This window comes from Cryptomeria japonica, chromosome 3 (genome assembly GCF_030272615.1).
Source record: "Cryptomeria japonica chromosome 3, Sugi_1.0, whole genome shotgun sequence".
In the NCBI taxonomy this organism is placed as follows: Eukaryota; Viridiplantae; Streptophyta; class Pinopsida; order Cupressales; family Cupressaceae; genus Cryptomeria; species Cryptomeria japonica.
Window position 1 is genome coordinate 175,192,285 of NC_081407.1, and position 72,089 is coordinate 175,264,373.

Consider the following 72,089-nt stretch of genomic DNA (forward strand, 5'->3'; position numbering starts at 1 on the left):
GAACTTGTTGCATGTATGGATGATACTGATCGTAGACATGTCCATATGGAGGTCTATATTGATGTGGCATATATGGAGCACTTGGCATAACTTCTTGTTGAGGGACCCCATATCTGTTTTGTGTATATAAACCATATTCAATAGGCCTTTCATTTTCCATTGTGTTGCCCCCAATTTTGACATGAGGTCTCCTTGTGTCAAAATTTTGAGGATGTCCTTGAGTATCCACTTGTCTTGATTGATCCATACCTTGAGCATGTGTTTGAGCATAAGGCCTCCATGATGGTCTTTGAATGTAAGTATCATATGTTTGAGCTTGTGTATGTGGGATTGCTGGTTTTTGAAGCAAAACTGATGGTGACTCAGGCATCATATTCAGTCCTCTATTTCCTCCACTATTTGGTCTCCTTTGATCCATGTTGGATTGAGTTTGTTGTGAGGGTCGACTTTCCATAAGTTGAGATAAGTCAAAATCATGTGGTATTTTAGCTCCACTTTGTGCCATCATGTTTAAAAAGTATTGATGATCTCTCCTCATTATCTCTTCAACCAATCTATTGAATTGAGGATCCATTATGGATTCTTGTATGTCTGCTGATAGTATTGAAGAGTTGTCAACATTGTCATTGTGCGTAGCATTGTTGTTTATAGCGTTTGCGCTTTCCACATTTGGATTGTTTCTATAAACATTCATGTCTGGTAATGTAGTGTGCTCAGGATTGTAGAATAGATCATTGTCATGCTCATAAGAACTCATGTTTGCGGATTCTTGAGCTTCTTTAGCTATTCTCCTAGATTTTTGAAGGCGGGTTTCAACCATGAACTAGGTGTGTGACCAATATGTGAGAGACTAGATGAAAAATATGAAAAGAGTATGGAAGACCAAGAGTTGTATGAAGTGTAAATGAATCTTGAGGTGAACTTGCAATGTCCAAAGTGTAAGACCAAGAATGTAAGTAGTAGAGTAGGTGTGACTTCCAAAGAGAGGATAGTTTCTCTTGATGAGGTAAGTTGACCTTGACTCTAAGTAAGACCAAATGAGACCCAAAGGTAAGAAACCTTGATGAGGGACCACTTAGCAAAGTGTAGTAGTATGTAGTGTGTTGACAAAGTATGATGAGGACAAGCAAGTGACCTTTTGACTCAAGTTTAGACAAGTATGAATGTAAAATGAGATGTGAAGCAATGATGGACTATGTGAGACCTTAGAACAGGCTGAATGCTAGATGAAATCTGAAGAGACAACCTAGGAAGCTCAAGTATGCCGAAACTGATTTCTTTTGTTTGTTGGACTGTGAAATTTTTCCAATTTGTGAAGTTTTTGGTGGTGACCAAATCTGAATGTTTGACTATTTTTCGTGACAAGAGGACACAATGTTGATGAGGACTCAATGTTTGCAAGTGTTTAGACTGACAATGACTCCAAGAAAAGTGTGTTGTTTGATGTAAAATTGTTTTGCATACACTTGAAGACACAAAAGACACAATGTTTTGCTGTTTGGTCTTGATTGTTTGAATGTTTAGCATAAGTCAAGCACAATTCTTATGGCTGGCCAAGACAATAGTTGTTGATCCCACATGGGGTTTTACCCCTGAGGCTACGCTATTCAGAGCGGATACTTAGATGCTTGACCTCACTGGCTCCACCCTCGGCACTCACTTCTCAGGTCAGCCAAGCATCAGTCCCCATGAAAACTCCCCATGGCGAACTTTGTATCTCTACTAAGAACCGTATGTGTGTTGGCCGCTACTAGAGGTCCGACCTCTTGCCCCAACAACTAGAAGGATTTGGGCTTCTAAAACAAAAAGGTGCTAGTAAGGGCATCCGCTCGTGTGGCCATACATGCAGCACTTTCAGCTCTGTAAATACAGAAGGCTCCCAGTCGGTAGGGGTTACGCCCTACAAATGATCAAATAAATTTGATCAAACGGGTTTATGGGGAGACATAGTGTCGGTATGAACTAATCAACACACGTTATTCATAGTTTTCACCATGAATACATTTGATTATAGTGGTTTGGATGAGGTGGGTTTTCCTCGCTACCACTTGGGTCGTTCTCTTCTCACTAGTAGTCCTAATGACCACACGGGAAGACAGACCCTCTAAAGATTAAACAAAAAGAGCCTATTGCTCAAGACACAAAAGACAATGATTCAATTTTATTGCACCAATGGAAGTGTTTGCTAGTCTATGAAAACAAGGCACACAACAAAAATTCGAAAACCCTTGCCAAGACCCTGGAACAAAATTTGTTAGTAGTTTGGATTGTTTCAAATGATCACCCCTTCCTGCAAGCACACAAGTTAGGTAAATTTTAGATCCAAAAGACTTTATGAAATAGGGGCCTTCAATAATGCGTTTTGTTGACCAATTCAAAGACCTGATTCATCATAAAAAAAGAACACCTGTAAAATTTCAAGATATTTCCAGAAATGTAAGAAAATCCAAAAAATTTGTTAATTTGCTCCAAAAATTAATTTTTTATGAAAAATCATAAAAAATTCATATAAAATGCAAAATAGATCCAAAAAATCTAAAATTTTTATTGGAGAGTTTTTATGGTCTTCCAAACCTGCACAAAAAATTTCCTGCAACAAATCCAAGCAGTTTGTGAGATATGAGTAAAATAATGCAAAACCCTAATTTTCAAAGATCTGATTTTTGAAGAATGATTTTGCATAAAATTTAAAATCACAAAGAACAGATCCTGTGTATAATTCTGAGAGATTTCCAAAAATGTAAGAAAATCCAAAAAATTCGCTAATTTTCTCTCAAAATTAATTTTTTATGAAAAATCATAAAACATTTATATAAAATGCAAAATTGATCCAAAAAATCTGAAATTTTTACTGAATCTTTTTGATACTGTTACCGACCTGCACAAAATATTTTATGGCAAAATTGTGAGCCGTTTGTGAGATCTGATCAAAATAAATAAAAACCCTAATTTTTAAAGATCTGATTTTTAGGGAAATATTTTGCATCAAAATTAAATTCACAAAGAACAGATCCTGTGTATAATTATGAGAGATTTCCAAAAATGTAAGAAAATCTGAAAAATTCTCTCATTTGCTCTCAAAATAAATTTTTTATGAAAAATCATAAAAAATTCCTAAAAATTGAAACTTTGCTCCAAAAATTCTGAATTTTGGATTGAGAGCTCCTGATACTTTCTTCAACCTGAAAAAACAATTTGGTGCAAAATTTCCAAGCCGTTTATGAGATATGATCGAATCTCTCCAAGATCTTGATTTTGTGTCCAAAACCCTAGCTGCACAAGGTTATTCTCCAAATTGTTTTACAAAATAGCAATATAGGGTTAGAAAAATCTGCAAAAAAAAACATAGATCTAAGAAAAATCCATGTCCCACCAGGCGTGCCAAAATGTGTATGGTGAAAATGGATAACAATGATAACAATATTGAAAGGCTAAATGAATTCAACCACTAAACCCTAGCCTAACAATGAACAAAGATCCACCATAACATATGAAGATAACCTAAGACAATGCAAATAACTCAAAATCACAAAGATTATACCATCACATGTCCAATAGGGTTTTGATCTCCATTCTTCCTATCTCCATTGATCTTGTTTGATATGCTTGCTCTCAAATTTTTGTATGCACAAGAGCTCAATAAAGAACGGAATGTGGTTGCAAGTGGAATTGTAGTGTAGCCAAGTTGCATGAAAGATCATTAGGATGTGTCATTAGAATGCATAAAATGATTAGGATCATTAGGGTTTGACAATGAAGAAAGCATCTCCTTAAATAGAAGACACAATAGGAAATGGAGGGTTAAGATTGAGAGGTGTAAAAAGAGAGGTCGGCTAGGATTAGAGGGTAGGTAAAAGAAATAGCAAAATAATGAAAGAGGTAGGTAGTGTAGGAATTAAGAGATGAATGACATGTGTCATGTGTAGAAAAAGATAATGAATTAATTAAATAAATAAAGATTTATTTAATTAATAGAAGAAGTAGGACAATTAAATAAATAAAATATTTATTTAATTTAGGAAAGGGATAATTTAAATAAATAAATGTATTTATTTAAATGAGAAATAAGGCTAGAAGAGGATAAATGAATTAATTAAATAAATAAAGATTTATTTAATTAATAGAAGAATTAGGCTTAGATAATTAAATAAATAAAATATTTATTTAATTAGACATGACAATTTTAGGTGTCTACAGAACCCTTTCAAGATACAAGAATACTATTCAATAGCTTGGGATTCTGTTGGATCCTCCTACTACATATTTTCTATACACTCTATTTTATGACAAAGTAGGTTGTCTAACCAGGGACCTATAAAGTTCTGAATCTTTGTGGCTCTCTTTATCATACTGTCCCTTTCCTTTTCTAACTTTAATATTTGATCCATGACTGCCAAAATTGGACCTTCAAAATAACTTGTTAGGTTTGATGCTGGATTGTAAGAATGTGAAATATGAAGCAATTGGCCTTTACAATCCATAATCTGTTTGTCTAGGGAGGCAGTGAGCTTTGAAAAATCTAGACAAGTTTTATATACTTTACCTCCTTCCACTAAGGCTTCATCAATAGACTGTAGATAGGTAAGAAGTTTTGCCTTTTCTATTGATATCATCTGTAAAAATGTTTGTTTCTTAGCCTCAACGAATTTGTCTTTGGCCTCAAGTGCAAAATTTTTAACCAAAGAATCATACTATTTAGGAATGTACTCAATTATTTGCTAAAGTTTCTCGGAAGAGCTTGAGCTCTCTTTTGCTTGAAATTTCGGTACAAGCCATTTCAAAACATCAAAAGTGGACTTTATCAATTTCTTGTCCTTGGATTCTTCTTGGGCTAACTCTTGACTTGTCCGATCTCGGAGTGCAGCTGTAGCCAATACCTTTTCTGCTAGTGACATCAATTGGTAAGGCTTGTCAAAACTAATGGAAAATCCCGTCACTAAATCCCTTTATCTTTTGTTAAAGATGTGTCAATTGCCAATCCATAAGGAAAATCTGATTCTATCCTTTTGCCTTTGTCTTCAGTAGAGGTATTTTGGGGTATATATGTAAGTTCATTGTCTGCTAAAGTTTGCATCTCATGTTCACCAGTGGCTTCGCCACTTGGTGCACCACTCTCTTTTGGTGCTTCCCCTGATTCCTTTTCTTTTGTACCTTTTTCCTTTTCAACCTCTTCCTCAACATCGTGTACATTTGTTTTCGGAGGATTCTGAGTATCCTCAATGTCAAATTTTGGCTCATGAGCTGGTGGAGTAGTAACCGGTGGATCAATTTTCACATTTTGTTCATCTTTCCTTTCCGATTCCTTATCCTTTGGTAATTGAATGTTTTGAGACTGTACAAAGCTGGGACTTAGCTCATATCCTTTACTCAAAATAATTCTTACCCATATATCTATTGTTTCTTTCCAGATCTCTTCACAATATTAAGTTGTTTATCTAATGTTTAAGTTTTAATTATGTCAAACATGTCTTATTTATTAAATCTACAACCTCTTGTGAAGTGATGGATGGACAAAGATTAATCAATTTTGTTTCCTTCATCTATCTATCCAGATTCTGTGCAAGTAATTTTCTTATTTCTAATTTATCATATAGTTCTTTGGGCAAAACTTTCTCCAATTCTATCAATGTTCTACTAAATGAATCAAGATATAAGGCAATGGCCTCTTCTAACTGTTTATTATCATGTTCATCAAATTCATCATAAAATATAGAAATGTTTTTTAGATTACCATCATTAATAATTTGATCTATAATTTCTTGAGCATCTAACCTCTTTTGCTTACAGGTTCTCCTCTTAGTTTCTGACTTAGATTGTTCATCTCCTTTGGGCTTCCTTTTGTGTACAATAGTAACCTTAGGTGTCTTCTTGGGTTGATCCTTCTCTGATTCCTTCTTTTGATTTTCCTTTTTATCTCCAGAGGGTTGTACTCTAACAACTCCTGTGAAAACACCTTTCTTCTTTGGAGCTTGTCTGATTTCTTCTTCTGACTTTGTCTCTTGTGAAGATACTGCAACATATTCTCTTACAGGTTTTTTTTTTCTTTTCTTTATTTCCTTAGGTTTAGGGCTAGTAAGCTCACCAAATGGTCCTTCCCATTGTTTAGGTGGTTTAGTTGTAACTAGGAAAACATTAGGTGTGGCCTGAGCTTCTTTCTTTGCCTCTCTCTCCTCTTTTCTCTTCTTTTTCTTCTCTTCTTTTCTCTGGGATTCAAGGATTCAAACCTTTTGTTCTACTTTTGCCCTATCACGACCTTCACTAATTAGTTGCTCAGCTGCAAATCTTCTCATTTTCCTTGTGATGTTGGGTGCAACCTGTTCCTTGTGGACGTTTAGTCCCTTCTCTTGTGTAGTCTCATTTTTTTTTTCTTTTACATAAACTGGAGTTGTGAGTAGATGTTGTGCATATCCATCAAGTGCGGTTGCATCGACCTCATAGCCCATTTGCATAATCCAAACTATCCTGGGATAGACTGCCTCCATCATGCATTCATCCTTATTAACCATGAAACAAATTATGTCTTGATATTTCTCCACAATTTATTTGGGAATCCTTACCCTATTCTTCATCTCTTCTTGAAATGTTTTGAAAAAGGACCACAAGTTAGCCTTCTATTGCTTGTCTCCCTGTCAGTCTAGTATTTGTGTTATTTGAGTTGCAACCGGTCTATCAAATGCCCATTGAATTCTTTCATAACTGGGTACCATATTTAGAAAGTAAAAGGTTAAGCATATAATCAGAGAACTATACCGGATTGTATTCTTGTTATCTTGCTTGATCTTCTGAAGGTTGGTCATAAATTCCTTGAGCATCACACTACATAAGTCATAGTGTGCATCTTCTTTCACCATCTGATAAGAAATGTGAATGGCAGTTTTGAAGACTCAATTCAATCAGTTAGATTGGTAAACCTTATATCCAATCACCATTGCGGAAAATTTTACATTAGGGTCCTTGATATCACCAACCCACATTGATTTGCCATCATACATTGCGTCAATGAGTTTGCATACATTTGCATTGTTTGATATTAGCCGAAGCCCTGGCATACCTCCGACCTTGTAGAGGCATGTGATATTCTTGATCACTTCTTTTGTTATCATGTATGGCTGGTACAACCATAATAACTCCCCATTAATTCTGCTGAGGATGTACCTCACCCATTCATCTTCATCGAAGGATGGAAAATCCATGAATTGGGTAAAACCCTTCTTCCTCAATTGTGCATATTCTTGTTTGAGTTGATTGTCACTGATAAGGTGATCTGTGAATATGCGGGACATTTCATAATTCCCAATTTCTTCAATATTGCAATGAATATATGCCCTAATGTCATCAGTATGAAGAGCACCATGACAAACACTGGAAAATTCCTGCAAAGGATCATCCTAAAGTGATTTGTAAGGATGTTTCTTGAATTCTGGGCGTGGGCAGTTCTTGATTTCAACTACCATGGGAGTATCAACATTTGATGAGGATGCCATGATAAATTTTGAGGGTTTTAGCAAACAATAAATACCTTGATATATTTTTGGATGATGAAATGCTCTTTGGATTCAGATACTTGCACAAATTGCCTTAGGACTCTTGATTACCTTTAAAATCGCTCTTTAGAATACTTGATTGTTGTTTGAATAAATGATTTAACTTTTCCCCTTTTTATCACCATTAACCCTAATTTTCCATTGCGACCGGAAAATCTGACCAGATCACATAATCTGCATGTAGGTTCCGATAAACACTTGAATCCACTTGAGTGTCCATCCGCAATCAGAATTCCCTGAATTCATACCTAATCTAGGATGTTTGCATGATCTTCAATGATTTGCCTACCCCTAAGGCAAAGTGCCTTAGCTACCAGTTGAAGTTCTTGCTTCCAGTGTAGGACCTGTTTGTTCTACCAGTTGATCTGTTGATTGTGTTTCTGATTTCTAAACCCATCTTTTCTCATGTTGTTTTCTGATATCTTCAACCTTTGTCTTTCCTTTCTCATCTGAATTTTTATTAGCTACCGATGGATTATTATTCTTGCAATGCTTAGCAATATGTCCAATCTTGTTAACATGTAATATTGTTCTTTTGAATTGATTTTCTATACCCTTGATTTTCTTTTGATCTGCATTGGTTAGCCATATTTCCATATCTACTACAAGCATGACATCTAATATTTCTAATACTTATGCATTCTGTTGACTTATGACCATGTTTATTGCAATTAAAGCATTGACCGATGAATGATGCATTATTCTAATTGTTACTATATCTACACTAACTTGATACATGACCATATTTATTGCAAACAAAACATGTACCATTGAATTTATGAGCATTAGACTATCTTATCGATGATTTATGGTTTTGGTTGTTTGGATTTTTGGCATGATTATCCTTCTAACCAGATGATTGATCTTATTGTGCAGTTTCAGAGCTTTCTCCTACTTCGTATCCAAGACCTTTCTTCTCATTAACATTTTTTTGGCTTTTCAGCAATTCATCAAGTCTTGCAGAGATGGCTTTGAACTTGTCTTTGTACTCATTTGCAATGGCCAAATCATCTCTCATGATTATGATTTGTCTTTCAAGTCCTTGTTCATTGTTCCTAGATTGAATCAATTCAATTTTTAGCATATCATTGTCATGTATCAATTTGTTGCATTCATTTGATCTATCCTTCAATGCTTAAGCTAGGTTTTCTTCATTCTTATTTATGTCTTCAACCTCCTTGTGCATTCTCATAGTTAGGGCTTGGATTTCATTCTTCAAGGTAGTATTCTCCTGAGTGAGTTTTTGACATTGATCTTTCAAAGCATCTTCTTCATCACTACTTTTTTTGCAATTGATCACAGAGTTCTTTCCTCTTAGCTTGAGGAGCTAATAGCTTTCCTTGTAATGAAATCATGTATTCTTTGGCTTGCCTTAGTTAATTCTTTAATTTATTGCTTTTTTCTTTTTCATCATCAAGATCCTCAAGAGAAAGTTGGAGTTGTTGTTGCAATCCGGTTTCCATTGTTTTTCAGGTTTCGAATCTTCCTCAAGTTGTTTAACTTCTTCTGAAGAACTAGGCTCTGATACCAATTGTTGGAATCCAAGAACACTGAAGGGTGGGGGGTGAATCAGTGTTCTACCAGTGTATGAATTTATGAACTTATTGTTGATCAATTAGATGACAGAATATAAAATTAAAGTGCCTAAACAAATGAACACATAAAGCAATACCATAACACCAATATTTATATGTGGAAAACCCTGTAAAGGAAAAAACCACGGTGGGGCTGGTACCCACAATATCTATATACTTGATCAAGGTATACAAATATTACATAGAGGGGTATGCACATGCATACAGGCTTACCGCCTAGAGTTCACTACTCAAATACACATATATGGAAGTCTCACTGACTTACCAATCATTACATAATGATTTATAATAACACTGAACTTAAATGAAACATCTGACCATGCTAAATAAGTTTTGGTTGTAGCTCTGAGTTCTTCAACTAAACCGGTGATACTGATACTATGTTCTGCTACCGGTTAGGATTGTGTACCTACAACTATGCAGATATGTTATCATTCACTCAGCAATTCACATACTATCAATCTTTGACTTTTTCGCATCTCAAATTACATCATATGAATATATATAATCCATCGCTAAGTGAACTCTCTTGTATACCCTTATAACTTGTTCATCATGTCGGCCTTCATAATGAAAATAAACTTGTCGGCTTCCTCCCAAATCATAAAGTATATTATAAATTATCTCAATGATCTTATTTGATGTCAGCCTGGCATGCTACCCACAATTCCTCAAATGGTTTTACTAGGTCCCATAATATGAATTACCAGTACCAAGAATAACCGGTTAACAAGTATAAACCATAGGGTGTATACCGGTTGGCCTTATTTAAACAAAAAGATAAAGTGACGAGTATGGATGAAGAAATACCATCTCCTAAAGATGTTTAGTAATGTTTGTTGTTTTTGGACTGAATTGTATCTCAAATATTCTCAATCAATAGAATGGGTGGGCTACTATTTAAAGGTGTTTAGTAATGTTCGTTGTTTTTGGACATAATTTCATTTTGCAGTGACTCACTTAAGAGCCTTGTAACTTGTGGTGGGGCCCATTTGTCCTTTCAGCAAGTTACACTGTAGGAACAACTATACCCAAGGCTATAGCTTTCGCTCTCACCTGATTTCTATAGCAGCTCGAAGGATTTACCGCACGAGGTCATTCCCAAGAGTGATGTGTCTCTTGGCAGGCCTCTCTTAAAAATATAAACTTTGAGTGTTACTAACACTTTTCTCTTTCACCTAGGACCACGAAAGCCAAGGGAGAGGATAGTGTGTGTTAGAAGTAAGACCACTCGACCAACTCTTTTGCACAAGTGTGCCAAACACGAAATGCACTTGTTCTTTTTAACTTGTCATTGCACTGATTTTCTATCTAATTGGAGATGTTGCTCCAACAATCATGATGTTCTTTTTAACTTCAAATGCAAAGTGTTGAGTAAACTAGAACTTTGAAAATCCTGGTCAACTTAATTTGAAGCATGTATGCATGAAGGAAAATCGCTTTGCAAAAATGGAAACAAGTTGATTTTGAGTTTTATTTGCACCAAAATTGAAGTGTGGATTGTAAATTTTTGCTTAAGTTTGATGCTAGAAATAAATTTGTCTTGTTGATTTTAAGCACCAAATGAAAAATTAAGCCTAGACTTGCAATAAACAAAGTTGTTTTGTTCAATTTTAGAGCACCAAATACAAAATTTGATCCTAAGCTTGCAAGAAAACAAATTTTGTTTTGTTCAATTTTAAAACACCAAAAATAAGTTTTTTATTTTTTTTTATTTTTAAGGAAGTTGGCTTTAGACCTGCACAAGAAATGAACAATTAGTAAAAATCGAACCTATGGTGGGCTTCTACAAGCCTAAGAATTTTCACTTTTTCGGTTACAGGGTCTTTTTTACAACGTTCTATTACAATAGCGCTACTCTGTGTTTAAATAGAAGCGCTATTTAACACAAACGCGCTAATATAAATACAACAACGCTAAAAGGAAAAAATTGACAGTGACTGCAAAAGTGCTAAAACATGCTCAAAAGCGCCAAAACAAGTTCAAAAGCGTTAAAACAAGGTCAACAATGCCAAACTTGGTACAATAGCGCTATTGTAAGAGCAATGGCACTAGAATAACAAGTTGCAATAGCGCTACAACGTGATCAAAAGCGCTAAAGCGCAACGTGTGTGTCAAGTTCAACATTCAAACATGTTAGTTGTAAAAAAAAAATTGTTTTTTAGGTGTTTGGATTCATGTCGAGTTCACCAAATGATGCTCTGCAAAAAGGGCAAGTGTTAGATCAAAACCCATGGTAGTATAACACACAAAAAACAAGAAACAAGTGTTAAGGTTAGTGTTATTCAACCAAAGATCAACCTAAGAAGGCATATCAAAAGAGACACCAAGAACAAAGTAAAATATTTAACTATGAATGTAAATGCAAGAAGACATCTCCAAATGCCTTCTACCATACTCTTGACTCCTTCTCCTTTGTTCCTCTCCTCTACAAGTTCCAAAATGGTGTAGCTCTCAGCAGCTTTTTGCACTATGGATGCTTATGGAGGTTTGAGATTGAAGTATTTGCTCTAAATGTGAATAAAAAGCTAATACTATGCTATTGATACTAAAATAATTTATTTTAACCAAAATGACAAGATATTAGTAGTTTATGCTAAATGCTCTCTAGAATTCACTATAGCTTAAATGCATACAAGTTTTCAAGATCTGGATTATGAAGAAATGGGCTCTATTTATAGGAAAAATGGAGCAATGGATGGTTGAGATTGAGTAATCTCAACAAGGGTCAGGATTGAATGATTTGAGATCCATGTGAGGGCTTTCAACCCAATCTCAGGATGACAAGTGTCAATGTGAGATAGGTTGAGAGGAGAGGGAATAAGCATTAAATGCTTGACATGACCTTGGGAGTTAAGGTCAAGGTTAGTTGAATGGATAAACTCTTGTGCAAAGGCAAAAGGGATAAACATGGTCAAAGCAATAAATGTTTAAGGAGACACATGAGTGCAAGTTGAAATAACCATAAATGGTTATGTAAGAGCCATTAATGGTCATGTAATAGCCATTAGTGGTTTTGGAAGACTTTGGAAGTTAAATTGTTGAACACATAAAGCATTAAATGCTTTTCAAAGACTTTGAAGTGTTTGAGAAGTGACTCCATGTTGCTTAGGAATGTGACAATAATTAGGGGATGGATTAGGTTAATTAGGAAGGGGTTAGAAGAATCTAGAAGGGGGTTTAGGAATGCAAGTGGATTTGGTGGGTGAGGGAAAATAGGATTTTTAATTAAAAGAAATTAATTTATTTCAATATATGTGTGCAAGTTACATTTGTAGGAAAATGCAAGTGGGGGGGGGATAAATGATTTAAATAAATGTTTGATTTAATTTATTTAAAAGATGAATAGGGGATTTAAATGAAGTAAATATGATTTATTCATTTAATTGATTTGAATTTGGTTTAATGAATTAATTAAAATAAATTGAATAATTTATTTAATTAATAGGAGAATGTTTGAAGATGAATTAATTAAATATTAATTTAATTAACTGAGGGCTAGTGGATTAAATAAATAGCAAATATTCATTTAATTAGAATGGACAGATTTATGTGACTACGTTGATTAAACTCTGAATTAAGGTGCAACTCCCTCTAATAAATATTCAATCAACTCCAAATTACGCACAATCAATAGAATGCTTTTCACCAGAAAGCACTTAAAGGTAATTGCATACACCAGTCAATACAAAATGAATGCAAGCACTGATTCAAATGTAACTCTTTATATAAAGCTGACAGACTTCGTGTACACTAAAACAAAATGAAAAGCTTATAAAGATGAAATTTGCCAATACTTTTCTGCACATATAGAAAGTATAACAACCTCTTCTTTGAAACAGATTCTCACAGAAATCAAACTTCAAATATCAAACACACAGACTTGAAACTGAAGATAACTGTCAACAAGATTGTCATTCACTGATGATCATCCACTTTCTACATACACAAAATGTTTTTAGCCAATTTAAAGATAGTCTCTTCAAAAACTTAGTGAACCCTTTCAAAGTCATTACGAAACATATTTATACGTCACCAGACCAATAGTTCATTTAAACCAAAGTAACATTAACTCGCATGAGTTAATAGAAAGTAACCCGAACTGTATAACTGGAACTAAGGAAAATAACTGGACTTGCTGGCGAACAACCGCCAGCAGTGCTAGTCATGTCGTCTGCTCAGTTCTGATGTGATCGCTCGGGTTAGTGTTTTGGACAGACACCATCACCACTTTCGCTATGCTCCACTCTCGATGCACTTTTGAAAAATTCTGGATTACAGCTACGTGTGGCAAACTGATGTGAATTTCTCTCTGCTTCCAGAGCTCCTTCTTTCTCTTCACCATTTGCACTTTATCTTTGTGGGAATCCAGGTGATCGAGACAAACTGTGAGCATTGATTCCACTTTAGAGATCCTCGTAAAGTCTTCAACGGATAAGGATTTTTCCACCTTAATCTGTTTGATGTGGCTGCTAAACTGGTTAATCATTTGTGTAGAATCTTCCAAGGTTTCGCTATCCTCTTTAAGTAGTTGAACATCCACATAGTGTAAGTCCTTCTACATGGTTTCCCTTAAGGTCATTAATTCGCCACGCAAACTAGCCGACTCATTACAACCCTGTTCAATAATCTGGTTGTGCCACTCAATACTCTCTTTGCAAATAAACATCACATCTTCATTTAATCTGGGCACTTGATTTTCAGCAAGAAAATTCATCAGACCATAATGCTAAATATCCCGCATCTGTTTTGAAATTAGTGCCCATTTGGATCTCTCTTTTTTCCATAAGACCAAGTCAGAGTCTAATGGTTTGGTGACTTAGTCGGCATCTTTGAAGATCTGGCCCAAATCCGTTTTGTAATTGGTTGCTTGATGCATGATTGAGGTGAGCCATTCTGAGAAAATCTCAGCAATCATCTGTTTTGTTGAAATTCATCAAAGAATTTTTGATTACCCGGTGACTTTGGACTAAAATGTCCTGAATTTTGTGACAATGGTAACAGACTATTCTGCAGAGCATGAATCTATTGCACCATATGTGTTAAACTTTATTTTAACTCATCCTTGTCTCTTTTGTCCTTCCAAGTACGAGAGATAATTCTTTTAGTCGAAGTCTCCAGATATTTCACATCTACCGTTCTGGTTCTAACCCCCAAATCAATTCGTTCAACAACAAAATCTGCTTCTGAAGCCATAACAACATCTTTGTCGAACTCGGGTCTGGCAATGTCTACAGTCCAATGCTTTGTGCTTTCATCAATATCAATCATGGCCTCCATTTTATCTTTTTGGGCTTTGTAGACCTTCCTAGACATTTTCCAATAGCATCCTCCATTGATACCGAAATAGGAACCACATTCCCTTTTTTGGTGATTGAATCACTTAACCATTTTGGTGCTAGAGTCAGTTCCTTAGATGGCATGGGTGGAAATCCTACTGAGGATGATGGTGTGGCACGGTCCGTATGAGACTGGATTTCAAGTGTCCCTGGGTCTTGGAGAGTACTGTCTATGTCAATTAAAACCTTGTTTGCTTCAGAAATAGGGGATGCCATCTTGCATAGTGTTTCGTCTGCGTCCAAATCAAGGATGAGATGAGGCACCGACGATTGGAAACTCTTCTTGGTCCTTGACCTGGTAATTCAACCAGCAATAGAAAGCTCACCTCCGATGTCAAGTTTCTCTTCTTTAATCCTTATCTGCCTTTTTCCTTCATCAGAAACGAGAATGTTAGTTAAAACAAAAGTTTTACTTGTGATACTCTTCTTCCCACTTTTGCTTCTTGAATTGGTTGCTCGTGTCGGATGGAAATGACAACTCCTAAGCCAACTTTCTATCCTATGAATTATATTGAAGGTGCGTGTCTAAACACTATACCCCATATTTTTGCTCCAATCCACTTCTGGAAGAGGTTCGTCATGTACCCGCTTCATGAACTCGGAATCAAGTACATCTTCATCATCAGTGGTGACATCTGAGGTATCCATTAACAATCTCATGTCATGAATTTGTTTCAAAGTTAATCTGGACCAACTCCATTTCCTTACTTCAAATTCATCCTGGCAACCCTCCCAATAATCCTCTAACTAAGGAACATGCTGATTAGGCACCATCTTCTTCACATACTGAGGAATGAAACCCTTACTATCAAAATTATCCCTTTTCACAAAGGTCTTCAAATGCAACTTTTTAAATTCTAGCTCAAGATTCAGTGCATCAGAGATAGACCTATAGCTGTAATGGCCTAAATCAATAGGAAAAATCCCACTTGTGTCAGAGTCCTCACCATAATCCTTTGCGACATAGGCAAGCTGCCTAGAAATTTTGATCAAAATGCAGGAGTCTGAAACATATCTGGGTAGCCTAAAGGGTTCACCTGTAAATCCTCCAACCCTTAGGTAAGTGAAGTGACTAAACTGTATAAAGAAACTACCATAAATGTTAACGTGTTCAACTGCTTTTGTAGACATTCTTCTATGCAAATTACCTTGTAATTCAAAGGTCATCCTTCCAGTGAAAATATCATTCTAGCGGAGATAGTCATCAACATGCCCTTTCAAAGTCAAATTAGGATGATACTCATAAATTCTCATGTCAAGAACCTATTTTATATGAGACAATCCAGACCATTCTCTGACATAGGCAAGCATATATAACAGATAGGAAGACATATAAAAATTAGGCATCCCAAGATAATTGCTCAAATCTTCATGTAATCTTTCCGCGATGACAGTTCCCCAGTCGATGAACTGACTTTTATCCAGAGTGACCTGGATGAAGAAATACATCCAGTCCTCCCAGTAAAAAGAGTGGGAATTACCCTTTACCCTACTCAACAATATCACCAAGTCTCGGATTGCAGGAATTAATTGTTCACGGGTTAGAGGTCTCGACAACCTTGAGCCTCCTTTTTGGAATCTTAGGAGCCAATTCCGTGCAATAACAGTTCTATAATACTGCTTTTTCTCAGAGAAAATCCCATAAGATTTACCAATAGTCCAGTCTTCATAGGGTTCCCGATGTGGAATACCCATGGCTGCCATTATTGTCTATCTATCAATGGAAAACAAGACTTCACCATCATTTTTCCTGATACATCTATTACCCTTGTCATAATGACTCATACATTCTAAGACTAACTTAGGGCAAGGGGCAGCTATGGGAAAGGTAGCCGCTTCTAATAATCTGCTTTGTGCTACATCTCTCATCATAGGGTCCGCAGCTGAATTCCTTTCTCTTTCTAGAAAAACATCTAAATCCAACTGAACTAGCACTGTATCACCTAATTCCGTTAAGGAGCTTACCAGGGAAGACGAGCTAATCAATTTGGGCAAAACAGGCCTCATTTTTAGTTCATGAATTTCTCCAATTAACCCAGGCAAAGAAGGAAAGTGGAAATGGAAGCAAGCAGCTTAACAAAATACCCAGATCTTTAAAACAAACTGCAACAAATTAGAAAGTTGTTAAACATACCTTCCTCTGTTCTCTGTAAACCTCTATCGCAGCCTATTTTTCCCGCTCCGAAACTCCTTCTCAAAACCTTTTCAAGAAAATAATAATCCCGACGTGACAACTACTCAGTCTTAAAGTCGAGAAAATCTTACCTATCATTACCAAAATCTGCCTTCATTACTCTTTGTTTGTGTGACCTTACTTTGAAATGATTGCACTGAAGCATGCTTTAAATGCTAAGTCACTTCACTTCTGACACAACAGATCCTTACACATACTTGCTTTAAATGGCAGATTTCAAATCATTGAAGAAAGAATATTCCTTCCCTCGACGGCCATTTATCATGTCCTAAAAATCTGCGTCGTCATCTCATGGCAAGTCACATGTTCTCCAAGAAGCCTATACATTCAACTCTGAACTCTGCAAAACAATCGCAACACAAAATTAACATGACAAATCTTGAACCTTGAACCAAAAAGGTTCAAGTTCAAAGTTCAAAGAATGCAAAATGCCGACAAGGACTAGAAAAACTTAGAAACCGCGCAGGAGGAAAAAACATTCAAAGCAACACTCGTTGAACTTTGAACCTTGAACCAAAAAGGTTCAAGTTCAACATAGTGAAACTAAACAATGACTGAATTACATGAGGAAAACTTAAGAAAATGAGTTGACCGATGAATTAGATGAGCACTACTTCCAGCAAGGACACATATGCAATGGAAATTTTATAGGGGCCCAATAGTGGCTTTGCATGGGGACTGGAACTTGTAAAGTACCAAGCGATGAATCTCAAAATCTCTGGTTTCGCAAAATGACAAACTAAGGTTCAACTCACAACAAAAACCGACACACCTAGGCTAACACAACAAAAAGAAAGTATGTACAAACTAACAGGGGACGCTTGTCTATAATTGGTACAATTTTAAGTCCTGCCCATTATAAGATAGGGGTAGTTCAAAACCATCCTAGTAAGCAAGTTTAAAAGAATTGGGCCCCTTTATCTCGTGAATCACATAAGGCCCCTTCCACAGTGACTCAAATTTGCCATGAGCACCTCTCGGTTCTCTTCTTTTATCCCATAATAACACCAAGTCCCCTTTCATAAACTTTCTACGCCTTGCTTTCTGATCAAAATCCTTTTTAACCCTCATATAATGTTCTGTAATCTTGTCAACCAACTTTTCCCTTTCTTCTTCAATCTTGGTTAACTACATAATTCATTTTTCAAGAGAGTTTTGAAAAAATGCGTCTTCTATCACTGTCTGCAGTTTAGAAGCTGCTAACTCTAAAGGGAGAGATAGTTGTGCGCCAATACCATATACCAGCTCAAATGGTGACATTCCTATGGCCCGTTTCGATGAAGTTCGATCCGCCCATAGTGCTTCATGCAGCTTCTTATGCCAATCCCTGAAATTTTCACTGACCAATTTTCTCATGATGTTGATCATGTTCTTGTTACTTGATTCCGCCTGACCATTACCCTGAGGATAATAATCAGAAGCGTGTGCCAAAGAAATTTTGTGATCAGAGCAAAATAAGCTCAACTCAGATGAAGAGAAATTTGATGCATTATCTGTGACTATTTTTTGAGGGACTCCAAACCTTACAAGAATATTATCCTTAAGGAATGCACACACAATTTCTGAGGTAGTTTTTTTAACGGGGATAGCTTCCACCCACTTAGTGCAGTAATCCATTGTTGTTAATATGTGAGTGTGCCCCGCACTGGAAATGGGGTTCAAAGGACCAATAAAATCTAATCCCCCCTGCTTAAACAATTCTTCAATTACCACGGGCCTCAAAGGCAAGGCAGCCAACTGGGGTTTACCTGTAAACAACTTGCATTTCTCACACCTCGCCACCCAGGCGTATGCATCCCAGAACATTCTTGGCTAGTAGTAATAGTTTCTCAGGATTTTGTATGCAGTCACCATAGAGGAAAAATGACCCCCGCATGCTTCATTATGAAAAATTTTCAACAAAGCTTCTTGGTGCGATTTATCCACACCTCGGAGGAAATTGCCATCTAAACCTTTCTTGTACAATATGTTATTAGAGATGACGTACTTTTCAGCTTTCAACCTCAAATTTCTTTTTTCCCTAGGAGAAAGATGATCCAAATAGTCTCCATACGTAAGATAGTATGCCACATTGGTGAACCAAGAATCCCGGTGATCAATGAACAGGGTTAAAGGTAAACTGTCCTCTTCTTTAGACTCATTCTCTGCTATCAATCTATAGAGGCCTTGTCCTCTGACTAGCTTAGTGGGCTTGATATCCAAATTGAATTCTTGTATCTTGGAGACCCAAGATGCTCTATTATTAATGCCAACATCCTGTTGAGTCAAAACAACTTTTACTGCTCTATTGGGAACAAAAACAATCGCATGCGAATGAAGTATGTAATACCTAAACTGCTTCATGGCTTTTACCACCGCATAAGCCTGCTTCTCTATCTATGAGTATTTTAACTCATGCTTCTTTAGGGGAATACTCATGAAGGAAATCAACACCTCCTCATTATCCTCACCCTTCTGTACCAAAATCCCAGACATAGTATGTTCAGATGCATAACAATAAATAATAAAGTCCTTATTAAAGTTTGGGTTTACCAGGGTAGGCGCATGCGCAATTGTCTTCTTAATCTCTTCAAAAGCCTTTCTGCCAGCTTCATTCCACCTAAAGGATACCTTTTCACTCATCATATTCACAATGTATTTACTAGTTTTAGTGAAATCGAGAATAAAGCGCCTTAAGAAGTTCACCTGTCCAAAGAAAGACCTTACTCCATTTCTATTTGAAGGAAGATTGAGCTGTTGTATTGCCTTTACCCTTTGTGGATCAACCTTTACTCCCTCTCGCGAAATGATATGTCCCAAAATTTTTCCTTCCGTGACACCAAAAATAGACTTTTTAGGGTTTAAGGATACTCCATGTTCTCTACATCTCGCTAGAACCTTTCTCAAATCCCGCACATGATGCTTCCTTTTCTGGAGAAAATAGTTAAATCATCTAAATACACCACAATAATCTTATCCCTCAAATGTCTGAAGGAAAGATCGATTGCCCTTTGAAAAGTTGCTCCTGCGTTAATCAACCCAAAAGGCATCTTGTTATATGCAAAGGTACCCCAGGGAGTTATAAAGGCTATCTTGTGTTGATATTGCTCCACGACACTAATCTGATTATACCCAGACAAACCATCCAACATGGACATTATCTCTGACTCGGACACATTTTGTAAAATATGATCCATTGCAGGCAGGGGCTAATTATCTTTCAGACTTGCTTGATTTAAGTTTCTGAAATCAACACAGATTCATATCTCACCATTTTTCTTCCGAACAGGAACTATGTTCGCAATCCAGGTAGAATGATATAGAGGATAAATAATTTAGGCCTTCAACATCTTGTCAACCTCATGAAAAATTGCTTCCGTTACCTTTGGATTAACATTTCTTAGCTTCTGCCAGAAAGGATTAACACCTAGTTTCAAAGGAATCTGATGTTGGAACTTACCATCCCTAAAGTTCTTCAAGTCATCATAACTCCATGCAAAAACATCTTTAAACTCAACCAGCAAATCAATGAACCTCCTTCTTTCCACTTCAGAACAACATTTTCCCAGATTAAGAAATTTAGGATCCTCATTGGTACCAATGTTAATTTGTTCATACTGCCCAACACTTCGAATTACAAGATCTTCCTTATCTCTTTGCTTAACATATCCATCTTTCTTGTCGAAAAGACGTACAAGAGAAACTAAACCCTTTGGGATTTTATTTCCTTTTAACTGCAACATCCCATCATGTACTTCTTCTGGTGTATCGGGAGAAAACTCTTTACAATTCGCGTCTGATCCCTCATAAAACAAGGATGTAAAAATGTCAGCACATTGTAAAAAGTTTTGAATCTGTTTATTATTTTCAAACACCTTCTAGGATTCAGAATTATCAAGCACAGTAGGTCTATCCATTAGTTCAACCTTGTAAGTGTTGGTTGTGAAATCTGGATGTGGTACCAGTAAAGCTCCAGATACCGCCAAAGAATCACCCTTCGAATTAAACTCCCTAGGAATGGCTTCAATTGAAAAAGCATCAAAGGCTTCGATCTCATCCCAAACACGATTCCTATAGTGTTTCAATCTCTCATTTTTTACTGCAAATAAGCCGCTCACCTACTTAACAATAAGTTCCACATCACCTCGCACCTTCAACATTTTGATTTGCAATCTCTTTGCTTTAGCTAGACCTAATAACAAGGCCTCATATTCAGTCGTATTATTCATGTTTTGGATTTCCAATTTGAAAGAATAAGGAATGACCTTTCCATGGGGAGGTATCAATACAACCCTAGCCCCTGATCCAGAAGATGAACAACTCCCATCAAATTCCATAGACCAGAGTTCATTAGACTTACCTGAATCCCTTAACATACTCTTGTCCTCAGGGTTAGTTGATATCATGTAATTGCCAAAGCCGCAGTATTGATACAAAATTTGAGCTTTCAGATCATCTGAGGGAAAAACTGTGTACTTAGCCTTTGTTTCAGGGTGCAATAGGACACTTTGTTTTCCAACTCTAATCATTGCTTGAGACCAATCCATCATAATTTCCCCTCCCATGTCCTTACAAAAAGTGCGACTTAACAACATGCCATAGCTAGCAGGGATGTTAGCCACTAGGATTGTCAACTTGATTCTCTTAGCAGGGTGTGCTACCAAGGCAACCTACGCATCTTTAATTTGCCCCAATAAAGGAACCTGCTTGGAGTCCATGGAGTAACATTTGCCAGAGGTCTTTGTTAGGGTTAAACCTAAAGCTTTTGCTATGACTGAAGGCATGACATTATTGGATGCTCCCGAATCTATTATGCAATTACTCAACTTATGCCCATTGATATATAAGGACACATAGAAAGGTTCTAGTTTATTTTCAAGATTGGGTTCAAGCATATCATCTTGTAGAGGAATAGTCTCTGATGAGCTTTCAGGGATTACTAGATAAGGACTAGCATTAGTATGTGCTAGAGAATCAGTACTCATGGGTGTTTGGGTTTCACTTGCTAAGGCATGGGCATCATCCCCTTTGACAAATTCAACCAACCTATCTAGTTCTTTTGGGTTTAGTTTCAAATACATAGCTGGAGAAATGTAAACACAAGATGTCTTGCAAAATCCAATGATATCAAAAGGATTAGTAAAAGAATCAAAACTTGAAGAAGCAATCCCTGGAACAATTTTTGAAAACCTCCATGATGGGTCAAGATTTCTTTTCCTTTCACAGTACTTTGGACGGGCATTACAATATCTTGAGATTTCAAGTTCTGTTGACTTCTTGTAAGAATTGCGTATGAGGAATCTTCCAAAGAGACCAACATGTTTCCTCCCCTTTCTAAGTCGGAAACATATTCCATATAATGAATTTCAGAGTCGCCAGACATACTTTGGGAAACTCCTTCATCAACTTCTAAGATTGTTTCTCCTTTACTGATCATTTGAGAAAAATGAACCATCTCGAGGCATGAAAAACCATCATGCTTGTCAGTTAAATGAAACAAACAAGAATTTGTCGTGAGGGGTAGTGCTTCAATAGAAAGTATTTATTGTACATGGGGTAGTTGTAATTGTCTTCCTCCACCTCCTCCCTGTCGATTAGGATATCTTCTAGGAACGTCTTGATATGGTTGGGAATAGGAAGTACTTGCTTTAGGAGTTTGCCTCTTTAGAGCAATTACATCATTCATTAACCGTTGGATAACAGGATCTGAGGAAGTAGTGGGTTGGACATTAGATATTTGTACTTCTCGTTTCCATTTGCCCGCAGTGATCAAATCATCCTCTAATTCAACTGTGAGAGTTTTAGCGGCATTCAAATCAGCAACCCTTTGCCTATGAATCAAGAAACTAATCTCAGAGGGCATAGAATTGACAAAAAAACATTTGAGATTATCATCTGAAGGTTTTTGGTTAACCGAGATCTTGTGTAGGATCTTATCAAATCTTGCTACGAAGTCCCTCATGGATTCAGGAAGCTCCTTTTTCAACTGGGATAACTAAGCCAAGAGGGAATGCTCATCTTTAGCTACTTTAAATCTAGCTTCGAATCTTGTCTTCAAATCCTACCAGGTCGCTATCACACTATTCGGCAAATGATAAAACCAATCAGCCACCACTCTTGTCAATGTCTGAATAAACAACCTAATAGCCACATCTTCATGTTGAACTGTTATTACTCCACAGGCTACACTAAAAGCATTCAAGTGTTCATCTACAGTGACCATCCCGTCCCTACTAAATTTGGGCAAATGATCTCTGGCAGCTTTTGGCAAAGGATTAAGGTTCAAACATAAATTCAACGGTCATACAACTGCCCTCCATAGTTTGTTGGCCGCCATTGGGAGTATGATATTAATAGGAGTAGGATTAAATGAAATTGGTAAGGCAACACCGTGCAGGACCAATGCTTGACAAACTAGAGATGCAGGTGATGACGGAAAAGGAGATGGAGGTCTACTCCTTGCCCTTCGTTGGGGCAAGAAGGTGGGTTGAAAATTTAAATTCAGCAATTCTTCAAAGATGGGATCAGAAACCCCCCTCCTTCTTTCGGATCTAGTATACGACCTGGAGTCCAGTGTGGAACAATCAGGGTAACAATCATCTCAGAATTTGGAATTGATTATCAGGGACGTGGATAAATAAAACCCTAGGAACAACTACCCTTTCAAAGACTAACACGGGCTGATCCAATTGTCTTTCTATTTCGCTAAGAAGAGAACTTATCCTGTTATATTTTGGTCGACTTCTTCTATGCCTCCAGGCCAGAGTATCCATCTCTGAGGTAATGTTACTTTGTTCCTCTTGTACCCAGTTTAAATTTGGTTGCAACACAGGCAAAAACCCTTCAAGAGGCAATACCATTTATTGCGAACCATGAAAATAAAGACAAATTTTCTACCAAATGGTTGGAAAATCATTATATTGATTAACCTTTGAATTAAGGTACAACTCCCTCTAACAAATATTCAATCAACTCCAAATTACGCACAATCAAAAGAATTCTTTTCACCAGAAAGCACTTAAAGGTAATTGCATACATCAGTCAATACAAAATGAATGCAAGCACTGATTCATATGTAACTATTCATATAAAGCCGACAGACTTCGTGTACACTAAAACAAAATGAAAAGCTTATAAAGATGAAATTTGCCAATACTTTTCTACACATATAGAAAGTATAACAACCTCTTCTTTGAAACAGATTCTCACAGAAATCAAACTTTAAATATCAAACACACAGACTTGAAACTGAAGATAACTGTCAACAAGATTGACATTCACTGATGATCATCCACTTTCTACATACACAAAATGTTTTTAGCCAATTTAAAGATAGTCTCTTCAAAAACTTCATGAACCCTTTCAAAGTCATTACGAAACATATTTATAGGTCACCAGACCAATAGTTCATTTAAACCAAAGTAAAATTAACTCTCATGAATTAATAGAAAGTAACCCTAACTGTATAACTGAAACTAAGGAAAATAACTAGACTCACTGGCGAACAACTGCCAGCAGTGCTAGTCATGTTGTCTGCTCAGTTCTGATGTGATCGCTCAGGTTAGTGTTTTGGATAGACACCATCACCACTTTCGCCACCCTCCAATCTCGATGCACTTTTGAAACCTCCTAGATTACAGCTACGTGTGGCAAACTGATGTGAATTTCTCTCTGCTTCCAGAGCTCCTTCTTTCTCTTCACCATTTGCACTTTATCTCTGTGGGAGTCCAGGTGATCGAGACATTCTGTGAGCATTGATTCCACTTTAGAGATCCTCGTAAAGTCTTCAACGGACAAGGATTTTTCCACCTTAATCTATTTGATGTGGCTGCTAAACTAGTTAATCATCTCCGTAGTATCTTCCAAGGTTTCGCTATCCTCTTTAAGTAGTTGAACATCCACACAGTGTAAGTCCTTCTGCATGGTTGCCCTTAAAGCCGTTAATTCACCACACAGACTGGCTGACTCATTATAACCCTGTTCAATAATCTAGTTGCACCTCTCAATACTCTCCTTGCAAATAAACATCACATCTTCATTTAATCCGAACACTTGATTTTTAGCAAGAAAATTCATTAGACCATAATGGTGAATATCCCGCATTTGTTTCAAAATTACTGCCCATTTGGATTTCACTTTTTGCCATGAGACCAAGTCGTAGTCTAATACTTTGGTGACTTCGTGGGCATCTTTGAAGATCTGGACCAAATCCATTATGTAATTGCTTGCTTGATGCATGATCGAGGTGAGCCATTCTGAGAAAACCTCAGCAATCATCCTGTTTCATTGAACTTCATCAAAAACATTTTGATTACCCGGTGAGTTTGGACTAAAAGGTCCTAAATTTTGTGACAATGGTAACAGACTATTATGGAGAGCATGAATGTATTGGGCCATCTATGTTAAACTTTATTTTAACTCAGCCTTGTCTCTTTTGTCCTTCCAAGTACGAGAGATAATTCTTTTAGTCGAAGTCTCCAGATGTTTCACATCTACCGCTCTGGTTTCAACCCCCAATTCAATTCGTTGAACAACATAATCTTCTTCTGAAGCCATAACAACATCTTTGTCGGACTCAGGTCTGGCAATGTCTACAGTCCAATGCTTTGTGCTTTCATCAAAATCAATCATGGCCTCCATTTTAGCTTTTTGGGTTTTGTAGACCTTCCCAGACATTTGCTCACAACATGCTCCATTGATATCAAAATAGGAACCACATTCCTTTTTCTGGTGATTGAATCACTTAACCATTTTGGTGCTAGAGTCAGTTCCTTAGATGGCATGGGTGGAAATCCTGCTGAGGATGACAGTGTGGCACGGTTCGTATGAGACTGGATTTCAAGTGTCCCTGGGTCTTGGAGAGTAGTGTCTATGTCAATTAAAACCTTGTTTGCTTCAGAAATAGGGGATGCCATCTTGCACAGTGTTTCCTTTGCATCCAAATCAAGGATGAGATGAGGCACCGACAGCTGGAAACTGTTCTTGGTCCTTGACTTGGTAATTCGACCAGCAATAGAAAGCTCACCTCCAGTGTAAAGTTCCTCTTCTTTAATCACTGTCTACCTTTTTCTTGCATCAGAAATGGGAATGTTAGTTAAAATAGAAGTTTTACTTGCGATACTCTTCTTTCCACTTTTGCTTCTTGAATTGGCTACTCATGTCAGATGGAAACGACAACTCCTAAGCCAACTTTTTGTCCTGCAAATTACATTGAAGGTGCGTGTCTGAACACTATCCCCCATCTTTTTTCTCCAATCCACTTTTGGAAGAGGTTCGTCATGTACCCGCTTCATGAACTCGAAATCAAGTACATCTTCATCATCAGTGGTGACATCTGAGGTATCCATTGACAATCTTATGTCATGAATTTGTTTCAAAGTTAATCTGGACAAAATTTGTTTCCTTACTTCAAATTCATCCTAGCAACCCTCCCAATAATCCTCTAACTGAGGAACATGCTGATCAGGCACCATCTTCTTCACATACTGAGCAATGAAACCCTTACTATCAAAATTATCTCTTTTCACAAAGGTCTTCAAATGCAACTTTTTAAATTCTAGCTCAAGATTCGGTGCATCAAAGACAGACCTACAGCTATAATGGCCTAAATCAATGGGAAAAATTCCACTTGTGTCGGAGTCCTCACCATAATCCTTTGCGACATAGGCAAGTTTCCTGGAAATTTTGATCAAAATGCAGGAGTCTAAAACATATCTGGGTAGCCTAAAGGGTTCACCTTTAAATCCTCCAACCCTTAGGTAAGTGAAGTGACTAAACTGTATAAAGAAACCACCATAGATGTTAATGAGTTCAACCGCTTCTGCAGACATTCTTCTATGCAAATTACCTTGTAATTCAAAGGTCAGCCTTCGAGCGAAAATATCATTCCAACGGAGATAGTCATCAACATGCCCTTTCAAAGTCAGATTAGGATGATACTCAAAAATTCTCATGCCTTGAACCCATTTTACATGAGACAATCCAAACCATTCTCTGACACAGGCAAACATATATAACAGATAGGAAGACATAAAAATTAGGCATCCCAAGATAATTGCTCAAACCTTCATGTAATCTTTCCGCGATGACAGTTCCCTAGTCGATGAACCGACTTTTATCCAGAGTGACTTGGATGAAGAAATACATCCAGTCCTGCTAGTTAAAAGAGTGGGAATTACCATTTACCCTGCTCAACAATATCACCAAGTCTCAGATTGCAGGAATTAAATGTTCACAGGTTAGAGGTCTCGACAGCCTTGAGCCTCCTTTTTGGAATCTTAGGAGACAATTCCATGCAATAACAATTCTATAATACTGCTTTTTCTTAGGGAAAATCCCATAATATTTACCAATAGTCCAGTCTTCATAGGGTTGCCAATGTGGAATACCCATGGCTGCCATTACTGTCTGTCTATTAATGGACAACAAGACTTCACCATCTTTTTTTCTTATACATCTATTACCCTTTTCATAATGACTCATACATTCTAAGACTAACTCAGGGAAAGGGGCAGTTGTGGGAAAGGCAGTTGCTTCTAATAATCCGCTCTGTGCTACATCTCTCATCATAGGGTCCGCAGTTGAATTCCTTACTCTTTCTAGAAAAATAGCTAAATCCAACTGAACTAGCGTTGTATCGCCTAATTCCGGTAAAGAGCTTACTAGGGAAGATGAGCTCATCAATTTGGGCAAAATAGGCCTCATTTTTAGTTCGTGATTTTTCCCAATTAACCCAAGAAAAGAAGGAAAGTGGAAACGAAAGCAAGCAGCTTAACAGAATACCCAGATCTTTAAAACAAATTGCAACAATTTAGAAAGTTGTTAAACATACCTTCCTCTGTTCTCTGTAAACCTCTATCGTAACCTATTTTTCCCGCTCTGAAACTCCTTCCCAAAACCTTTTCAAGAAAATAATAATCCCGGCGTGACAACTACTCAGTCTTAAAGTCAAGAAAATCTTACCTATCATTACCAAAAGTTGCCTTCATTACTCTTCATTCGTGTGACCTTACTTTGAAATGATTGCGCTGAAGCATGCTTTAAATGCTAAGTCACTTCACTTCTGACACAACAGATCCTTACACATACTTACTATAAATGGCAGATTTCAAATCATTGAAGAAAGAATATTCCTTCCCTCGATGGCCATTTATCATGTCCTAAAAATCCATGTCGTCATCTCATGACAAGTCACATGTCTTCCAAGAAGCCTATACATTCAACTCTGAACTCTGCGAAACAATCGTGACACAACATTAACATGACAAATCTTGAACCTTGAACCTTGAACCAAAAAGGTTCAAGTTCAAAGTTCAAAGAATGCAAAATATCGACAAGGACTAGAAAAACTTAGAAACCATGCGGGAGGAAAAAAAATTCAAAGCAATGCCCGTTGAACTTTGAACCTTGAATCAAAAAGGTTCAAGTTAAAGGTTCAAGTTCAACACAGTGAAACTAAACAATGACCGAATTACATGAGGAAAACTTAAGCAAATGACTCGATTGATGAATTAGATGAGCACTACTTCCAACAAGGACACATATGGAATGGAAATTTTATATGGGCCCAACAAAATCTAAAATATGTCTTTATGGTTGAATTTGACACTAGGAATGAGCTCATAGGTTACCAACTACAATCACAATAGGACACCCCAAAGTTACATAACATGGATATTCTCAAACTTTGACATTGTTACAATCTTGTACCTCATCAACCTATGTGACTCATGCCACATATATCACCTAAGTTCATGATATATATTTGATAGGGAATGCTTTAACCTCAAACATATGCTTTATGTACAATCATCTTTGTCTTTTGAATAATTTAAATACCGACCATATGAAAGTGGGTAACTCAACCATCCCAAGTGGTATAGATGGTAATGGTCAAAATCATTATCCTCTATACTAGAGGGATATCCTTTCTCTCTTTCTAAACCCATTTCACTAAAAAAAATTATATGTGTTATCTAGGATGACTTGATTGAGATCATACAACTATTATGCTCATACATTATCTACTATCTTCTACTCTAGAATTATAACATGTAGGCACTGTAGCAATAATAATTTAAGATCTTATATACAAATAATCCAAATTCATGATCATCTCCCTACTAGTTAGTTAAAATATATAGATTTTATAGAATCTGGTCCTTGCATAAATGCCATGAACACCTTGTCATTATACTTCATCTAAAAAATATATTAGACCTAATAGATATTGGATTAATCAAGATAATCACCTAATTAATTATCTAATTAGGTCCATGATTACTTTATTACACTTAAGCTAAACCTACAAGTTGTTTTCTATTACTAGATTGAGCCAATTATAGGTCAAGTTGTCTCAAGTCATATGATTAAGACACCTTTTATGCTCTAATTTAATCCTCTCTTAGGGTTTTCATTTATGGTTTTATCTTTATGTTGTTGTAAGCATTCATTATAGTCCATCCAATTAATTCACAATGCAATCTGAATATCATATTCCTTTTCAGATCAATTCTCTCTCAAGATTGTATAACATTAATCATGGATTTTTCTCCTCAAATATGATATATGTTTTAGTTGTAAGTGATTTCTTGGAGCTGTGAAGTTACTTATCAACTCCAACATAATATCAGAGCACCAATATGTATGACTTCCTCTCTATTTTTTAAGAGCTCCAATAGTGAAGAGAAAAATTATCTCATCTTCAAACATAATGAACATCACTATTAGATTTAGAGTAGAAAAAAATATAAATTATACTTATCGATTGATCAAATTTTGCAAAAAAAGGGAAGACAATAAAATATTTAAAAAGATAAAATAAGATAAAATTTGGCCATAACTTTTGCTTAGTGTACTTTCGAGAAAAATAATTTCTGGGTTTTGTTCATAGCCACAACAATGTATTTGGGTATTTGTTAGATTTTGTAGATAGTGTCTAGATCTTGCAATAAAATAATTCAAAATAACATGATGTGGCTATTTTTTCTAGGAGTTGAAGTTTGACAAAAAGTCTACCAAGCTTTACATACTATCCAAGGAGTCCTCCAATCCACCCAGCGTATTTGAACAAGTTATAGGGGAAGGTCACTAGAAACCATAATATTAATGGGATAGACATTGATGAAGCTCCAAGACTCTTTTTCCTTAGAAAGTTAACCATAAGATAGTTTTTTTATTTATTGGTATTTTTCCCTTAATGATATTAGGATCCCACATTGTTATCATTCATGTTAAGGAACCAACTACATCAAAAAAGAAATATTCATATCTAGGCTAGATGGACTTAACCACCGTGTCTACTATCTAAGAGTTGATATTTGATTGCTAAGTCAAAGATATGTCAATTTTTTTTTAATTCTTCAAACAATTCCTTAGTGAAATCTATTTATGAGGGCTATTAAGCTCTCTAATTTATTCTAAGAAAGTATTATAGTTTATGACTTCATCTAGAAGAGGAAATTTCCAATATTTTTTATTCCACTTGGCCACTTCTTTGGCTGATCCAATGGATCTATTTATCCTTATTGCGGGTTATCCCGCCTTCTTATTAGAGCCAAAATCATCAAACTTCCTATAATAAAATTTCCCATTGTTTTAATTGATTAAAGGTGGGGGAACCACTACTGAGGTTGGGAGAGAGTTGCACTCTTCAAAAAGGATGAACACCATGTATCTTCCTAAGGATTATTTGCAAAGACCTCAAATTTTGAAGGAAATGAAGGGAAATCCACCACTATAGGTCCTCCACCATTGGATAAACAACTTTGACATCATCCTTAGTTTTAAAAATCACTCTATTAGAAATTAACTCAACTAGAGAAATAATGTTACATATGTGTGCTTTGATTGTCATTGATGTCAAATAGTGTGGTCTAGGTTTTTTTTGGTCTGAACATATGCTATGTGTGATTCACCATCCGTGGTACAAGATTACATGTTGTAGTATTTCATTGAAGTGTCTGTAGTTATACTTTTGTACTAGTTGTTATGGTTATTGTACCGGAGGTTGTTATGATTGGATTTTACTAGTTGGATATAGATAGATTGCATTGGTAGTTGTTCTAATTGATATTAGCTTGTTCTGATGGTAAGGAAAGTTGGAAGTTTTATTTGTACGATCCGAGTGTTTCCTATTTTGGTCCAAACTCTTTTAGTGCATGTGTTGGGATATGTTATCGAAGTTAGATGTATTTCATGTGATATATTCTATTGGTTCAATATTTCTCGTTGGATGTTGGTTTAGGTCTGGTTTATGTTCCACATTTTATATTTCGGTTTGATCGTATATCTTGAGTCAGAATTATGTGTACACATTTCAATATTCCTTTTGGACGATTTGGTGAGAATGTTTATGTTCCGGTTGGGTACATGTATATAATGATTTGTTAAAAGAATATATGGAGTGATATACATATGTGAGATGTGAGTGAATTGGATTCAATAGTGAGCATGTGTGACCTAATGTAAGGACGCATCGATGTGATTTGTGTTGTTGTTGTAGTGCAGAAGTATCAGTGAGTGTAGATGCAGTAATCCAGGGTTCTGGAGGTTAGGATATTTCAATAAGGTTGGAGATTGTGATTTAACAGTGACTGTAATTAGAATATGGAGATTCTTTTATTCATATAGTTCTTTTTTTGAAGGTTATAAATCTATATCTTGCCTTGTTGTAGTTAGCTTCAGGTTTGCAAGTCCTCTTTTGTATCTTGCCCCATGAGAAGTTAGCCTTGGTCTACAAATCTGGAGTACAGTGAGCTCTCTCTTTTGTAATCATTTCTCTATATGGTGGATAATCTTTTGAGTTAACACTCACCGTGGTTTTTCCTAGTTTGGATTTTCCACGTATAAAATATTGGGTTTCTTGTGTGGATGATTTATGATGAACTCGTTCAATGTTTTTGATGTGCATATCAAGAATTAATAGTTAACATAAGTTTTTAGTCCAAAATATTGATTTAAGTTGATTCACCCACCACCTCAACATCCAGTGTGTGTGTTCAACAAATATTTGGAGAGAGCACCACTTCCAAAATTATTAGAGAAAAAATCACCTTTGTAGATATAATCTCTATGTTCAACCTAATTTGGTATTAGACTTATAGGTAATACCACCATCATTTGTAATGTCCTAACCTTTTCCTAAAAAATCTCTTTAATAACACCTTCAATATGACAAAGCATTAACAAAAGCTCTAAATTGTTCTCTTGCTATCTTAGAGGTGAAACCCCTACTAGGATCCCTATTATAGGTGAGGGAGTGGGTTTGGAGAGTTGAAGATGTTCGAAACATCCTTGCAAAAAAGATATTGGTCAATGTCTTTCTCAAGGTCATCACCAGGGGAAGTGTCTTAGTTTGGGGGAGACACTTCTACCATAGGAGTTAGGGAAGAGACTAGATCAATTTGATCAATGACCATGTAATAGACTTCATTTTTGGTTCCAAAGAAGCCTTTTCTTTGGGGCAACATGTTATGCACTAAAAGCCTAAACTACAAACAATTTTGATAATAGATCCTTGAGTTCTCATAGAGGATATTTTGGGTCCACTTTCCAAATTTAGATTGGAGAACAATAAAGTTAGAGAGGGATTTGTGAACCTTGATATTAACAAAAGCCCTAGAAAAAACCAATCTTTCTTTTTCTTAGTTACTTTATCCACAATAAGGCATTGACAAAAGGTTTTGGCAATATGCATAAAAATCTGCTTATCCCAAAACTCAAGTGGAAACCCTAAGCGATGAATATAGATAGGTAAAATAGCCCATGGGCCAGACAATGAGTCAAAGCTTGTTTAAATTTGTAAAAGGAATTTGCCGCTACACTACCTTTAACCCTCAATATAACTTTGATCCACTTCCTACCAATATCAATGTTTAGTAAAGTAGAGAAAAAATCATCAATCAAAGTGTTTTCCATTGAAGCAACAATTTTCTCCACTAGAGAGTTAGAAAGATTGAGCCCTGCACCTTCTTTCAATAAAAACAAAAGTGTCCACTAATTGATAAATTACTTGCCTCCTTTTTTAGCCCAATTTTATTTTTTTAAGCATAAAATTTCATTGGATACTTTGTCATAAGAAATGAAGAAAAATAGAGGGGCCTTGAAAGATCCCTTTGTCACCTAGCATAAACATGGCGGTTGTTGCCTTGTACACAATGAAATGTTAATGATGATCAAAGATATAGTTTCATACAAAATATTACATAAATTTTTATCCAATATGCACATTTTTTTTATATTAATTTAGCACTTAAAGTCTTATGTTAACTTTGTTTATAGTTCACCCTAATAAAAAAAAGTAATAAAAGATTTAGCCTTAGTTAATCACTCAGTTAAAAAGTTAAAGGAGCCTTAATTCATTGTACCTTTTAAATAGAAATTTAGCCTTCATTTACCAACTTAATTAATGGGTCAGTGCAAGAAGTTGAGTCCACTTTTTGGCCAAAAAAAGTGGAAGTGTTTTCCCTGATTTTCAGATTTTTTCTCATTTGAGCTTAAATTTTGAAACACTTGGACATTGAATCTTGGAAAAAGTTAGTAATATAAAAGATATCCCCCTGAGTGTACTTTCTAAATATGTAATTTATTTTAATACCCACATAATCAAAAATAACTTTTTGAATGGAGTTCTAAAATCTATTTTTTTTAAATGCATGTTTCAGGACCATACCATGCATGTGTACGACCCACACTTTTTGACACAATTAAAATTATTTTCTCAAACCATTTTGGGAAATCATTTGTAACACACTGAAGATTGATGGGCATATTTTTCTGGATTTTTTTAATTAATTTTTTAATGACTGTAATTTTTTTTAAAAATTGATGTGTACGACCCACATAATTTAACGTAAACTTACATTTTTATTTTTTTATTTTTTAAAATAGATTTTTTTTTTGTGTAGATTGATGACATATAATTTTTTTTTCAAAATTCATTAAAATAAAAAAATTATTAAATTAACAAAATTAGTTAATATTTCAAGTTTCTGGACCCGATTTAGTATAAATTAAATAAAAAATAGTTAAATTAATCAATTTTTAAATAAATTTACATATTTAGAATCTAGACAGTATAATCTGAAATGGGTTTTAATTTTGTATAAAAGTTCTCTAAGTACAGGCACGTAAACTATTTTAGAAGTTCATATTTGTGCTTTCATTCATGGAGATTTGAATTTGCAGGTCCATGTCTCAGGTGTGGCCATCCCAGGCCTATCCCGGGCCTAATCTAAATCCAAGTAGCGGGTTATGGAATCAACTTCCATAGAACGGGCCCCTGTTTATAAAATGAGGGCATGTTCCTTTTTTTAACCGTTGGATTTAGGAATGGGCCCCTGTTTTAAAAATGAGGGCCCGTTCCTAAATAACCAATACTGTTAAAAAAAAGACAAATTACATCAATTTACCACACCATCATTGAGATCTATACTGACAAACAATTTACCAAACCATTATTGAAATCCAAACTGGCAAACATTTTTTACAACATTTGGCAGTACTTTTTAATTTTTTTTACACAAATTTCTGAAGAACTCTGTAAAAAGATATTTATTTTGAAGAGGAGTTTGTAAATATGGGTTCTAAGAAATGTCAAAAGAAACAAAGGAAGACAATGACAATGGACAAAATTCAAGCACAAAAAGAGGAGGCAAAACACCAAAGAGATCGAAGATCACAACAATGACAATTGAATAACACTTCTGAAGCATCTAGTTCAATTCTTGTTGCAGATGAGACCATTGAAGAGATCATGATGGACGCAAGAAATGTAGAACCGAACACGGGTATGATTGTTGATGCAAATGTTCATGTGGATGCGAATCCTGGTATGTTTTTAAATCCTCAAGACTATGATGCTAATCAAATTGCTGATTTAAATGAAGCTAGATATAAATTTCATACACCAATATGAAAAGAAATAAAAATTAAAAATATTATACCACCCTCTCTGAAATAAAATGAATGTAATTTGTTTACTATTGATAGCAATGTGCTAGATAATCTTAATGAGTTAGTTTCTTGGAGACAAATCAAAACACATGCGAGCAGATTATATAAACAATTTTCTATAATAAAAAGTTAGGATTCCAATGTCAATTAATGCTACAATTAATAAAAATGTTAAAAATGCATAAAGTCATGAAAAAAATAGGCATTTATGCAAAACAAAAAAGAAAAGATGAATCGTATAAACAAATTGTATCTATTGTTGCCAGTGCCATCAATTCTATTGAAAAAACAAGTCGATCCAAAAATAAGAATGCGACATATAGAGTTATAACAACTGCTATAGTTGACAACACAGTTGTTAGTAAAAGAATGTTAAGTGATATAAGTGGCTATTTAAACTTACATCGTAGAACCTTGTCAAGAGCAGCCAAAAGAAGAGAAACAATTGAAATTCATCCACTAAACCATTGTTGGAGTTTTAGTGGTACACTTCAAAGGTCAGACATGAAATTAAATGATGAAACTAAATAATTAATTGCAAAATTTTGGCATGATAACACTAGAGTTTCATTAAATGCTAGAGATGTTTTAAAGTTAAGGGTGGGATAAAAAATTTGTGATCCTCATCCAAAACATCTTGTTGACATGACTCAAACTAAATTCTTTAAAAAATTTAGTGATGAATCTGTGTTAATGAATTTACAAATTAGTCAAAGATCATTTGAAAAATGCAAACCTTGGTATGTTAAAATCAATAAACAAAGAATATCTTGTTGTTGCAAAACTCATGTTCAGTTTCATTACTATTATGACATTTTTTGATATATACATTGTATGTTGCATGGTAATGATCTTGTGCAAGATTGTGGTGTTTATGTTCCATTTGAAACTATAGGGTATGCGCACAAAGATGGTGGTCAGAAAAGTGGACACCACCCAAAAAAAAATGGAAAAAAAAGCAGTGCGTACGCGGTTCTAAAATTTGAAATGACCGCGTACGCGCTTAGGTTTGTTGTTCCCAAGCCTAGAGAAGGTAGCGCATATGCGCTGCTTTTAGGGAAAGTAGCGCATACACACTACTTTTAGGGAAAGTAGCGCATACGTGCTACCTCTAGTAAAATGAGCGCATGCATGCTACTTATAGGAAAATGATCACATACGCACTAATAATCCCAAAAGAACTGCGTAAGCGGTGCCTGTAAAAATTTTTAAAAAAAAAGAAATGAGGTCTTATTTTCCCATGAATAGCACATTTTTAGTTTTTTTTTCTTCATTTTCTCTCCTAAACCACTAACGGGGTTCTAGATTTCTCCTCCAACACTATGGATCAAGGTTAGTTTTTGTTTATTTTTGTCTTTCTTTCCCGTTTGTTCAATTTGTTTTACATTTTGAATTTAATTTCATTATTTTTTATTAGGTTTTTTCATTTTTTGTTTCAAAAACCAGATTCTTCTAATCCACAACAAGAACAACCAAATGCACCTCATGAAAACCCACAAGATACACCCCCAATTCCTCCTTTTGACCGCACACCTGAAATATAGGAGCAATTAATTAATCAGTTAGGACAAAATACGTCTAAAATCAATAGACTTATTGTTAAATTGAAAACATCCGAACTTGAGCATCATCAATCCCTCGCCACTAGCCTAGAAACATTAGCTAGTGGTGCCATAGTTGTTTCCACTCAAATTACCAAATGGGGAAGATTTAGGGATAGGTGTTGTCAATTCTATGCCAATGGGCTATCATACGAGGGAGTAAAAAATAAAAATATTAGTAAACAACAAATATGTGCCATTCTTGTTGATCCCAAAACTGGTCAGTCATTACCTCTTAATGCAAAGAGGTTTCCCATACATTGGTGTACCAATGTGCAGATGAAGAATCTTTTTTGGCACAAGTGGTGGATGGTCTTTGATGATCCACCTTGTAATAACTATGAGGTGCCATTATATTTTTTGAGTAAAGTATATTGTTAGTTTGTGCTCAATGTGCACCCAAACTATTTTGACATGAGAGAGTTCCATGGTAGAGGTGGTGGCTCCACCCAAGATAGATCTGGAGCCCGTAGATGATTACCCGCGGAGAGTCGCCGCCCTCTAGCACCCAAACCCAAGGTGCATCAAGCTGTCCCAGTAGAGCTGAAAGAGTCAATGGAGCTATAGACTCTTCAGGCGGCCACAACGTTGACTGGTGCCATCATCTAGCATGGGACGTCATTAGCACACCCTATTGTATTGGATGATGAGCCATTAGTTTCTCCAGGTGGCGACAAAGAGCCCATCCAACATATGTGTGTTAGTTGCTTGGGGATATGCTCGGGGATAGATGATACAGTCCGTGCAGATGGATCCAAATCTCATCTGTGCACGATTTGTGAGAGTAGATGTCAAGCCCACATGACTGAGGATTTCTCACTAACAGATGAATCGATGGACATGGTGTTTGTCCAAGAGTGATAGACACAGGTGTGTTGATTTGAATTCATAGCATTTAATTTATCAGTCACTTTAAATTTGTAATTACATAAATGAATTTTCATTTATACATCGATTTAAATTGAGACAAATAATATGCATTTCAAGATGCAGCAACGGTATCCCATACTCCTCCCCCAGTTACTACAGCTGCAACTTCGATGCTTGAGGTATAAATTTTGTAACATGTTAAAATAGAATAGTACACTTTGAATTCAAAAAAAATACAAGATATACTAACTATCTTTAATGCATGGTCCAATTTTTGGTTTGTAGGTGTTGACAGGGGACCAAATGTACCAGATTGATGACATCATGCTCTCAGCGATTGATTTTGGCCTACAAGGCTATACGGTATCATATTTTGTACAACCCTTTTTATGTATTGTTTTGATGGAATATGCAAGTCATTTCATTTTAGATTTTTAAAATTATGTTTAATTTATTATCTGTACTAATATCTCATGTTAATTTTGTTTTTGTTAGGGTACCCTCTCCGCGTCTAGGGCTCATCCTAAGAAAAAGAATTCCTTGAAGACACCAAAACGTGGGAAGACGGTAATTGAACACATTTTTAGTTGTACAATTGTTTGAAAATTTTGAAATCAAGTATTAGTTGGGGTTTGTAGATTGATTAGTGTTTTTTGTTTATTTTACATGTACAACAACCATTGAGCTATGTGGATTTGTTGAATGCACCTGATTCGCCTGTGGATCAAGAGAGGGTGGAGGTATGTAGCTCTACTTTATTTTCTTGATTTCATGATTATATGCACGCGTACATGTGAACTTGTAATATATTATAATCTTATAATTTTTTCATATAGGAAATATCCATACCTATTTCATCAATGGTGAACCCTTCTCCATGCACTGGAGAAGCATCTCAGGATCCAGTACACTTTTGTTTGATATGTAAATTAATTGCTTTTAACCTACAATACTTATCATTATATTAAATGTATTTAATTTTTGAAATTTTTTTGTATAGGTAATAGCGACAGTTTCTCCATCGATGGTGAGCCATCCTTAATCCATTGGAAAATCATCTCAGGCACAGGTACGTAATTGTTCTCTATATTAAAGCTTTTAAGTGTTTTTGATATATTTATGTTAGTACATTATATTAATTGTACATTTAATCTACAATAGACCCCTTTTGCAGTATGGCCATAACGTGGATCCATTTAAGTATGTCTTCAAGAAAACTCCTAAGAGTGACAAGGAGAGGAGAGCGAAGACATTAGTTCCTAGATTAGCCGATGAGGTAATCTAAATTTCAATTGCAAAGGAATTATAGTTAAATGCATAGTTATGTTGTTAATAGTGAACTATTTTCTACAAAAGAATTCCAACTTGGCTTTTGAATTGTGGTTTTGCAGCCATCTACAGAGCCACATACTGCATCGAAGCTTGATTTTGATGATCCACCACAAGTTTAGGATCATATAGTGTTAGTTTTGGTCATAGAATAACCAATACATGTAGATATATTCTACATTTTTATTGTATATCGATTTGGACATGACATATGCCACATTTTTGTAATACTTATATTGACTTGGCAGATATGCCTTTTTTATACATATATAAATGTCAATATTTGATCCAATAAATGTGTACTGAGTTCATTATTTTGTATTCATTATATTTTGTGGTTGTCCTTTTATAAATTTAATTGATCATTTGCCTATGTAATCAACAATATGAATATAAACAACAAAAATATATGCTATAAAACATTGCAATCGTGGAATATGATTTGATAAAATTTCTAAAATGTTGAATTAACCCTACAAAACTCCTTGTATTCAGTTCATTATTGTGTATTCACTGTATCTGGTGGCTGCCCTTTTATAAATTTAAATTAATATTTGCATATGTAATCAACAATATGAATATAAACAACAATATGTGTTTGGTGTGACAGCACTCTCACACTCACAATGGTCAATTTTGTTCATCGTGTGGACAAACCGATGTCGGGAGCACGTCCGGGTGGGCAGGTTTATGCTAGGCATGCTTCTGTCGTGCATCCCAAAGCGCCGGAACGTCGAGAGTCATACCATACCAGTGCGATCTCTCAAGTGCCCTGAGTCCAAAAAATTATCAAAATTTGACGAATTGTTTCTTTAAATCCAAGACACATATGATCAATCTGTTTGAACTTTTGGGGTTGAGTGAAGCTCCTCTACAATGGCCTATCTTAGTTTTTAACGACTCGGAGCCATTTTCAATTGGTAGTATTTTTCTGCCTACTGCAAAAACTATCAGTCGCATGCAATGCAAAGTTGCAGGATTGGCTATAATTGATTCAGCTTGTCATGTGCACAAACTGACATCGCGAGTGCGTCTGGGTGGGCAGGTTTATGCTAGGCATGCCCTTGTCATGCATCCCAAAGCGTTGGAACGTCGAGAGTCATACCGTACCGGGGTGATCTCTCAAGTGCCATGAGTCCAAAAAATTGTCAAAATTTGACGAACTGTTTCTTCCAATCTAGGACACATATGGTCAATCCGTTTGAACCTATGGGGTCACATGAGGTTCCTCTACAATGGCCTATCTTAGTTTTTGACGACTCGGAGCCATTTTCAATTGGTAGCATTTTTTTGTCTACTACAAAAATCGTCAATTGCATGCAATGCAAAGTTGCAAGATTGGCTAGAATTGATTCAGTTCCTCATGTGGATAATCTGACATCATGAGCATGTCCAGGTGGATATTTTTACCATGTGCATTCTCCTCTCATGCATCCCAAAGCATCAGAACGTCGAGAGTCATACCATACCGGGGTGATCTCTCAAGTGCCTTGAGTCCAAAAAATTGACAAAATTTGAAGGATTGTTTCTTCAAGCCCAGGACACATATGGTCAATCCATTTGAACCTATGGGGTTGCGTGAGTCTCCTCAAAAATTGCCTATCTCGGTTTTTGGCGACTCGAAGCCATTTTCAATTGGTAGCATTTTTTTGCTTGTTGCAAAAACCGTCAGTTGCGTGCAATGCAAAGTTGCAGGATTAGCTATAATTGATTTGGTTTGTCGTGTACACAATCTGACATCATGAGCATGTCCATGTGGGTTGGTTTATGCTATGCATGCTCCTCTCGTGCATCCCAAAGCATCAGAACGTCGAGAGTCATACCATACTGGGGCGATCTCTCAAGTGCCCTAAGTCCAAAAAATTATCTAAAGTTGACAGATTGTTTCTTCAAATCCAGGACACATATGGTCTATTCGTTTGAACCTGTGGGGTTGTGTGAGGCTCCTCTACAATGGCCTATCTTAGTTTTTTATGACTTGGAGCCATTTTCAATTGGTAGCATTTTTTCGCTTGTTACAAAAACCATCAGTTGCATGCAATGCAAAGTTGCAGGATTGGCTAGAATTGATTTGGTTCGTCGTGTGCACAAATCGACATCACGAGCGTGTCTAGGTGGACATTTTTACGCTCGGCATGTCCCTATTGTGCATCCCAAAGTGTTATAACGTCGAGAGTCATACCCTACCGATGCAATGTAGAACTTACTTGACAACTTTTTTGACATTTTTTTTACAGCAATGACAATTTTTGCTCAAATTGTATCTAGTCTCAATCTATGACCCCTATGACCTGATAATGACTCAAATAATTCTCCATGATTATACAAGAATCAATAATGCTCATGATTGACCAGGGACACATCACATATACTCAAAACATAATCACAAAACATTGACACACAAAATAGTCACATATTATTCAAAAATTTGCCTCTAAATATGGTCAAATCAGCTCTTGGCTATTTGATTATACAAAAAAATGTCTTACAAATCATCTCATGGGCTTTTATACAAAATTTGGCATTACAATATGTGTGATTCAGCTCATCGCCATTTTAATATACAAAATTTGGCATGTACATATGTACAAATCAGTTCATTGTCATTTAAATATACAAAATTATGCCCCTAAACATGTAAAAATCAGCTCATGGGCATTTATATATAAAAAAAATGAATATAGAACAATTCGTCGATGATTTATACAAAATTCTCAAAATCATTCTACTCTGAACTATAGAATCAATCAAGTGAGCTTTCAGGATCGACTCTAACCCATATTGTGTCAAGTATTGCCTCATGGTCAAATTCACAAACTTTCCATAAAATCTTGTTACGAGGTCTACCATGATACTTCATCAAATGAATATTTGTTGCAACAACAAGGTTAGAGAAATGAAGAATATGTCTGTGTGCTTCAAAGTCCTCGAACAACCAAACATCAGAATTCTTGATAGGGTATCTTTGAAGCCATGTTCCTGTCATGACAATAGACCCTATTGGGTACTCAATACTCTCTCCGTCAATGATTGTGGTTGTCAATTTTCTTTTTGGCTCAACACAATGACACAAATAGTAATTTGTTCCTTCTTCATTGTTCTCTTCTACAACAACTGCATACACATGCCTTGCATTTTATAAAATATTAATAATACCAAAAATAAAGTATGATGTACAACAAAATGAACCAAAAAGTATACTTGCAAAAAAATTAAGTCAAAAAATCACCTGAATCCACTAGGTCAGATACATGGTCAAAATCCACTAATGTCTCTTTCTGGCTCAATTGTAGTGATTTGAGAATTTGATATGAATGAATGGGAACCAACGGTCTACAAGACCATTTGTCAACCCACTCTTGTGATTCACATTCTTCCCACAAACAATACATGCATGAAGAGAAAAAACATACCATCTACCTTGTATAAATTACCAGTGAACTTGAATTTGAACTCATAAATGAGTGCATGTCACTCGATCCTGCAACTGTACAACAATCTAGATAGTTTTCAATGTTAGATCTAGTGATCAACCAAAAATATCTATGGACCATTGATGTACCTAGATTACTTGGACCCATCGTAGACTTACACCATCGCACAATTGTTTCTGCATCTATCAACTCAGCACCACCTTCGTACTTCAATTCTTCTCTAGCTAGGGCTCTTTTCACACATGCTCCTACACCATTGTGCTCTCCTTTACCTTGTCCAGCCTTAGTGAAATTCCAAAATTGTTGTACACCGCTTGTCATATGCATCATTGTCAACCAATAAAACATATTTTTATTCTTGAATTGTGCGGTGCAATTATCTGACCATATTAAGTGTCGGTTGTATCATATGTTCCTTTCCCTTAAACTATCATATAAAACTTTAAATCATCCTTGTACAAACTCTGATGAATGAGTACGATCGTCACTTATATAGAAGTGATACTCTCTTACAATATTTCTATCCTCCTTTGTGCTATCATCTGCATGCATGAATGCTATGTAAACAAAAATAGAAACTTGTGCAGAGTGATAATACATAGATTGCACTTCATTTTGAGGTTGTAGTGTATACTTTTCAGCGAAATCAATGATAGAGACAATGGTGCCAAGAGGAAATGTGTCCTTACATAACTTGAATTTCTCATCTAACCATAGAGCTCTATGTGTATGCATTATGTACTCATAAACTAGTTTCTCTTGAAATTTTTTAATAAATTCAACTACACATATATCATTTTTCACTAGCTCACATCTCTTCAAATCTTTTCCATCTTTAACTCCATATGTGATTGTCTTGTATTTTCCAAAAGAAACTAGTTTCGTACCAATTTCATGTGTGCTCTCCAAATGTACGCATCTTGGTAAACGTTGCAAACCACCATATATAGCACAAGAACCTTCCAAACAAGGCATCTTATAATAAATGCAACCATCATGTCTATTACATAGCGCACTTGAAATAAATACTCTTACCGACTTAGGAAGTGCTTGTATATTGCATTCCTGCAAAACATCGTTAGTGTGCAATGTAGAACAAATATGATGAAAAATATCATAGTGCATGGAAAATTCAATATGCGTCCTACAACGACACATGGTGCAGACATGATTAATCTTAACATAAAAAGGTTTTGCCATCTCAAAAAATCTTTGAGAAATTCTTATTTGAGGAAAATTTTGAAGGAATCTTTCATAAAATTTAGTTTGAGTCATATCCAAATAGTGTTTGGCATGTGGCTCACGATTTGTAGACCTAATTCGCCTTCTAACAACATCTCTTTGGTTGGGTGAAACTCTTGTGTTGTCATGCCAAAATTTTTTAATTAATGTTCTTAGTGCATCAACAACAACCTTGTCTTTGAGTGGTAGTCTACCCGAGAATTCCCAAAGAGAATTATTGTTAGGTTCCTCTATTTTTTCCCGTCTCTTTAATTCTTTACTTAATGTTGTTCTACTAACGTTTAATGACTTACTTGTTTTGCTTATCAAACGATATTTTTTTTATTTTCTTGCTCATTATGGTTGATGTAATGACACGTCGAGTAGCATTAGAATCTTTAGTATGTGATTTTGAACCAATAGCTTGATATGCATCACATAGATTTCTCACAATAGTTCTTTCACTGTTACTTTCAGATGATCTTAGGCCTAGAATTTTCATTGTCTCTCTAAAATTCAAAATTTTAATCATTTGAACAATTAATTGACATCTTGTGGTTTGATTTAAGTTTTCAAAATAGTTTTGCCATATTATTTTAACCATTCTCCTACAAGTTCGTTCATTGATTTTATTGGGAATTGGAATCAATATATTCTCATCAATGTCAATTAGATACTTTGGTTTCCTACAAATGATTCTAGGAGGTGTTAACATCGGTGCATTATGTACATTCAATTCATCAAATAGAGAAGGTGTATGTTCATCATTTAATTGATTACTCGATGCGGTATCTTCTTCAATTGCATAGGTTCATATGGTAAATCACATGTCTCTTCTTCAATTGCATTAGGTGCATTATGTCCATTTGGTAAATCGAATTGAGATGTGGAGGATGGCATACCTTTTTCTCCCATTGTTCTTATGTCATGTAATTTCCTCATATGTTGCCTTTGTCTTTCCTTTTCAACCTCTCGTTGTTCCATCATTCCTCATTTGTTCTTTCCCATGGTTGATATCGGTTGTCCTAAATAGAATCATATTAAATATATATGTAAACAAAAGTTCATAAACAGCCAAATAACCATAAATATGCATCTTATCACTATTTTTTGGAATCAAACTATTAAACAATCATAATACTATTGACAAAACTAATAAGAACAACAATTCAATTATTTGAAATCATGCAAAAATAAAAAAATCAATTACTTCTATGTATAAAACAGTGATAGAAGTGCAAACAAAGTTCTAGTGGAGCCTTCAATGACCTCAAAAAATTATTTTGAGGTCGTTGAGGCTCTTGGGAAATTAAAACTATCTATGTACTATGTACGCGCTACATTAATAACCGCGTAAGCGCTATTAGTCCATAAAATGTTGGCAAGCCCAACGATATTTTTTTCCCCATTTTGTACTAATAAGTAGCGCATACACCCTCCCAAGCCTTAAAAATGTTATCACAAGGTACTAAATAATGTGCTCTGTACCCAGTACGCGCTTACAAGTAATAAGTACTACGTACGCGCTCCTACGCCTAAAAAAAGTTATGGCAGGGCAGTGAACTAATAGGTTCAGTACCTCGTATGTGCTATTGGTAGTAGAAAAAATGTGAATGAAAAGGGAGGGAGGGAGAGAGAGAGAGAGGGAGAGGGGGGAGAGTAGGGGGAGGGAGAGAGGAGGGGGGGCAAAAGGGAAGGAGGGATAGAGGGAGAGAAGAAGGAGGGGGGGAGGGAGAGGAGAGGGGGGAGGGAGGGAGAGGAAGACAAAGAGTGATGCAGAGAGTCTTGGAGCCTTGTTGGTTTCACCTTCTTGAGTGACTTGTCCTACTCAACCCTACTACTACTCAAGTCCTTCCTATGGAACTTGGCAAGGGTAATGAAAATGAGACCTCCAAGGTTTGAACCTTCTTGAATTTCCTCCTAGGTATATCCAATGGTTTCTGGACAATCAACTCCTCCACATGAGGTCGTCACCTCAATTACTCACACTCACCTCTCCTGGGCTCCAACCACTCCTGCTAGGATCTTAACACACCAACTCTTATTATGGTTTCCCAATGAATTAATAAGGTGTCTTCATTGTGTTTTTAATTTTAAGACTCCCCAAATCCCTCACCATGGTTTCTCAAGCCTTCTAGGTCTCTACCGACACCTAAATAGACCTAATTGCATTAGCCCTTCTTAAGCAATTTTTGGAGTTTAACTTGAAAAAGTACCAAACAATCCTAGGAATAAATCATGGATTTGGATACCCTTTTGGAATTTATAGACAATATTGGAAAATTGTATCTGGGTTATTTGCACAAGTGTGGTTTCCAATGCTGCACTATTTTGTGGGGTTTTAGGCTTAACCGATGGATTAACAAACTTGGTCGAGAACCCTTCACCAGTCAAATATCCTGCTCTAAAAACCTTGGTAACCTTCAAGGATACTCTGAGGTATTTCCATACATATTCCACTTGGGCCTGCATCAATCTCCAAGTGCTCACAAATCGCACTTTGCTTACTGTCCTAACTCACCTACTCCCAATGGTGAGCCTAGGTCTTCATTGTTTCTCCTCCTCATGGACCTGCAACATCACAGAATCTATTCCAAAACTATATACAAACCCTAACCTATAATTCTTAATGATTTTAACAACTACCATCAAAGAATGCCTAGGCTAGAGCCATTTCTTGCTCTTAAACCCTACTTGCAAGGGTTTTGCTCCTAGTTGCAAAGAATGAGAGAAATCTTCACAACCTAGAACAATCAAACCTGCAAATCAACCTTATTGAAAGAAAATACAATGAAAATACAAAGATGGCAATGATTTTACACCATCTAGTCCGTACTGGACCGTACAAGCAATGAAAACAAGACAAAACTATAAAAAACCAGTGAAAACAAGATTGTTTCACAAAACAAAAACTTGCTCTTGCAGTTCCAATCCTCCAACCCCATACAATGAAGTTAAAAAATTGGCTTATACCCACTTTTTTTAGTCGATTCAACCAACTACCTAACACCCATAACCAAAAATGCAACTTTTGCAAGAAATTGCAAAATGTTGCTCAACAACTTTTGACAACTTTTGCTCTAGGATGTAATTTTGCATTTTATTGCATTCTAGGACTCTTGAAGGTCCTCAAACAACTTAGAAGACCTAAAAACAACTCAATTGACTCCTAATTCATGAATACATTCAACTCAAGTGTTTTTCCTGTGAACTACCTAAGCATCTCACTTCTTAGGTTAACAACACCCTGAGCATAATTGACTCGAATCAAAACTTGGAAAACTCAACCATGGCTCTACTAAGTCCTCAATGGTTGGACCATTATTACATCATAGAATAAAACACAAACTAAAAGAAAATAAAAGCTTACATTCTTGGAGTGCTAGGTGCCCTGCACCAGAGAGAGAGAGAGAGGGAGAGAGAGAGAGAGAGAGAGAGAGAGAGAGAGAGAGAGAGAGAGAGAGAGAGAGAGAGAGAGAGAGGGAAGGTAGAGAGAGGGAGGGAGAGAGTGAGAGAAGAGGGGGGAGGGAGAGAGCGAGAGAAGAGGGGGGAGGGAGAGAGCGAGAGAAGAGGGGGGGGAGGGGGGAGAGGGAGAGAGAGAGAGAGAGAGAGAGAGAGAGAGAGAGAGAGAGAGAGAGAGAGAGAGAGAGAGAGAGAGAGAGAGAGAGGGGGAGGGAGGGAGAGAGAGAGATAGAGGGAAGAAGGGAGAGGGAGATAGAAAGGAGGGGAGGAGGGAGAGAAATAGACAAAGAGAGTGGGAAGGAGGGAGAGGGAGAGAGAGGGAGAGAGAGAGAGAGAGAGAGAGAGAGAGAGAGAGAGAGAGAGAGAGAGAGAGAGAGAGGGTGGAGGGAAGGTAGATAGAGGGAGAGAGGTAGAGGGAGGGAGAGAGGGAGAGAAGAGGGGGGAGCGAGGTAGAGAAGAAGGGGTATGGAGGAAGGGAGAGGGAGAGTAGGGGGAGAGAGAGAGAGAGAGAGAGAGAGAGAGAGAGAGAGAGAGAGAGAGGGGAGTAGGGGGAGTGAGAGAGAAGGTGGGAAGGAGGGAGAGGGAGAGAGGGAGAGAGAGAGAGGGGGAAGGGAGGGAGAGCTAGAGGGAGGGAGAGAGAGAGAGAGGTAAGGAGAGAGAGAGAGGTAAGGAGAGAGAGAGAGAGAGAAAAGGAGAGAGAGAGAGATCGAATCCAGGACACAATATGACCCCTAACAATATCTAAGGGGTCATAGGGTGTCCTAAGGGGTCATATAACACTATATTATCCCTTAGCACACCATAGGACCTATAACGACACCAAATAGTGTCCTAAGGGGTCATAGAACACCATATGACCCTTTAGAATACCATATGGTGTTGTTATGGGTCATTGGTGTCCCGAGGGGTCATATGGCATCCTATGACCCCTTAGGACACCATATGGTGTTGTTATGGGTTGTATGGTTTCTTAAGGGGTCATATGGTGTCCTAACGGGTCACAGGTCACCATATGACCTCTTAGGAAACAATATGATCTCTATTGACACCTAAGGGATGATATGGTGGGCTAATATAATTATATATTAAATTTAAAGTTATGAATGGAACATCATACAATAGAACATTAGTAGTTTAGTTTTGATATAGCTAAGTTAGACCATTGTCAGCATAAGAGAAACTCCAAACAAACAAACAACGAGGCTTTGCTAAAAAGCAAGTGTAAGAGCTTGACCTAACCCTAAGAGTATTGCCTAAATTCTAAAACATATGATGCTATTAAATTTGCAAGGTTATAGGACCGATCTCGATTGTGACTATAGGAATTACACACTTGATTTATTTCATGGGTATGTACCATTCCAAGCCATTTGACAAGTGATGATCATCATATACTACCACTGCCATGCATACAACAAACTTTAATTCTCCAGAACATCATCTGTGTTACTCTCCCTCTTGCTCTTCCTACCGGTTGTTTCCTTCTGAAAAAGATATTGCAGGTACTGTGACTCATCATGTTGCTTTGTTGACACTATTTTCCACATCTGCTCTGCTCATTAAAAACACATTCGAGAAAAATATTGCTACAGGTTTCCTTGTTTGTCACGGTAATGCACCTATGGTTCAATTTCAAACCCTATTCCTCCTATTTAATATACACACACAAATCCATTATTCAATTTTCTTAGGAGAGCATACATGATAAAAATCAAAGAGGAAGTTGCAGACAAGAAATAAATTCACTTAATTGTATAGAAGTGCAGCCACAGTTGCAGTGGGGTATGGAGGGAGGGAGGGAGAGAAGAAGAGAAAGAGGGATGGGGTATGGAGGAAGGTAGAAGGGGAGAGTGAGAGAGAGAGAGGGATGGGGTATGGAGGAATGAAGAAGGGGGGGGGGAGAGAGAGAGAGAGGAGAGAGAGAGAGAGAGAGAGAGAGAGAGGCACCTTGTATGCGTTTGAGAGGGGGAGACAATGCACTTATATGTGTATATATATACTTAATATATTATATATTATTATATACATATATATATATATATATTATATATTATATGTATATACACATATTATATATACAATATCATATTATACAATAGCGCGCACACGTTGTTTATAGTAAAAAGAGCGTGTACGCGCTGTTTATAGTAAAAAGAGTGCATGTGCACTTCTTACACCATAACTACCCCGTACGCACTTTTGACTGTTTAGGCTTGGAAATAGGCTTCGATGACAAAGCTATGGTTTGGAAGTTTGGTTTCCCTCCACTCCTCTCATTTTTTACGTGTTTTATTTTATCAACTTGGTTTATCGAATTTATCATCATCAGGTTTACACTTCATCAAGTGGGTATTTCTAAAATTTCCACCATATTTTCACCCATCTTTTGAGCTTTCTAACCATTTTTTTTTTAAAATTTAAACAACAATAACATATTATTATTGAATTTCTTTTACCAGTGTCTCCATAGTTCTCACAGACATAGGTGCACCATTTTTTTAATAAAATTTGATATACTTATCAAAATTTTAAAACATTTATATATTATTGTAGTGCACTTGATTCTTTACAATTTTTTTATAAAAAAAATTGTATTTTCGATTTTTTTAGTGCAACTTATGCTTCGTGCACGAACAGGTACTTAAATTTTTAGGATGTGCTCAATTGGAAAAATCATAAAAAAAAAAATATTCAACAAAAAATTATAAAAAAATACACATCTTCTAGTTCTCACTTTTAACTATCTTTCTGCCAAATTATTTGTCAAAATACTAAATCTAACTATGACTTTTTTGATGCACACGTCAGACACTATATTATGTTTTTCAGAAAAAATCAGGGTTTGTTTTTCATGCGCGAAGGATTTGACCCTCTTAATCTTATCCAATTTTGAAAATGTTTAGTAGTTTGGAAAATAGATTCAAAGTAATACAATATTTGTTCTTTTGTTATCTTAATATCTTGAGTGAATGACTTTCAAATTTTGCCTCCAAGTTCAGGTTCACCTGATTTTAGAAAAAAAGTGTCCACTTATACCCCCCTTTTTGACCACCATCTTTGTGCACTTATCTTATAAAAGATTTTATTGCAAGTTTATTTTGTAAACCACCTAATGAGAAATTATTTCTTTCTAGTTCATGCATTTATGGCCTTTGCAATTTACGTGGGAACTATTATTTGATAGGTGAATGTTTGCATGAACATGTTTCATCTGAGTTTGGACAAAAAATGGTTGATGTTAGGAGATTTAAAAATATAGAATACCCTCTAAAGGATGGAAAGATGGGGAAACGTTTAGAATTGATTACATAAAAAAATAGTGTGAATGCATTTATCAGTGAGTTTAAAAGTCATATTGTTCCAAAATATGTGAAACATTCCCAACATGCCCAATGGCTTGATGGATAGTTTCGCATATGCAAGAACACATTTCCAGTTGGAACAATAGTATCAGTTGTGGATTTTGCATAAAATTATACTCTAAAACCACGAGAGGAAACTCAATCACAATACTAAAACTCAATGCAAGTGGCCATATTTGTGCACATTATATATAGACATGACCATGACAGTACAAAAGATAACATAAATTTTTTGAGGGAGTATCATTTCTATGTTAGTGATAATCGATTACACTCGTCAGAGTTTGTTCAGCATTGCTTCGAGGTATTTTATGATAATCTTAATGAAAGAGAAATTGACATGAAACAACATATGATATGGTCAGATAACTGCACTAGACAATTCAAAAATGCAAGAATGTTTTATTGGCTATGCAAAGTTCACAAGAAAACCAATGTCCAACATTTATGGAGTTTTTTTGAAGCGGGACATGGTAAGGGGGAGTATGATGGAGTTGGTGCTTGTGTAAAAAGAACTCTTGCTAGAGAACAATTGAAATTCGAGGATGCAGTGAAATTCAGAGATGCTCGCACAGTTGTAGATTGGTGCAATTCAAAGTTGTCAAAAGGATCAACTGAGAACTTTGTAATTTGATGTTTCTTTTGGTTGGTAGAGGAAGACAGTATTCCTATTCGGCATGATTGTAATACCATCATTCGATTAGCTAAATGGCATTCGTTTAAGAGTTCTAATTCAAACACATGGACTATATTCACAAGGGAGCTTGCTTGCTTTTGTGAGTTTTGTGTTTCTAGAGATTGGGAATTTTGTGAGAATAAAGAATGGGTTGAAGAATGGCAACAAATATCATTGACACCCATAGATGCAAATGATCCACATGAAAGAATTGATGAAGATATGGATCAAATGTTTGCATCAAATGACTATGATCACATTTCAGATCTTATACCTCAAAATAAAGAAGGGAAATTGCAGGTGTAAGGAAATAGGACCACGTAATCATAAAGATATAATTTGTAGCTAGCTACTATTTTATGTGCAAAGAAAATCATTTGATAGAACAACCAGCCCATGCATGTCCATGTTGCAATTTTTTTTTTTTTGATGGAGGCCCAGACCTAAGAGCACAACAACCCAGCAAGGGCATGAATAGTTATGAAGGACTTAAGCAGTTGAATGGCCATGGTGAATAGCTCTAAAAAGTGGTTTTTATTTGTACATAATTCAAGATTTCACACTGAGATATATATAAGCATCATGAACTTTATTCTACTTCTTTTCAATTAGAGAAAAATAAAAGCTATAACAATATTACTTATAAGTTTTAAATTTTGAGAGATAAGAGTTTGTAGAGATTTTGTGAAATCTTTAATTGACAATTTTCATTGTATTGGATTAAAGTATATACAAGAAAGAATATTACATATAAATATTAAATAGATTATGAAAAAATAATGATATTTTGATGTATAGAAACTTGACAGAGACTACTATTGAACAACATGTAGGAAAAATAGTTAACATTTAGATGAAAGTAGACAACTATTGAACAACTGTAGGAAAAATGACTGATATTTGATCTACAATAGACAAAAACAATAATGTATGTGTTCTACTTTCAAGATATAATAGCCAAAAGAATCTAAATGCATGTGTTGCATGCAAAATAAAATAGATTTTGTATGTTGAAGTGTGATCCATTTAATACCGATTCAAACAATGACCACTTCATCTTTACACATGCATTGCTAGTAAATGATCTTATGGTATTATTCAAACTTGAGGAAAATGTGTTCAACTTATATATAATTAAACCAATACATTCTTAGAAACATACAAAAAATTTCACATTAGAGTGACTTTATGTAATTTTGGTTTGATTCTTCCTTTTAGATGTGCCCAAATATTACAGATTTAAATACTATATTTTAGAGAAGAAAATACAAAAAAAAGAAACCATCATATAATCACAAATAAAGAAAGAAAAACCATAATACAAATGATATGAATAACTTAAAAGAGTTATCTTTTTAATTTTAATGATCCAATCCTAGCTAGGTTTCCACCAAAATATGGGAGATCACAAGAATGAACCATTAGACTTCTTTTTCCTAGCTTGATTGATCACAAGAACCATAATATCTTAGTCCATAGGCTTCCCATATCTATAATGAAGCTTCACACACACATTCAATTCATCAATAACCAGAGATACAACCTACATGGCTCTATTAAGATTTCCTTCCACAAAATATTTGTTAGAGGAGGCTCTACCTAATAGTTGAAATTGATGAAGCTTAAAAAATATTGTGAGAGTCTTTCCTAAATAGTCCCAAAAAAGAATAAGTGTGATTTCCTTCAAACTCTACTTTGTTATCTCCTATTATAGTTTAATAGAATTGTAGTATTGATCCTTTCAAGAAATAGAAGAACCTCACAAATGGCTCTGATCTAGTGTTTGTAAAAATGTCACAACCATCTTGAAGAATAAGATTCTAAAGAGTCACTATTAATTATATGTTCTATCTAAATCAAGTGACTTCCCCCAATATCCTTCTTGAATTAATATGCCTATTTTAAACACGTATCTAGCCAAGAGTAGTATGTTGAACACATAACTTCACTAAAAATAGACATGACGTGAAAATAATATGCAAGTGTTGTCATGCCCCTTGTATTATTGCCATTTCCAATCAACAAATATAGTGGAAATAATTGAAGTTTACAAAATTTGACCAATTGTAAATAATGAATAATACGAGCTACAATGTGATCGTTAGAAATTTCTTTTAATAATTTATTTTCATGTAAGTATAATTCTATGTACTACTATTAAGTGAGACACTTTACATGCAGGTCATGTTGGTGATATCTCTTATAATGACTTTAGGCTTAATGCAATTTATATAGATAGGGCTTTATGTTAATGTTTTAGCACAAATTTTTTTTATAGAGATATGAGGAAATCAATGCCACAAGGGTTTCAATGGGAGTATATTCCAAGCTATTTCTTAGGTGATATTTATAGTGGAGAAGTTGTTGATATAGTTGGTCTCCTTGAAGTTCAAACATGAATTGAATATGGAAAGTTCATTTTTAAATATTTCTAAAATGCATGATATTGATGAAATATGTTGGAAAAAATGCGTCCAAGGAATGATGCCTCATTGAATATCTCCTCAACCCAAAGGGTAGTCATTTCCCACATCATCCATCTTATATCATTGGTAAATAATCCCTACAAGGGAAAATATCAACATGGTGAGCTATCTATTATAATCTATGTGGTAACCTATACTATAATATGTATATATATGAAATTGATCAAGAGACTTTGCAGAATATAGTTCAACTTTCATTGGCATGCTCCTCAACAGACAACATTCACAAGAAACCCATTTCATGATAGTTTCCTTCAAAAGGTCATCCTCAGTTGCATTACGCATCTACTTTTCTGGACAATCAAGTGCCCAGTGGTTGGGTTTGTCATACCCAAAATAAGTCTTAGCTTTCCTTTGGATTGTCATTTATTCTACATCCGTCCAAGAGTTCTACACAAATCTCTTGTTTCTCCCTCCATATCTCTCTCCCCTAAACAATTGCACACCAAACATACACTAATATTACAAGGAATATATAATATAATTACTAAACATAATTTTAACATCATTATTTCTAATCATAATTATAATGAAAAATGTATATTATCTAAATTCTATTTAATATTAAATAATATTTTATAAATTAATTTAATATTTTTTATAGTTTAAGTTATAATTTATCTCTCATTTTTATCTCCACTCCTTCACATCTCTCTCTCTCTCTCTCTCTCTCTCTCTCTCTCTCTCCCCCTGCCCCCTTTTATCATTCACTTCCACCTAATCTCTCTCAATATTTGTCTCTTTCTCTACCTCTATCCCTCTATCTATTTGTCTCCCTCTTCCTCTTTCACTTTATCTTTAGCTCTACCTCTATCTTTCTCTCTTCCCCTCTATCTCTAGACATTTCTCCCCCTCTCCCCCTCTCCCCCTCTCCCCCTTTCCATTTTACTAGACCTCTATTTCTACATCTCTTTGTATCTCTATCTCTATCTCTCTATATTTATTCTTTCATCTCTCCTTCTGTATCTATTGAGAAATTGTTCAAGATAAAAAAAGGAGAAATAGGTGATTTAAAAAGGAGATCATTATTTTATGAAATAAAAGCAACATCCAACTTGCAAATAAATAAATCGTTTAAGATAAAAAAGAAATATCTGATGCCGATATTGGCATAGTATGGAGTAACTGAAGATTTTAGTAATTCTAAACAATAAGAAGGAGATCATGTAGAAGTAAAATTTTTGAGGAAGGACAAATAAAATTAGTTCATTGATTTGTAGATATTATCAAAGTCAAATAAAAGGTTTGTATTAATGGGTTTTTTGTCTGCTGGTGAGGTTGAATGGTTCTTAATGATGACACTAGGATCTTGCTGAGTGCAAGACTCGGACATCATAAGAGATGAGATCTAAATTATGCTATGGACAAATTTGATGGAAAATATTTGTGCTCCCATATTGGATAGTTGAAACAACTTTATGGATGAAAAATATTCTATCAAAAAATAAAATGTTTACAAGAACAACGCATAGGCTTGATGTCTTTTTAATTTTGGGAGGGATGCATTTGAATTTTATTTTCAAAATGGGCTCTCAGTTATAAAGTGCAATAGGTTATGTAATGAGAGTTTGAAATAAATAGTAGAAATTACACAACAAACATTAAGATAAGAGGCTGGTTAAATGAATTAAATGCTTATAGAATATTAATTATCAACAGAATGCAATAAGGATAAGGTTGAAAGGGCTACAAAATTGTAAAAAAAATATCGGTAGATATGACTTAGTTTCACAATTGGATATAGATATCGAAGACATTTGAAAAATGCAGATCCTTTTCAATGGTATGATTGTTGAAGGTAGAGAAAATTTAAACTATTACAAAGGAAGTGGGAAGAAGATTGAAGCACTTGTGAATTATTTAAGTTAAAAATGATTTTGTCGAATTTGAAACTAATAGATTTTTTAAGCTATAAAGAAAAAGATTAGAAGGGATTAAATCATTGTTTTTTTAATAATAAATTTAACAACGAATTTCAAGGGGTCAAACTTCTTGAAGGGAGAAAGCATAATATTTTTATATTGTAAGAGACAAGTAAGTCAGAATAAAGGTGAAGGAAAATGGTTGCAAGGATCAGATATTTTAAAGAAGTTGAAGTGTGCAATAAAGTTGTCAATCTTTGAAAAAAATAACATGTGATAAAAGACAAAGTGAGAAAAGGTTATAAATTTAGAATAAATCCTATCTACATCTATATTATTGAAAATTGATCGAAGAGGAAAGGTGATCATAATTCTTCTTGAACTTCTCACAACATTTGATAAAGTTTTTAGCATTTATTTTTTGTTAGAGGAAAACAGGTTTTCAAAGGACTTGAAACCCTTTACAACAAAACCATCCAGTCAAAAGAAATCAAACACTAACCAACCATTGGGCATAAGCAAAAAAGAACCAACAAAAAGGGGACTGAAACCTCATTTAGGCCTTATAGGGTTTTCTTTACATTTTCATTCTTTTGAATCAAATCTTCATTTATACCATGCACCTTAGGGATAATGTTTTCAATGGGAGCTATGCCCTTGTCCCTATTGCGGAGCCTGGTATGGGGACCAAATGAAGAACTAGAAGCCAACTCATGAACGACAACCTTCTTCATAGACTTAACATTGGTAGTTAGAGATTCAACACCCCTTTGGAAAAGCCTTGAATAGCCTGAGCTTGGGTATTCAACTACTTAAAAGTCTTTCAGATCTATTCACCATGGTCGTCTGACTCATTGCCACAATAGCGCTTAGCTTTTCCCATATTTTCACAAAGGACTCCTCTAGAGATTTAATATGTTGATCATGCCCTTCCTTTAAATAATTAATTCCCTTAGCTAGCTCTTGAATTGTAGAAAAATTTGTATCCATGCTCTATACATTAGGATTTTGAACAACCTGGGCCTTCATGGTATTAATCTCAAACACCATCCACATAAACAAGGCACTTTGGCTATCCATAACATCCTTAACATTTTTAATCATGTTCCCAAAATCATTAGCAGAAGAACCTTTCTCTAAAGGGGTATCAATGCCAATATCCACAAGGATTTCAACATGAAAAATTGCTTCAATACCGTCAATAGGTAGAGGTTGGACATCAAGGGAGTGCAAACTAAGGTCAATCTTCATATCTATTTGCTGCTTTGACTTCCTTTTATGAGAAGAACCACCCATCAAATGGGACAAAGCTTTCCTCTTCCCTTTTTCCAACAAAAGAGAAGAACCCCTCGAATTCCCTTTGCCATTGATATCATGACTGGGGGAAAAAGAATCAGACATATATCCATCAGAAGGGATATACTTAGAGTCCATATCATCCAAAATCATAGTTTTATGGTGGGCCAAGGCATCCCTTTTGGGTCGTTTATGTTCTCCTAAATGGGTACACACATCCTCATAAGAGGGCGTATCCTCCGATAGGGATATGAAATTGGGGATTTCCAATGTGCTTTAATTTAATGTGCTTTGATGGCTGACATTTCATTGTTTATTTTGTAGGGATATGAACTTGCGGATTTTCGATGGGCTTCGATTTCACGTGCTTTCATGGCTGACATTTCCTTTTTAATTAATTCATTTGCTTCCAGGATTTTTGGCGATGAATGAATTCCCCGGTGGGTTTTTAAAATTGCAACCAGAGTAAAGGTGATTGCAATCCTAAGCACGTCTAGAGAGTGTTTTAATGGAAATGGCCGGAAATGGGAGAGCACTGTTATGGATTTGCCAATTTTTTGGAATGTCAATTCAATTCCAATATAAACTGTGTGACATCTACTATGGCTACCCTAGTGGGTGTGACCCACATGGTCGCGACAGCCTTATTATTATTATTTTTCTATTCCATTAGTTTGTTTACAGTTGTATCATCATTATTACTTGATGCTTAGAGATTGTTAATTATGGTTATAAACTAAAATACAGATATTTGTTGTAGTCTTGTTATTGTATTTTGTATTGACATCTTGTTATCCGCATTAAAATATAACTGTAGGGAATAGAATAGTTGTATACCGTCTCTTTAAAAGAGATGGATTTTATAGCATTTCATCGCACCGTGTTGAGAAATATCTCCAAACAATGGGAAAAATCATTCAGGAAAAATTGATCTTCAAGTTTAGATTGCCTGTAGCTTCCATTATTACATTTACATGGGGAAATATTGATCTTCAAGTTTTCATTGATGTAGCATGCAATAATTGAATGCATCTACCAAAGGTTGCTTAACTAAATAATAGTTTTAAATAATATTTCTGCCCCTGGAATCTCTCCGCCCACCATCTGGTAATTCTTTCTGTAGGGCTTCCTGGTACGCTCCATTTAATAAAGAAGCTGAAATCTTTGAAATGCTCCCAGATTGGGTTAAGGATCTCGGTAGGTATAGCAAATGCTTTGCTTCTATTATCCTCTAGTACTTTCCAATTTTTTGTTATTCGCCTTGCTCCCATTATGATTTTTGTTATCTCCCCTTCTCCATTGATTCTTCCATCTCTGGTTGGTGTGGTTAGGGTTTCTCACCCTTTTCTTTGTGGTTGTCTAATAGAATCCTGTTCACTTCTGTAGAAAATGGAGGGATTTCAACCTTATATCTGTTGTTACAAAGGTTGGTGTGTAATGTGCCATTCAGAAGATTTGTTGCCGTGCCACAATGTGGCTTGTTTGCCACTTTTGCTGATTCGTGCCCCCGTGTCGAACTCGTGAAAATGGGTTTTTCGCATTATCCATCAGAGCAAAAATGATTAAATTTATTTTTTCTTAAAATTTTAACTTATCAAATATTTTTTAAGTAATAAATTATCAAAATATTTATTATTAATTATTAAGTTGGATTCAGCTATCAATCTAAAAGCTTATGGATAAGAACCACACAATTTGACTTAAAATAATTGCAACACGTCTTTCTTTAGTTTTTTAGATAGTCGTGTCTAGATTGGTCACACATAATTTATTTAAAAATGAAATCAAAAGCTAATGAAATAGTAGCAATATACGTCATCTCACAAAATTCAATTTTATGAGACTTTACATTTATAAATTAATTAATAAATATAAAATTATGTGTAATGTTTAAAAAATTATCAAAAACAATATGTTACATGAACTCAATTCACCCAACTACTTAACTTAATCATATTCTAACAACATAGCTATAACAAGCCTACAAATAGCCCTTACAACCTCTATCTAGTTTATCAAATCTATCAAAAAGTGAGAAAAGGAAATAAGTAATTTACCAAAACCACATGTAGCAAAATCATTATCAATTGTTAAAAATGTGCACTCTCATGTGCAATTATGACAACAATGGAGATATAAATCAATTATGATATCATCTATGATCCATTATACAAGATGGAATTATGTTCACAAGTGTAGAGATCCATAATAGAGTGACCAACTAATATAGACCTCACTAGCCATAAAAATATTCTACTCCAAAGATGGTAACTCCAAAGTGCTTTGTGAGAATAATGGTTAATTACACTTATGATGAAAATTGTGTATCTCCCATTATTGACTATTTTGTGTAACCTCTCTTATTTAATCCTAAGTATCTTAGACGAAAATAATACTTAAATAATCTCTCAACAATCTATGTTGGTGTCACCAAGTATCTCATTCCAAGATTATTATATATACAAATATTACACATATGATTGCAAGGTTAATATCACCTAATCCTATCACAATTTTGTGTTTTATCAACAAATTGAACATAACATTACTTGAAAAGGGGAATGAGTAGGACTAAGACCAAAACTCTGTTTTAGCTAAACAAATCCAGCATCTAGGTTTTCCCTTAAACTCTTAGATTCAGATGTTAGGATTATACTCCAGGCTAATTTCAAATGAGTGAATGTCCTTAAATACAACAACCAAGCCAAATTAACAAATGATTTACCAATTAAAGGTGTGTGTCTTAGTAGGTCTATTTAACATATTGTTAAGCTATATTTCTTACTATATTTTTGCAGGCTCTAGATGTTGATATGTTGTTTGTTGGTTAATATTCAACAAAAAAATTGTTAAAAGGTTAAGGCCCTTGAAAACACTTTTAAATCGTTAAATAAAAATGATTTTTCGAGCTCGCTCACAATTTTTTGTAAAATGCCAAGCAAGATTTGAATTTGAATTTGAACTATAGGAATTAGGTGCGCGGTTGTAGAAATGAGTCAAATAAACACCTCCAAGTCTAACCTATAATGAGAAAACATAAATATATATATCAAGTATATATCTTAAAATCAATAACAATTAGAATCAAAATGTATAATATCATAAATCAAATTTATACAAATATATAAACTATTCATAAAGTAATTTATAAACCTTTCATCATAATAGATCTAAAATTTAAAAAAAGATATCAAACAAACATGGGTGTACATTAATTTAAAACCCTTTATCAAAGTCTCTAAAATCTAATATCCTATGTATATAAAAAATGAATAGAAGTAAGATCTTAAAGATAACATCATTAAGAGTCTTCAAAATATTATATCTTTAAATTAAATGTGCCCTTGGTCTATTGGTGAAGTTGAATGGTTCTTAAAGAGCTCACCGACGATCAAGTCTTGCTGAATGCAAGGCTCTAACCTCATAAGGGATGAGGCTGGGATCATGCCTTGGGTGAATTTGGCAGAATGGATACCCGGCCTTAGTCCTATGGGTCATGCCCCCATCTCGGATAGCTACATGCCAATGGATTTGCATAAAACTCTCCATCAAAAAAAGTTGAAAAGAAACATTTAGATTTTAAAAATTTGTATTTTCAATGCATGCTTCTAGAAATTGAAAACTTCTATAAAACCCTCCATAAAAAAAATGTTAAAAAAAAAAAACTTCAATTTTAAAAAGGCATTTTCAATGCATGCTTCTATAAACTAGAAAATTATTACACCTTATTTGAGCATCTTTACAAATTTCTAAAATCATATTGACTCTTGACTTGGTGATGGTGAAATTTGGATAGCCATGGTGTACATTTCTTCGGACTATATAAATTTGGTTTGACAAATGTTAATAATTTATCATCAGTATGTCTAGCTTTTTTTCTTTTTTCTTTTTTTAACAAGTCATTGGATAGCTAGCTACATGTCAATGGATTTGTAGAAAACTCTTCAAAAAAATGGAAAAAAACACAAAAACTCGAATATTCTTATAGTTGAATTTGAGTGTCTTTACAAAATATCTAAAATCATATTGACTGTTGATTTTGTGATGGCTAAGTCTGGACTGATTGGCTTAAATCACACACACTAAGCTTTGAATTCTAGGCTTAAAAGTATTAAACACTCAAAATAGACTGACATTCTCTAGACTTAAAATGTTGCTTAATGTGTATGGTTTGAGGCTGCCATCTCAACAACCATGGTGTACATTTCTCGAGACTACATAAATTTGGTTGGAAAAAAGTTAATCCTTTATCATCATTATAGCTTTTTCTTTTTGTCCCTTTTTTGTTTAAGTCACACAATTTCTTTGAATGTGTGAAAATAATAAACCGATAGACTATATTATGGTGGAGTCCGTGGCTGGAAACTTGTCTCACACTGAAAATAGGTGCCATCAAATAATTTTAAGGTAATTGTTGTCTGTTGCAGCGTACACCTCATGCCGGAATTTATTTCGTCGCATCAAGTCTGAAAACAATACTTGAACTACATTTTATATCCATCAAATTGGATTTTGAATACCATTGAATCATATTTACTTGTCTCTCTTTTTTCTACTCTATATTGTTCACTGGCCGTTTGGTTTTGTGTAATCTGAGCAAAGGCTGAATAAATTGACTCCAATGCAGTCGGTGAGGGCATAGAAATTCTTGTCAAAAATAGATTTAATGTCAGTCTAGATCTATGTTGAAGTATGGTAGATGGTTCTCTTGGATAAACTTTTAGAATGGAAAGAAAGCATAAATTCAGGGTATTCGTAAATCTTAGAAATTCATTTGGCGTACTGGGCAAACTGGTAGAGGTATCACCATACATTATAGAATTCTAGTATATTCTAGAATCCACCTATAGAACTCATCTTTACATTTAATTTTATTTAATGATTTTGCAAATGAACATAGTTATCGACTTTAGCGTTGTATAGGTTGAAAAGGTTGATATTATATTGTTGGTATGGAGTATGCTTTTACAACTACTGGATGTATAGGTTAAAAGTAGAAAGTTGTGTCACACTTTTATAAAAGAAATGGCCAATGTTGATTCAACTTTTTAAATTGAATCAATAGAAAGTGAAATATATGTTTTGAATTTTAAAATGATGTAAACTAATAAAATGTATACTTTTTTGTGTATTTTATGTTTGTAATTCTTTAAAAAAATTTAAAAATTATTTGAATATATTTTCTTTTAAGTTGCTGATGAAATTGAAGTTACACGAGGCATCACATTTTATATAGTAAATTTTACTTTTTTCTCCTCAGTTTGTTTTGTGTATATTGATAACTTGAAACTTTAGTGCAAAAATATATTTTTAACTATTTTTTATGTATATATATATTTCAATAAATTTAAAAAATTGTGTGTACTGAAATATAACTCTTTCCATTTGGCATCACCTTTTTGCTCAATTATTTATCCAAATTAGAAAAGAATTATATCATCTTGACATAGACTCTTTTCTCTAGTGCATTTATTTTTTTTCAAATTTTTTAAATAAATTTAAGTATTTTTCCTTTACAAGTAATCAACCTTATATTTTAGTGTTCATGACTTACTTTCAATACAATAAAATATAAAATATAAAATATAAAATATAAAATATTAATTAAAATATTAAAAGATATAAATTTTGAAAATATCACTTATAGATCTATAAAAGGATTTTTTTACATTTCAAAAAAATATTATTTATAAGAGTAGGAGTTGTTGAAACATTGAGTTTTTCAAAAAATAAAATAAAATTGGTAATTAGACCCAAAGTGGTATAAAATATACATTTAATAGACAATTCTAATTGAAAAAGTTGCGGCCCATGTATAAGATAGCTATATTGCATTCTATAGACCATATGTTTGACTAAAATTAATTTTTAGTTAGAATTATTTAAATTCACATGTGCTGATAAATTGGCCTGAAACGTGACATAGCTTTGTGCTTTTACCCTATAGGAAGTGTAAAAGTTGTTGACCATAGATTAAAATAATGGTTTGTAAGAACGCACATGATCACACTTAAATTAAAGCATATCATACCTACTTTATTAAAAATAAAATAAATGAAAGAAGTTTAAACTTATATACATTGTTAGAAACAAATGAAATTGAGAAGTTTTCTTTATTATTGAAATGGATGTAATAATATTATTTAAGTTAGAAAATTTTAGATTAAAGAATAAATATATGGATTAAATTTTCATGTATTAATTTGTAATGGTGAAAATTGCATATTTTACATTTTTTTCTTTTTCATTTCAGATGTAGTTTGATTCAATTCTTTTATGACACATCTTTTGTTGATAGCTAGTATATAATTCAAGCCTTAAACCTATATTCATTTCCACTCACTAGAAGTGACCAATGCTAAATTCAATCACCTAAATGACTTTGCTTAGTTGCACAAATGACCTCAATGAACTTTGCCTTTTCCATTTGATCATTGTATGTCAATTGAACATGTGAAATACTTTAATATCTCAATTTCAAAATCAATTGTATATGTTAGGATTGAATAAAGTCAATACAAAGTGGTGCAAAAGTGAATCTTAAGGTAAAATGCTAAGTTGAGGCATGGAGAAGATGTATTGAAATATATATGAATAAAGGTAAATAAAAGATTCATTATTGACAAACATATGATACTAAAAACTAGAAAATAGATAGAGATAAAAATTAATCATAAACTAAACTTAACATGTAAAAATATATATCACTTATAAATATATAGAATTATATTAAAATCTTTTCATGAAAATGGCAATAAAAACTTATTTCACTAACACCAGAGATAAAGATTGAATGATCAATAAATAATATAATTAATATTGTTGAAAGAAAATATGTTTTGAAATAGTGTGATGGAATTAGATAAGAGACTAATAAATGACAAATGTATGATATAAAAGATAAAAGATTAATTTAATAATCAATGAATCAATATTTGTAATGTCCTCTTTAAATATTTGTATGAATTTCACAATTCTTTGTGATTTTTATCTATTCAATACCAATATCTAGTATTGAAGGCGTATCACAAAATGATAAACACACACACAATCCATCATTAATCAAACTACAAATAATTGAGTATAAAGTATTGTCAAATGGAGTATATGCAAAAAAATTAATGATTTAACACCATAAATTGCTAAATAATTAGTGTTGTATAAAAAAAATCATAATTACATTTTGCAAAGAAATATAGGAATATTGGAGAAAAAATAGATCAATAGTTATTTATTTGATAAAAAAGCAACAACTCATATGCTGATGCAAATTGCTATTATAAATACTTATTATAATGACATAGTTCTACAGTAACATTGTAGCAACGACATTATGGCAAGGGTATTGTAGCTGCATTATAGAAAACTAAAATGTTGATATAAACACACCATATTGAAATGCAAACACATGGAACTTACACATCAATTGGAAAATGGAAACACATTTAAATCAAATCTTCTTAACTTAATTGCAATTCCTCAAGGAAGGCACCTCAAATAACAAGAGGGTTTTGGTCCTTTCTTCTTAGTTAAAAATAAAGAGAGTTTTCATCCTCTGAATACTAGAGAGATTTTTATTTCATAAACAATTGATGATTTCTTTTGAGAACCCTTTTATAAGGTTTTTTTTTTGGGTTCTTTTAATTTGAATTTCTTTTTCTTTAAAATTTCCTTTCATAAGTATTAAAAATATTATTCAAACAATAAAAAATATGTCTCCATTGCAGTTTAACTTGGAAATACTTTTCTATCGACGTAATCTTGCATTGCAGTTTAACTTGGAAATACTTTTCTATCGACGTAATCTTGCATCTCCTTTCGGTAAAAGTTCTAGTTGTAGTCGGCTGAAATCACGGAGCTCATTTACCGTCCACTCTACACTTACTTGAAATCACGGAGCTCATTTATCGTCCACTCTACACTTGACTTGAAATCACGGAGTTTTATATGTATGTGAAAATTACGAGCAAAAATGTCTCCCAACATGTATTATACTAGTGTATGTTAACCATTATAAATAGCTGTGGCAAACCTAGGAAAACAAACATACGATGAAAATCATGTCTATAGAAAATAGTCGGAGTAAGATCTTCTGGTCTTCTTCAGCATGTGTACAGCTTGTTTTATCAGTGTTACTGGATGTGGGACTCTGCCAAACCGGCGGAGTGGGTTCTATAGTTTCTTCTGATGTCTTCAACTCTATAGTTGGAGAAGCTGACAGTGGGTGTGCAGGAAAAGGGTTTTATAATTATGACTCCTTCATTAATGCTTCTAATGCTTTCAATGGCTTTGGGACGACTGGGTCTTCTGATGTTAATAAGAGAGAAGCTGCCGCCTTCTTTGCTAATGCTGCCCATGAGACTGGAGGTAACATATGCATTACAAGTTCTGATTTATTTTTATCTTGTTTTCTATCTAATTTCATTATGTTGCTAGTAGATGGACTAATTAAACTGGTCGTACGTATCGTATAACAGGGTTTTGCTTCATCGAAGAGCAGAATCCTACAATGATGTACTGTGATCCCTCCAACACTCAGTATCCCTGCACCGCCGGTAAGAGTTATTATGGCAGAGGCCCACTGCAGCTCTCATGGTCGGTAACCACTTTCGTAAACTACATACTTAGTTTCTAAATTTCAATCAATCAAATATTATGACACTGCTCTCTATAGCTTAGCTATTCTAATGTAAGTGGATGACAGGAACTACAACTACGGAGCGGCAGGAAAAGACCTTCAATTTGATGGGCTGAACAATCCAGAGATGGTGGCCACTGATCCATCCATCTCATTTAAGACGGCGGTGTGGTTTTGGATGGTGAACAGCCAATGTCATACAGCAATCACTTCTGACCAAGGCTTTGGAGGCACCATTAAAGCTATTAACAGCATGGAATGCGGTGGTGGAAATGCTACAGCTGTGAGCAGCAGAGTTAATTACTTCCAGAAGTTCTGCCAGCAACTTAATGTCGATCCGGGATCGAATCTTCAATGCTAATTCGCCTTTAGTCCTTCACTATTATTAATATGTAGAATAAGACAGCCATGCCGGCAACCTCCATCTCCATACATTAACTTTTACCGTACTTATAAGTCGAATAAGTGTTTCGATTTCCTACTGATATAAATATTATAGATATATTTGATGCTTAAGAACTTGTGCTTGTTTTTAATAAAAAATGGCCTGGCCCTACGTATAGAGTTTGTATTAATTTAAGTGATGTTTTCGTAGTTTCATGCATGGAGAATTTTAATTTAGAAAAAATTGTTTGTGGAGCTTAATTTTGTGCGACGTTCTATTTAAAATCTCTCTAGATATTTATCCAAAGCAGAGAGAAGATAATCGTGATGTCCACCAGGCAAGTGGTGATTAGAAGGTGTTAAATTGAGCATCAAATAAATGTGACGGTATTGAACCATGTAAGGCACTGAAGCCAAGAGAGTACATTTAATTTGATGGGTTGAATAGTTCAGATATCGTGGTCTTTTCCTCAAATTGAACTTATGCATCAAAAACCACACTAATATCCAAAATGTGACGGGTAGGGAAAACCAAAGGGCAAAGTAAGATGTTTGACGAAGAGTGGGAGAAAATATATAGGAAAGAAAGGGCCACTATTTTTCTCTTGTTGTCGAGCAATGTGTTATTCAATGTTTCAGCTATGAAAATAACGAAAGAGCTTTGGGATAAACTCACAGACGTGTACGAGAAGGCATCGGCATCAAATAAGGTTTACATCATGAAAAAGTTATATAATCTGAAGATGAGAGAAGGTGGGATTATGTCAAATCACCTTAATGAATCCAATACCTTGGTCACCCAATTGATTTCAGTGGGTATCAATTTAAATGATGAGATTAAGGCAATCTAGTTATCATGTTCTTTACGGAACAGCTGGGAAGGAGTTGTGATGGCAATTAGCATCATGGTAGCTGCTAAAAGTAAACTAAAATTTGTTGATGTTGTAGCTACTATTCTCAATGAAGAAATGAGGAGGGAAAATCAAGAATCTTCATCCTGTGATGCCTTTACTACTGTAAGCTCTAGTGATCAAGGAATGAATCAAGATAGAGGCAGAAATAAAAATAGAAGATCCAAATCTGCCAGAAGATCAAAGTCCAAGGGCAGAACTGGAGAATGTTGGTTTTGTGGCAAATCAGGTCACATAAAAAGAATTGTTGGAATTACAAAAAAGCACAAGAAAAGGTGAGAAATGATGAAGTAAACATCACATACAATAAAGACATTGGTGTTTTGATGTTATTAGTGAATGACTACAACAGACTCATGGGTGCTCGATTTAGGTGCCTCCTTTCATGCTACTTCTTGCAGGGATGTTTCACAAACTATGAAGAAGGTAAGTATAGCAAAGTTTTTCTTGGTGATAATAAAGAATTTGACATCGTAGAAAGAGGTGATTTGATATTGTCTTTGAAAAATGGAAATAAGTGGATCTTAAAAGATGTTAGACATGTTCCTGTACATTGAAACACAATTTAATATTAGTAAGCTCACTTTATGCACAAGGGTGTGATGTCAAATTTTCTTTACATACTTGGAAAGTAACCAAAGGTGCATTGGTGCTTGCAAAAGGTTGCAAATTGGGTAGTCTTTATATGTTAGAATGCCTTGGTAAAGTGGGAGTTGCAATGACAATTGTGGATAGCGGCTCGGGCCCTTGGCATAAGAGGCTCAGACATATGAGCCAAAAGGGACTTGAAGTTATGTTAAGGAGGGATCAACTCCCAAGTTTGAAGACCATTGATTTGGAAATTTGTGAGCATTGTCTCCATGGAAAATAAAGGCGAATTAGCTTCTTGAAGACCGGTCATGCTAAGAAGCTATTACCTTTGGAGCTTGTCCATTCTGATGTTTTTGGATCTATGAAGGTAACATCATTTGGCGGTGCAAATTATTTTGTCTCCTTTATTGATAATTGTACTTGTAAAGTGTGGGTCTACATGATGCATAGAAAATCAAAAGTATTTTCAAAATTCAAAATTTTCAAAGCTTTGGTTGAGAATCAAACTGGGCATAAAATAAAATATTTAAAAACTGACAATGGGGTAGAATTTTGTTCCAGGGAATTTGATGTTTTTTGTGCAGATAATGGCACTAGATGGATTAAAGTAGTCACTTTCACTCCTCAAGAAAATGACATAGCTGAGAGGATGAATCAAACTATTCTTGAGAGGGCTCGATACATGTTGTCCAATGTAGGCCTAAGCAAGACATTTTGGGTAGAGGTGGCGTTAACACAACCATATATTTAATCAATATAAGTCCCTCATACAAATTCGATTTTGATATCCCTGAAGAGGCATGGTTGGGCAAATGAATTTCATATTCTCATGGTTGGGAAAATAGATTTCATATTCTCATCTTCAATTTTTTTGGTTGTGAAGCCCTTGCTCATGTCCCCAAGGAAAAGTGAATGAAGTTGGATTCTAAGTCACGGTGTTGCATATTTGTTAACTATGGTGAAAAGAAATATGGGTTTCATTTGTGGGATCTAGTTGCCAAACAACTTGATCACTATAGGGATGTTTTTTATGAAAAAGTTTTTCCTTGATTACAAAAATAGAACACATCACCAAATGAATACATTGAGGTTGATATGTTTAATAATGACGTTGCTCAACCTTCACATTTTTGTGTTAATTTGCTAATTCCAACCATTTCATCGTTGCTTTTGTCAACTAACTCACAACCCCCCATAACTCACAACACCCCATATGTACCATGCAGGCTCCCCTTGACAATAATTCTTTAATGCAGCCTCCTACTATGATGCCTAATCCTCGGCCTCTGTCCATACAAGCTCACTTGGATAGAGCTTTTTCCACGTAGCCTCCACAAGTTAGCGTGCAATCCTCCAAAGACAATGCCCAACTCTTTGACCGCCACATTCAGACATCTTTGAATCAGGATATAGACAGGAGTTTAGATGTGCACATGAATAAAATTAAAGGTAGCATGCAATAACAAGAGAATCTAGAGCAACAACAAACATTGTTGCCACAACCAATTGGAATCCAAAGTCAGGGGATCGCTAGTGATTTACAGTCTAAAAGATATCATATTCAAAATCAGTTAAGGAGGTCTACTCGGGAGCGAAGGTGTCCAACCAAGTTCAATGATTATGAATTATTTATCTCTGATCAATCAAAGCCTATGACCTTTAAATAGGCTTGCAAGTATAAAAATTCTATCAAATGGATGGAGGCAATGCAAGATGAAATGGTGTTCTTGAGAGAAAATGATACACGTGATTTGATTACTCTTTCGCCAAATTGAAAACAACTCAAGAATAAATGGGTGTATCAACTGAAAGAAGAAGATGGAGGTAGTAAACACTATAGGGCAAGACTAGTTGTGAAATGTTTTGATCAGAAAAAGGGGATTGAATTCAATGAGATTTTTTCACTAGTTGTCAAAATGATCACCATTCAAGCTATGTTAGGTATTGCAGCTATTTGGGATCTGAAAATTGAGTAACTTGACATTAAAATAATGTTCCTTCATGATGATATTGAAGAGGAGTTTTACATGGAGCAGCTTGAAGGTTTTATTAAATAGGTTCAAGAACATTTATATTGCAGATTGAACTAGAGTTTGTATGGGCTCAAGAAATCCCCAATGTAGTGGCGTCTTAATTTTGATAGCTTCATGACACAACAACATTTTACCCATTGTGACTCAGACATGTGTGTCTACTATAATAATCTTGCTAATGGTGAGTTTTTTATCCTCTTTCTTTATGTTGATGATATGTTGGTTGTTGGCACTAGTGTAACAATTGTTTGTGAATTAAAGAAATATTTAGCTCAACATTTTGCCATGAAAGATTTAGGTGCAGCGAAGAGGATTCTTCGGATGAATATTACTAGGGACAAAAACAAGAGAGAAATCAGATTATCTCAAGAAAAGTATGTTGTCAAAATATTAGATAATTTCAATATGACAAATGTCAAGTCTGTTAGTACTCCTTTGGCTGATCATTTTCACTCATCTTCAGCTATGTGTCCCAAAACTCAAGAGGATCAAGAACACATGACCTATGTTCCATATTTATCAGTAGTTGGTATTCTCATGTATGCCATGGTTTCTAGTCATCCGGATATTGCCCATACAATGGGAGTTGTGAGTAGATTTATGAGTAATCTAGGTAAATCACATTGGTAGGTAGTACAATGGATCTTTTGGTACTGGAAAGGCACTTGCAATCATGTGTTATGTTTTGGAGAAAAAAATAATCAGTTGTGAAGTTATGTTGATTTAGATATGGCTGGAGATTTGGATAAAAGGAGGTCTACTACCGGTTATGTGTTTACCTCTATAGGAACAACAATTAGTTAGGTTTCATGATTGTAATAGGTGGTTACATAGTTTCTTGTATTGAGGCTGAACACATTGCTCTAACTAAAGGAGAAAGGGAAATGATATGGTCACAAAGGTTTTTGGGTGAATTGTGACCATGTAAGCAATCAATTTCCATTTTGTTTTGTGATAGCAACAATGTTATTCACTTAGTGAAGAATTCCACTTTTCATAGTAGGACCAAGCATATAGAACTAAGATATTATTTTATTCAACATGTTCTAAATGAAGGAAAATTGTAGGTGGAGAAGATTGATACAAAAGTGAATCCAACGGATGCTTTGACAAAAATGTTTCAAGGTAAAAGTTCGAGTTCTGTTGGACTTCTCTTAGCATTGTCAAGTTGTGACAATAACCTTGAGTGGGGGATATCTCTGCACATCTCTCTTGTAGCCAGGATTGGACTTCAAGTGGGAGATTCTTCGTGTAAAGCACACCTCAGTTTCAGTCAATTTCAATTTTCTAAACATATTTCAAGGTGTTCTTTTGCATTAGGTTTAACCCTTTTTCAAATTTGCAATTCAATTCCTCTTTTTTCTCAAAACCTTAATAGGGTCCTATTTTCACATTCAAACCTTAATTTCGCCTAACTTGAGATTGCAAAATTCACCAATTTTTTGGGGTTAGCTTTAAAATCATCATGACTTTCATCTCTAAAAATTTTGAAAAAAGATGGTCAGACTGTGTGCACTTTCAACATGGTCCTCAACTTTTTTCTCGAAATTTTGGGAGACTGTTATGACTGTATTTAATAGCTTAAATCCAGAAAATTGGCTGATTTTGTCAATTTTTTATCCTTCTAAAATTGAAAACATCTTCAAAATTAAACACTTTAAATTTCAAGATTTTTTTTAAAATTAAGTGGTTAATTATAGTCTACCCTAATTTTAAAAATTCCGATTTGGTCAATTTTAAAATTAAGTGGTATCCCCTTGGCCCTAATTTTAAATTCCAATTCCCTTTCATTCATCATAAAATTATTTTTGGAAATTGTGTCATTTTCTCCTTCCAACAAAGTTCAAATTGTCTAATCATTATTTTCTTGCATTATTCGATTTTGTAAACTTTGTTCCCACAATCTAAAATTAAAAATTCAAATTTTCTCTCTAGTGCATGAGTTTTACCACTATTAGTCCTACCTATACTATCCTCATTAGATGAAGCATTAAAATTAATGCTTTCCAAGGTTTAATTAGCTAGGAGATGGAGCCTAAATTGGGTGACTTCTTTAATGAGGATAATGCTAATTATTCCCATCCTAATCATGTCCCTATCTATCCAATTAATGAATCCCATGATGAAGAAAAAGCTTTGACTATAGTTTCCATAGATCAACTTTCAAAATTGGATAACTAATTTGACAACTTTCAACAATGGATGTCCCAAGAATACCCTAATAGTGAAGCTCTTCCATTAATTGAAGGCCTTCAACGCACGATTCAAAGTGATAAGAATGGAATTGATATATTGTATGGTATTTCTCATATTGTTGATTCTATTGTCATGCCTCTAAAGAGTTGTGTCAAAACCCTAGGTTATTCACAACCTTTAGCACAAGTCAATCTTTCTATTCCTTTAACCACTCCTATGACTAGTGTTCCTACTTTCACTTGAAACATCATGGCTACTTCAACTCAAAATGTCATTCCTACAACCATTAGTCATGGGGCAATCCCTCTTCTTCATTTAATCATCCATCTTTACCTATGTCTTCAATGAGCATTCCTATTATCCCTCAGCCAATTAATGTGACACAAGGGGGCGATTCATTCAACAATTTTATTCCTCCTTTAAGTGTCCCTTTTCCTACACAATCATCACCTATGCCTACTTATCATAATGTCCCACCACCTTATTCTCAATCAATGTCTTCTTTCAATAACATCACACCACCTTTTCAATCAACCATGTCTAACATCAATTCTTCTACCAAAGTGACCATTAACAATATTCCTCAAATTGTGTCTTCCTTACAACAACAAATTGCTTCCATGAGTCAATCCAAGTGTAGTGTGCCCACATTCGATGTTGCGAGCCCACTTTCTCTTGATATTGTTAAATCTGCCCCACCTAAGAATGTTGAGGTCCCTCAAATGGAACTCTATAATGGAAAAGGTGATTCTCTAATGTATGTCAAAACATTTCAAACTTTGTGTACTGATTTTTCTTATGATCAAAGATTGCTTGCAAAATTGTTTACAAGAACACTAAGAGATAAGGATTTTGTTATCCCATTATTTGTCGTGAGAAAAATAATGTGTATTTAATTTTGTTTCCCTCATTCAGTTCGATCCGTCTTTATTCATGCACCTTTTGTTTCTTTATGTTTCACCTTTTTTGCTCCAATGAACCCGTCAGATGAACCTGTGTACTGGTTCAAGGTTCAAAATTCAACCAATGCCTTTGTGTGGGTCGCGACTTTGTTATGTTGTTAGGCGAGTGAGTGTGAATGTGTTAAGTCGGTGTTGAACTTGAACTTTTGGACCTTTCCTAAAGAGGTTC

General features: G+C 34.9%; 3 protein-coding genes across 3 annotated transcripts; 1 reads left to right on the plus strand and 2 right to left on the minus strand.

Moving 5' to 3' along the window:
- Positions 1 to 4,936: 4,936 nt before the first annotated feature.
- Positions 4,937 to 14,419, minus strand: LOC131029186 (uncharacterized). The gene is made up of 3 exons (XM_057959581.1): positions 14,276 to 14,419; positions 5,732 to 6,203; positions 4,937 to 5,412 (listed from the first exon to the last, which is right to left on the minus strand). Exons 1-3 carry the CDS (start codon positions 14,417 to 14,419, stop codon positions 4,937 to 4,939), a joined length of 1,092 nt encoding a protein of 363 aa, XP_057815564.1.
- Positions 14,420 to 17,809: 3,390 nt separating this feature from the next.
- LOC131874026 (uncharacterized) lies at positions 17,810 to 18,478 on the minus strand. Its single transcript, XM_059217233.1, has one exon. The coding sequence runs from the start codon at positions 18,476 to 18,478 to the stop codon at positions 17,810 to 17,812; it is 669 nt and encodes a 222-aa protein (XP_059073216.1).
- Positions 18,479 to 64,231: 45,753 nt separating this feature from the next.
- LOC131029227 (endochitinase 4-like) lies at positions 64,232 to 65,345 on the plus strand. The gene is made up of 3 exons (XM_057959648.2): positions 64,232 to 64,572; positions 64,683 to 64,800; positions 64,910 to 65,345. The coding sequence occupies exons 1-3, from the start codon at positions 64,257 to 64,259 to the stop codon at positions 65,202 to 65,204; spliced, it is 729 nt and encodes a 242-aa protein (XP_057815631.2). The 5' UTR covers positions 64,232 to 64,256; the 3' UTR covers positions 65,205 to 65,345.
- The last annotated feature ends 6,744 nt before the right edge of the window (positions 65,346 to 72,089 follow it).

What these genes read in the sequence shown, in the direction of transcription:
- LOC131029227 (XM_057959648.2), top strand. Translation starts at nt 64,257, where the DNA reads ATGAAAATCATGTCTATAGAAAATAGTCGGAGTAAGATCTTCTGGTCT. An exon ending in TGCTGCCCATGAGACTGGAG is followed by an intron (nt 64,573 to 64,682) that starts GTAACATATGCA and finishes ATCGTATAACAG; the next exon opens with GGTTTTGCTTCATCGAAGAG. An exon ending in GGCCCACTGCAGCTCTCATG is followed by an intron (nt 64,801 to 64,909) that starts GTCGGTAACCAC and finishes AGTGGATGACAG; the next exon opens with GAACTACAACTACGGAGCGG.
- LOC131874026 (XM_059217233.1), bottom strand. Translation starts at nt 18,478, where the DNA reads ATGTTCTGGGATGCATACGCCTGGGTGGCGAGGTGTGAGAAATGCAAG.
- LOC131029186 (XM_057959581.1), bottom strand. Translation starts at nt 14,419, where the DNA reads ATGGAGGCCATGATTGATATTGATGAAAGCACAAAGCATTGGACTGTA. An exon ending in TGGGGGTTAGAACCAGAACG is followed by an intron (nt 6,204 to 14,275) that starts GTAGATGTGAAA and finishes CTTGAATCCCAG; the next exon opens with AGAAAAGAAGAGAAGAAAAA. An exon ending in AGATCAAATTATTAATGATG is followed by an intron (nt 5,413 to 5,731) that starts GTAATCTAAAAA and finishes AATATTGTGAAG; the next exon opens with AGATCTGGAAAGAAACAATA.